Here is a 60201-nt window from a genome sequence, read left to right as displayed (position 1 = left end):
TCCGGGTCTCCCCCGCCGGCGCGAGTCTGAAGGGCGCCCCGCACCTGTGCCAGCTGCGTGTAACTGATCCACCGGCGGGGCGGGCGGGGCACACGCCCGGCCCCGGGCGGGGGCAGCGGGCGAGGAGGAGCCCCCGCGCCTGCCTCCCTCCCGCCGCCGCTGGCGGGGCGAGCCGGGGGCTGCAGCCCCTCGGTGCGGCCGGGCCGCGGGGGCGGGCGCCGGGCGCGGTCTGACTCAGCACGGCCGGGGCCAGCTCCAGGAAAGCGCGGCCGGCTGCGAGCCCAGCGCCGGGAAGGGAAAAGGAAGAGAGCAGAGAGAGAGAGGGGAGGCGGGGGGGAAAAGAGAGGGAGACGGCGATTTTGAACGGTCCAGTCGCAGCTGCGAGCCGGCACGGCGGGGCGATCCCCGCCCGTGTGTCAGCCCGCGTTACACCCCCGCCGCCGCTTAACCCTTGGGGGAGAGCCGCGCTCCGCAGCGGCGCTCGGCGGGGAGCGCGGCCCGCGGGGCTCGGCCGGCGCTGGCTGCAGGTGGACATGATCGCTTACAGGAGGCAGCTGCACTTTGACCTTGTTGTGCAACCATCATAAAGGAAGTAAATAATGTAAAAATACGAGCCGCCTTTCAATAAACGCGCTCTTCTGCCAGGCGCTGTTTCCCCAGAAAACTGAATTACTAGGATGGTATTACCAGATGCAGTTGGAACAATATTATCAGATGGTACGATTTATCTTTCACAGAATAGAATCACAGAATCATCAAGGTTGGAAGAGACCTTTAAGATCAAGTCCCACTGCATTATCACTGTAACCCCTAAACCACTAAATCACATCACCCAGTGCTAGATCCAGATGCCTCTTAAACACCTCCAGGGGTGGTGGGTGGTGACCCCACCACCTCTCTGGGCAATTTATTCCAATGCCTGATTTAACTTAACTTTCAAGTTTTAAGGGGTAGCAAGCTTAAAATAGCACCCCTTATAGCAGGATTTTAAAATAAGCTTTGCTCTTATGTTTTGGGAATGGGCGGCATTAGAGGCTGGAGCTCTATTGTAGTGGGATGGGCTCAGCACCTGCTGGTTGATGATTCTGGGAAACTGACTGGCCTGAAAGCTGCTGCCTGAAGGCTGCTGGAGACTTGGAAGAACAAGAGCCATGAGTTATCTGTGAAAAGGGGATCACTTTAAATATGCCCATGTTTTCTCTACATAGATTTGCCCAGCTGTGGGTGTCAACACTTCCTCCATCACATATTTGTGGTGATCACTTAACCTGTAGTACTTTAACATGAATTAAATTGATCTGCTTGACAGTCGACCCCATGAGCAATGGGAACAGTGCTGAAGTAGTCCAGTTCTCACCCTGTCCCCAAATATGCAAACATACCTACAAGGGAGAAGCTGTTTGCCAAAAATTCAAATAAAACCTGATATGTATTTGCTCTTTACATACAGGCCCCAAATAATAGTGCAAGTACCTTTAAATCAAAAGTCAAAAAATTCAGCTCATAGTGAGGGGATGTTACTCTTCTAGTTTCTATGTCCTGTTCTCACCTGCAGTGGACTTTGGCTGATAACTGAAAATTACAATGTTAAGCCTTTCCCAAGACTCTGCTCACTTACCCCCGTGGCATCACCCTGAGAGACTGCCTACAACCCCTGGGTTTTATATTAATATTTTATTCTGATACTCAAATGCTTTTCTCAGGCATCACTTGAACCTCAAGGGTGAGCAAGAAACTGCCCTTTTCATCTGGATGAATTGTAACTCCCGTTTTATCAATTTTTGACAAATTACAGTGCTGCAAAGTAGTTGTGATTTTACAGACATCCTTGTAGGTCACATTGCCCGTTTCTTACAAGACAGAAATGCTGCTTTGAGCAGGGCAGTCCCAACCTCTTTGCTGCTGCCACAGTCAAGCACGTTGCTAGTTTTAGCTATGGTGAAATTCCATAACCAACATACCAAAGAACACTCTGGAATAGAAGCCTGGTCACATTCCCTACCCAGCAGAAGAGTTAATCAGCTGCTCAAATGGTTTATTAAGGGTGAAAAAGCTTGACTTAAACTAAGCCAGCCTAAAGGTGCAGAGTGGGTGAAAGACTTTCTTTGATGGCATCTAGCCAGGGTACAGCCCTGTGCTGGGTCACAGTGCCTGAGGAACAGGGGAGGAAGAGATGGAGGATGTTATCAGGGGGCAGCAGCAGTCAGCATGAAGGGGCAGAGCAGCCTGCATTCTTCCTCTTGCTCACATTCTAGGACAGCTTGAATGTAGTTTACAGATGCCTACAAAACTAGAAATAAAAACCTCGAAATCTTCACGTCCTCATTCTAACACTCTCTTTAGTGTACCATATGGCACATCTACCATATTAGGTAAACAACTTTACAAAATTACAAGAGCAACTGAGATTCATTACAACTTGTGCATTATAAGTGTGTAGGATTCATTACTGAATAATTTATCTTTTCATACACTCTGTCTCTTGTTTGACAGTGGAAGTAAGTTTCTAGACTGAATTCTTCAGGACAGGGATTCCAGCTCCTCTGTGCTGTACTACGCCATTTTAAATGATACAAAAAGAGCAACTTGCACCAGAATTCTAGTAATGGAGTACAGGTAATGATCAGTGTTGGTGTAGGAATAGGCAGACTCAATATACAGTGAATGCTGTGAACTTCACCCATCAGCACCCATCAGTTACATCAAAAGATCTTGAATGTTACAGGCACATATGGGTTCTCTGTGTGTCAAAGAGCAGAAGCTAGCAAGAGCTATCCAGGAAAAATGGAGAATTGTCAGTTCCTTTAATCTCCTTCCTTTGTGTTATTATATTATTACATATTATTACTTAAAATACTTATTTTATCCCCTTGATCTACAATGTAGGTCATGACACAGAGACTGTCTCAGGTTAAGGTAATGCCATTCTCCTTCTGTTTGTTTTCTAAAAATTAAGTTAGTCTAGAACTCATTACAGAAACATCTGACAGAGGTATGGATTGGGGTGACAAGAGACAGAACAGAGAAGCCTATGGAAGGTTTTAGTCTTAACTGACCCTTCAGAAGACTAAAGGCCCATCAATAAATAGATTAAAAACTTACTGTTTTGATGGGTGATTTCTTGCTCTTCTTTCCTGCCCCTCTCTCTGCTCCTCACACAGGATCATTTGAAATGCAGAAGGTTGGGATTTAACCAGTAATACCTTGATTTCAAAAGTTCAGTCAAACAGGATGACAAAATTCACACTTGTGTCAGTCTCCACTGGAAAATGTTCGGCAAAACCCAAAATTTTGGATTCATTCATAAAGCTTCACTAACCTTGTAGCCAATATCCCTCCCTCCCTTTCTGCCTTGTACCCCATTTCCTTTCTTTTTTTTTCATTTGGAGGAGCATAGGAGGTCAATGGATAATTTGGTAATTAGAGAGTGTTAGGAGCAAAGGAATGAAGTCTGGGTTGAAGATGATGTGGTTCTGTGAAGTTCCCCATTGGTAACCTTGAAAGTCTGTGTGCTGATTCATCTGCAAATGGGTGTCAGTCTCCACTAGCAAGTGATCAGGAAAAGCAACAAGACTTCATTGCATCCAGAATAAGTGTTTGACAATCAAGGAAAAATATTCCTGGTTTAAGTATTTTTCTTTGAGTTTAGGGGAAAGTGCAGTTCTACTCCAGACATGCACAAGTAAGTAAATAAAGCAACTTCAGTGGTAGTCTACACTCTTGACTGTCTACTCCCTGAAAATCTCAAAATATTGATAAAGTCTTGGTCTTCAACCCATCCCATGTACTTCAGTTGTCCTTAGGTTGCCCTGAAGAAGTCTAATGCTCCTGATAACATAATTGACATAATTAAGTACAGTATGTTGCAGGAAAATGTCTTAACCCTTGCACTGTAAAATAAAGAGATGAACAGTAGATTTGGAGAGCAATAGTACAGTCCCTTTTTATTTTATGATAATCATACCTATGTACACCCATATTTCCACTAAAGAACAGTGTCTGTCTTCATGAGTACTGGAATGTTTCTGCCAGCCACAGAAGCACCAGCCCTGTGCTGCAATTCAGTGTTCTGGACAGAAACCTCACATGACGCTGCCAGGGAAGAGAAATGGCAAAAAGCACTCACTTAAATAAGTGTTTGCATCTACATAACAAGTACTGGAACACCAGAAGTAGAGCAGAAAAAAACCCAACTCTCTTTTTCATAAAATATATTTGATTGTATAAATATACTATGAGACAACTTAAGGGATATCCTCTTTTTAAAACCAAGGTATTTAACAATACCTAGTTATTAATTATGAAAGACAGAAAATATCTGTTAGAGGGACACTACTTCCAAGCTTGGTTTGAAAACCAAAAAGCTAGCTGAGCACACAACTGCCTTGGCATTCTCTTAAGTGCTTCTGGGAGAGAAGACTGTGCCACTTGAACATGCTACATGCAATTCCCACAGGAATTATTTATGTGTGGCTCTCCTGAGGCATTCCAAAGTCCACGCAACCCAACATCCTGTGCCCAAAAGAAAACGCCCGGAGAATATACTGTGGGATAAAGGATCCTTGTTTAAAACCCTTCAAGACTTTACAGCATAAAAGAGCTGTGGAAAACTTTTTTCTTCTCAACTGCTCTTCATCTGGCTCATCATGCTTGTTACTGCCAAGATAGGAAATATCATTACCCAGACCCATCTGTAAGGGAATTCCTAAGGAACTTTACTCATGGGAGCAAATGCAAGTTTCTAACCACACACCCCAGAAGCTAACAGAGATTTCTAAAGCAAATCTTCTGGAGGGGATTACTAGCAAATGTCCAGAATTCTTTCTGTGGAAGAGACAAGCAGCAGAGATGTCAGCTAAGATTTGTGTTTTATCTCTTCTGAAAGATCTCTTGTGCAAGCCTACATGATTCATGGGAAAAATACTGTTAGAAGATTAGAGGTCCTTCTGGTCACTACAACCAGCTTCAGTAATTTCACATATTTTGAATTTAGCAAATTATTAGAACTGACTGGGCCAAATGAAAATGCTTTCCTCACTAAGCAAATTAAAGGACTTTTGGAAAATTGAATCACTATTTCCAAGACAGAAGATGTCAAGAAAATGTGCCTACTGATGGGTCTCATTACTGGAAATCCAATTTGCACATTTTACAGCCAGGATTTGTTAGAATGTGTTTGAAATATTTCTTTTTAGTGAGAGGTGACTTTGGCATATTTTGCTTCAATTCTTCGGCGAGTCTTTGTGAGCAAAGTATGATCCTGCCAGGGATGTTTTATCAACAATACATATCCTCAGACAACCTAATGGGACATGATACTACGGATATTCCAGTAATGGATTCCTGCCCTCCCTTGATTCAGACCTGAACACATTTAACAATTGACCAGTTATGGCAATCAGTATTATCCTCCTTCTTTATATGCTTCCTTCCACTCACTAGCCTTCAAAAATACATAAATAAAAATAAGTAAAAGAACTGAAAATGAATCTTCATCTTGTTTAATCCTGGTCAGTACCAAGTACAGGTACAGCCAATGCCACATCAGCTGTGAAACAGCAGTTGCTGTAGATGAAACATTTGTCCTATTTCATATCACAATGCCTAGAGAATGTAACTTACAGGAGCAGAGCTGGACACACTCTTTATCTAAATTGTTCAGTAGCCCCATGGTTCCTCTCTTTTAAGATAGAGGAGTTATTTCAAAAGAAGATTCTGTGTGTGCCTGAATACACACATTTTAGCTCAACAGTAATATCAAATAAAGCTAACGGGCTGTAAAGTTGGTAAAACTTTCAGCATATATTCACTGCATTTGAACTGGAAGAATAATCACGTGTGCAAGCAGTTCTAAAAGTCATCTTCAGATGACAAAAAATGGCTAAATCGTTTTCCCCACTCCATCTCTAGTTCACAGTCTGTCAAATGCTCTTACCAAGCCTTAGGAGACAATAGACTTCGTGACCAACCTGAGTGAGATTATAAAGAAAACAGACACAAAAGACACTGAACTGGAAAGCCAGTGTAGACAGACGAGGTATGGAAACATCATCCCTTACAGAAAAAAATGAAAGCAGTCTAGTATAGAAGGTTTGTTTTGGTTGTAATGAAATGAGATTTTATCTAAACTTTTTGTGGATTTGGAATGCAAAATGTATGTAAGGAAGATTTTGCTGAGTTTTTGTTCTGGTTATTTTTTTAATGACTCCTCTATAATAACTGATTAAAATAAATCATGCCATAGCTTCCTTATTGAGCTGTCTCAGACTTAATGAAAACACAGCTAGAAAGGCTATTAGACAAGTTTATTTTTTTTCTGGATTCTCTGGCAGTCTAAATATTTAGGGATATGATTCCAGACTATAGGTTACTTTCTTTCACTACCTAAAACATATTCACACTATCAGAGACAGTTCTGGAATGGCCCCTATTCGTTTAATAAGCTTTCACCCATTTTGGAAACTGCAAACAAATCAAATAACTCAGTTAAATATGGGACGTGTTCCCATAGTTGCCTGAAGAAACTAGTGCATGCCAGACAAAGATTTTATCTCTTAAAAGACAAGATGGGCAAAACTTCCAGCCCAAAAGAAAATGACACACCTGGATGGAGGGCCAAGGGAGTTGTGTTGTTCCTTACTGTTACCTACCTTTCTTTGTATGGGGTACCTTGCAGTACTCCTCCAATACCACACAAGTATAACAACATTTCTGTCACTATTCTTCAGACCAGTTCAAGCTCCAAGTTAAACTTGCACAAACCTTTTGTCTTCAAAATGTCCTACTAGCAACTAGATGTCCCAAACAGCATTGGGAAGTTTGGCACAGGTGATGTCATAGGCAGAGTAAATGCTGAGGATGCTGCTGAGTAAAATACAGAGTCCAGGATGAAGATGTGAGGCATTCTGGAAAAAAATGAAACATATTAATCAGAATAAAGTGAGAAAATTGAAAAGCCAAATCTCTTTTTTAGTTACTTTATAGAAAAAAAGTGGTTTAAAAGTGCATTAAATACCAAACATCTTGTCATACATGAAGTGATGGAGAAATGAGGCATAAGGTACAAAGAATGCAAAGGCTTTGGAACAGTTAAAGTCAGAATTGTTGTATGTATGTGAAAAGTGTGTACACAAATACTACAATGGTAAGGAGAAGTTGTGAGTTAGGAGATTAAATCCCAATTTATTGTCATACAAAAATAAATTACTTTCTGAAATTGCACTAAAATCCTATTGCTATTAATTACTTTACCATTCAAGGTATCTTTAGCCTAAACCTGAATTAAAACCTATAAACTTTAAACTCCAAAGCCTCTTTAGTCTTATTTAAAAAATGAAAACAACAAAGATAAATGAAGAACACCCTAGAAGATAAAACAATGACTAATAATTCATATCCTCAAAGGCATTTCTGAAACATGCCTTTTAAAACAAGTCCAGGAACAATTCAAGCCATGAAAACTGCAGCAGATGTTGTGCAGGGAAAGAACAGACACTGCCAAGGCTGGTAAAATGATCCCTTACCTCACTGTACAGAAAGACATCGACTCTAGAACCCATTTGTAAAACAGGTGAGGAGAGGGAGATTCTTTGGCTGAATACCAGTCCATTTTAAAGAATGAATGCAAATGAGGTCTCTGAACTGAAACATCTCATGAAGAACTGTTTCCTCTTCGTTCTCAGCCAAGTGATGTACATTGTTGCCCTATGGTTTGATTTGCTCAGCAAGAGGGGTGCAGCTGGGTCTTGGTTGAACCCCACTGAAGCCTCAGTGCCAAGGAAATAGTGCTCAGTACTGATAGCTGGAAAATGTTCAACAATTTGGAGAGAGAGAAAAGCTCAGAGAGGGAAGGAGGAGCCCTTAAAGAAACATTGTTGTCAAGCTTTCTGGAATTTTAGCCAAACGCAGCTGGTGAAGGTAGATTTCTGTCCAGGGAATGGTGACATTTTCTGGTCTGCAACATCCAGGGGTGTGCAGTATGTTTTGTACTGTCAAAAACATTTGATTTTGTTAGAAAAGACTGGTCCCAGAGTGATGTATCAGGCTGTACTCCCATCTGCTCCTTGGTCTCTCCACTGAGACACTCAAATGTACCAAGTAGGATTTACAGTTTACAGCACTGGTTATCACTGCAGCTCTTGAAACTCTTGGAAACCTGGGCACAAAGCTCAATACATACATTCTTATTCTCCCAATGAATGCATAAATATGAACCTCTACAAAATTTCCCCCTGCAGACTAATCCTCTACAGCATTTCATCCCTATAAGCCCATTTTTTTGCTTCCTTTCTACATTTATTACTTCCTTTTTTTTTTTTTTTTTTTTTTTTTTTTTTTTTTTTTCTTTTTTTTTTTTTTTTTTTTTCTTTCTTTTCATTGCAGTGTGTATTCAATCCACCTTTTGCTCACGTCATGCCTGGAAGAACTTTATGAAATCCCACTTTTATCCCATGCCCTCACATCAGTGCGTCTGCGAGGATACTCAGAGGTTTGCCATTCACTTCAGAGCAACATATTCCAAAGAAAAGCAGCCTATGCAGCAAAAAACCCAGTCAGAAATGTCTCCTAATGGAACTTAGTATTTAGGCACTGTTCAGTGCTCTCCACTCTGCTAGATAGACAACTATATCTCTTTGTGCCCTAATTATTTCTAAACTTAGGTCTGAATCCTCTTACTCTTTTCAATGGAAGACAGATGCACAAACGACTTTTTTAGAACGTGTCTGACTTAAAAGTCTTCATGCTTCAACTTTTGTCACCAAACTGCAAACTTCAGCTTTGTCAACCTTTTTTGTATCCTGAAGACTATCCATTTAAGTGTCTTCATGAAAGGATCTCTTAAAATTATATCCAGCTTCCACATCTGTGAATAAATCACTACCTACTTAGCCAGGATAACTTCATCTTGCCATTCATGATGTAGAAAACCTCAGTATAAAAGCTACTTGCTCTTCCTTCATTGCTCCATTCCCCAAAACTTCAATGATGAATTGAACTGCAAGAGCAGGCACGATTTTGAGCTGAGTTCTCAGTCTTATGTCTAGCACTGAGTGTGGGGTTTAGTCTCACTTCTATAGACACTGGTGGAGTGGTCTGCATGTGGAAAGTCTGGAATAGCAGTTTGTATTCATTCTATTAAAAGATGTTACACATATTCAAGATTTAGTTTTATAAAAAAAAGTGAATTTATGTTCCCACCTTACTCTGTTGCATCAAGAGTGACTCCTAACCATGATAGATTCAGGCAATCAAACAGAACTTTTGAGTAGATTCATGGCATACAAATAGCAAAGCCTGGGCAGGTCAGAACAGCACTCTTGGCTTATCCCACCCATTTAAGTGGATATATTGATATATCTTTAAAAAATGAAGAGTTAGAAGTCAGACTAGTAACTTGAATTTTCCACATGGAAGTGCTACACAAACAGAAAAATTCTCCAGCATGCTTTTGTAATTTTACTGCTGGATTTTCACAAGTACAAAAATAAATTATCATTTTGCATTATAGCAAGGAACCGCATTACCTTTTAGAAAGTGGTCGATTTTTCAGGGAAAATAATAACTGACTACAGTATGAAAAATGGCATTGAATGCAGTCATGGAACAAGAAAATAAAAATGTATCATTCTAACATGACTGTATTTACAATGAAGCTGGGTAAAGTCTAGATTAAGAGTGTTAATTCTAGTAAGTAATAAAAAATGCTGCTCTTTTATCTTTATATGGAATTCCTTATCTCAGATAGTGACAGCACACATTATAAACACTGTGTATCTGCACAAAATAAGTTTGTTTTCAACCAAACTCACGTGAGCATTTCTTCCTCTTATGTTTGTATTTGATACAATTGGATCATTCAAATAAACACTGCCCAAAGCGTGGTTTCTCTGTCATGCTCACAAACTCTGTGGGTTGGGATAAGGAGTTTAATCTCTTTGCCATCTCCTCCTCACTGGTAAAATACATTTTGTCTTGACTATGCAATGCCCTTGGATTGCTGAGAAGTGCAATGGAAAAATGCAGATTTATGCCAGTGCCATTGAATACATAGTCGAGGTACTAATTAAGAGAGCCAAACCCCCATAAGCCTAAAACTATGACATTTTATAAAATATTTCATTTAAAACCAGAAGTTAAACTGACTTTAAATTTGATATATGGGGGTGGAATGAAAGATGTCAAAAATAAAATCCCCAAGGCACAGACTCAAAACTGAGAAAAAGAGAAAGAGAGAATGGGGAGAGAGGACAGAATAGCATTAAAGGTATTACAGTTTCTGTATTTATTTCTGAAATAAAAAAGAAAACAACACATTATTTTGATGGATTTTTTTTTCAGGAGACCCCTTTTCCTGAGATGTAAGACAAACTAATGTAATGAAATGCTATTTCCTCCATACATCACTGTATTTCTTTTTCTTAGACTATGAGAAATTGAGAAACTAATTTTACAAAGCTCACATTATCTAAAAGCAGGTTACCAATTCTTCCATTTTTTCTACTTATTAATAATTCAAATTTTTGTTGTCCTTATTCCATTCTCCACCCCTCACTCTTCCCATCATTTTAGTTTCTTTCAGTTGGATTTACATGCTTTTTTCTTTATTCTACTTCATCAGCTTTTCTTTGTGTAGAATAAAAACCCTTACAAGGGTGGATCATTTTTTTCCTTCTCATCTTTCCTGAATCTTTTCTGTTTCTCCATCCTGTTCCAATCCCTCCTTCATTCCTGGTCTCTTTTCTACTGCCCATTTCCCACACCTCCACAGAACTGTCCTGTACTTGGTGACCCTCCCCTCCTTCCCTGCAGCTACCATAATCTTCTTTTGAAACTACTGCTCTAACATCTCTTCCTCTAGGGCTCAAAAATTTCTCTCTTCCTTTGTATCATTTGTTTTGTTTGCCACACCCGAATTCAGATCTCTGTGCCATTTTGAATTCCTCCATTTTCCATGCTTGTTTCTTTTCTTTCCTCTTTTTTTGTGTGTTTTTGCCACCAACTTCAAACCTATCCCATTGTCCCCAGGTGATAGTTTAACAGCCAGTGCCTGGCTCCCCTTCCTCCAGAAGCTGGAGCTTGTTACAGATGTCCTGCCAACTGCTGGTCTGTCCTTAACTCTGCCAGAACTCACCTGAGTCAGTTCAGCTCACGTTTCCATGGATGTGCCCATTGTCCACCACACAAGTTCTCTCCCACCATCACACACCCCACAAATGCTCATCACTGCAGTAAGTTCCAAGGTTTCTCTTTTACCTGCTATGAAATGTGCTTAGATACCCACGTGGTTACCCTCTCAAATCCCTCTGGTTGCCTTCCAGCTGCCACGGGAGTCTCCTGAGTTCTGGCAACACGGGTTATCCTGTAAATAAATCAGCTATGCAGTTACATGGTGTGACTGTACCTTCCCTCCAGTCTCCAAAGACCACAGGTACCTGTAGACAAAATGGCTGTTGTGTAAATCCTGTGTCTGCTGTGATCAGGAGGTGCCTCTCTGCCAAATTTCTTCCTACAGGCATGATGAACTGCAGTCAGCATCTTCATATGAAGCCAAATGTTCCCTCTTCATATGAGGGATGCCCGGGATAGCACACTTGTCATGAATCTACACAGTGAGAGATGCTCTTTGCTTCCTCCTTTCAACACTTAGTGGATGAGGAACTGTATTTTTTAGCAGAATAAATAATCCTAACAGGCCACTTAAAATGTCAGGTGTCATATTTCTTCTTGCTGATCACTTGTTATCTCTGACTGTTGTCAAAAACAAGATATTGAGGAAATTCATTACAATAAGAGTATCTCCCAGAAGCAGGCTGATTTATGGCCATGGTGATTATAACTAAAATTCTGTATGTTTGCATATCTCTCCTTGCCAGTGTATAGGTCATGCCATCTTGGTGTAGTTTTCTTTTTCCACACTGCCTTAATTAGCCTTCCTGCAGGATCCACATCACTCTATTGGTACATGTGACTGTCTCTTTCTTACCTGGTATTAAAAAAAAAAAGGTGAAAAAGGTGAAGTAATAAAACAATCATAGTAATACCTTATGTTGAATGAGTAACAAAGTACAGGAACTTAGAGGTGTTTATGAACCAGTAACATTTTGGTTTGCATAAAGAAAAAAAAAAGGAATTGAACTGCAAAACCTGGAGCCCCATTTGCTATTTCTGAAGAATATTTGAAGAGTGGAAATGAGAAACATCAATTTAAACATACTGTGTTGTTGGAAGATGTAAACCAAAAGTGAGAGTTCTGTTTCTCTACCTTTGGCTCTACTATTGACATAAATTTCTTTTTATTATAAATAATTTTTTGTGGCTGCCCCAAACTGAGCAGCCACATTTTTTCTATTATTTCTTTTGCTATTATTTCTCCGTTTGATCTTTTCCACACTCTTAAACTAGACACTCCTCATACAGAGGAACCTGAGGAGTTTTTTCATCAGGGAAGTTTCTAACCAGCAATTTGCCCGCTAAAGGGCACTGTTTACTGCAGTAAAAAAAAAAAAAAAAAAAGGAATCTCTGCTTTCCCTTGTGTAAGTTATACTTAAGGCTGAGCTAGAAATCTAAAAAGGTTGACTTTAAGGGCTGAGTTTCTTGTTCAAAATTACTGCTTTTCCAATTAATATATATATATATAGTTTTTCCTTTATATTTTTTAGGAACTCTATGCTAGAACAATTTAACAAGGAAAGGACTGCACACATGTGCCTGTACGAGTGGAAAGGAGGCATCTGCACTGTTCAGGCAGGGGAGATCTGCTCTTGAGGCTGTATAAGCAGCACGAGGAGGAGCGCCATAAAATACATAAGGTCGCAGGGCAGACAGCTTGGGGCACTGGGAGAACAGCTGTCCGAGCCACGGTGTGCAAGGATAAACCTGTGGGCTGCCTTCTCCCGTGTCGCTGTTGTATCGCTGATGGAAGACGTGTAACCAAGGCATGGGCGCCGGCAGCTCCAGCGAACCTCCCCGCACTCAGACAATGGCTCCCGCTGCATTGTCCCCGGCTGCCGGGCTTCGATCTTATTCATTTGACTCGCACAAATTAGCGAGATCTGTGCACTCTGACCCGCTGCCCGGAACGCAACCGCCCTGCCTGCTCCCCGCGCACCCTCTCGCTGGTGATTTCACCTCCCGTGGCCGTGTCTGCCAGATGCTGCCGCTTGTCTCGCATTGACCCGCAGATGGCTGGGGAGCCGGGCAGCTCCCGGGAGACGCCGCACGGAGCGGTGCCATCCTCCAGCCGCGGCCTGGCGCGGGGTGACCGCGCCGGGGTGACCCGAGCCGGGCCGCCAGAACAAAGGCGCGGAGCGACCCGCACAGGGCACGGCTCGCCGGGCAGCCGCGGCTCCGCCGGCATCCACCACGGCACCGGAGGGAGAAGGGGCTCGGGCAGAGGCAGCCATGGCTGCTCCGTGACGGGAAGGCGATGATCCCCTTCTCCCCGCGCTGCGTGACAGCAGCTCTACACAGCGACGAGGGGCGGTGACACACAAGCGAGGGGCAACGACACACAGGCGAAGGGCAGTGACACACGGACGGTGCCACGCGGCCGAGGAGCAGTGTCACACAAGGGGCAGTGGCACAGGCTCGGTGTCACCGAGCCGCCCTCAGACGCCCCCCCCGCGCGCTCCCCTCAGCCGCGGCAGCGCGGGAAGCGAAGTGCGCGCGCTCCCGCCCCGCCCTGCCTGGCTCCGCCCCGCCCCGCGGCGCACGTGGCACCCTCGCCCGCGCTGGTCACGTGACGCGGGCCCCGGGTGTTCCCCCTCCGCCCCTCCCCGTCTGACCCCGTCTCTCCCGTCTGGTCAATAGCGCGCGGCGCATGCGCGGCCATCGCATCACGCCCCCCTCCGCCTCCCCCCGGCCCGTCTCCCTCCGCCCTATATAAGGCGCGCGCGGCGGGGTCCCGGCTCCGCAGTGCGCGTGGGCGGCGCGGCGGCTCCGCGCGGCTCTGGGACCCCCTCCCCTTCCCTCCTCCCCCGGCTCCGCCGCCGCCATGAGCTCGGGGACCCCCTACATCGGCAGCAAGATCAGCCTGATCTCCAAGGCGCAGATCCGCTATGAGGGTATCCTCTACACCATCGACACCGAGAACTCCACCGTGGCGCTGGCCAAGGGTGAGGCGGGGCCCTGTGGGGGGCGCGGGCGGGCCTAGGCCGGCGCTGCCTGAGGGGACGCGGCGGGGGCCGCCGTGCCGCGAACAATGAGCGCGCCCGGGGCCCGCCCGCCCCGCGGGGCTGCGGCGGGGCTGGAGCCCCGGGTCCGGAGTGCTGCTGCTCTCCGTGAGTCAGCACTGACAGGGGCCGCGCCGGAGGGGCGGGCAGGGCCCGGGATGCTGAGCAGCTTCTCGGCTCTCCCGGGGAGAAGCGCTGCCGGCAGCGCTGGCTCCCCTTGCCATTGTCAGGAGTGGGGAGGTGACGCTCGGCATCGCTGTGCGTGGTTCGGTTCCCCTCGCTCGGCCGTGCCCGGCTGTGTGTCGGTGTTCGGTTCGAGCAGGGCCCCAGGCCGGCGCTGAGAAAAACAGATGCTGTTGTTGTGTCTTTGTTCCTTCGGTGATCAATGAGTGGACTCTGCTCAGGTGAGGAGGGTGGGAGCTCCCGCTCAGAGCGCTGTGGGGCACCTGCACCTGGGTCTGGTTTGCCGACCTTGCTGGCTCCTTAGCGAGGCTTTGCATTTTGTTCCCCTGTAGAAATACTGATCGTTATCTTTGAAACAGTGTCGTTTGGGTTCAGTTGTCACCTGTGTTGGGAACTCCTGTATTTCATCTCAGTAAAACCTGTCCTCTCTTGTTTAGTCCCTCAAACATGAACTTGCTCCTGTTCTGTTTTTCAAGTCCAGCTTGGCTACTTCAGCCAATGTGCATCGGCGTTTTCTTTCCCCGAGTTTTGTCCTTCCTCGTTCTGGGAAGTTCACACGTTCTTCATTGCCTGCAGCCAGCCATCGGGGTTGTCCAGAAAACAAACACCTTTTGTTTCGAAAGGCTGTTTGCTGGCAGGAGGCACTGACTTGTCAGATTCACAACTACCCTCAAGGCAGCCTGTGTCCCAGTGTTTACCCAGTATAATGATATTATATGATGCTGGCCATTATTTGACATCCATTAGAGTGTTTTCTGAAGTTAAAAATGTGTGTTTTCTCAAATCCACTTTTCCTCTAGGAATGTGGCCATTTGTTTAAATGCAGACATGGAGCTGTTTGTGTTAGTGCTTGGCTCAAAGAACTTGAGAGGTTGCTGGAAGGATGCGGTTCCTTTCCTGTAGGTGCAGGAAGGTCTTCACCTTGACCCAGCAGCAAGTAAAAATAGTTCCTTACATAGTTCTGCCTTACACTTACTACTTCAGAGCTGAAGTGGGTACGTTTCAAAGGCATGTGTGATTAATGTGCTTTATGATGTAAGTACATGCTCTGGATAAGATTTCTGGCAGTTCTTGTATTTATTGGTCTCTCAGTGTTCAGTTTTGATGGACTGGAATGCCTAAGAAGTAGTTGTTACAGTAGGTGGAGAATACATTTTTCCCTACCTAAAGAGCTGCTGTATAAACTTTACATCACAAATCCTGCTTTTCATTGTAGCTCAGAGGGGATTTTCAAATTTAGAGACTTTATAGCAAAGCAAAATTAGTGTCAGAATTACAAATGCAGTGACAATGTTGAAGTTAGTTACAACAGTATCAACCCTGTGTGTGGTGTCAGTGGTTTAAAACACTTGATCTCTTAGAGGCCTTAGAAGGGCCATGAGTTACTGACATGCTGTTGAGGTTGTCCAGACTGCAGGTAAATTGTTGTTACACCCTGGATGCCACTGTTTTAACACTTCCATGTGCAATGCAAGTGCCATTCTCTTTAGTTCTAGCATTCATAAAGAAAAAAATTAAGTTGAAAGAGACCTTGGAAAAAAATCTGGTTCAGCCTCTCACTAGAAGCCAGGCTGGCTCCAATTGATTTATATTTGTTAAACCTCAATATGTGCACAGAATCTTAAATGCTGGAGATTCCATGGGCTTAATTAATCACTACAAGATAGTTGCCTGTCTTGTTAGAGGCTAAACTTAAATTGCAAACAAAGGAAGCTTAAGCCCACTGCTGTCCTGTCAGCAGTGAAGGCCAGGAACTTATTCCCCCTTAAGTAGAAGTCTGAAGAAATAAGAGTTTTTGAAGAAGAAACATCCACATAAGCTCTGCTTTCCAGTCACTCTTGCGGTGCTTCCCCCCTTCAGAGCTTAAGCTCAACAGCCCTACACGAATAGGGGCTGTGTTGTAAACTGGGAGCTGCAGTGTTGTGGGATTGATTTCCTGTTCATCTGTAAGCAATAGTCAGTGACTTCATGGGAGACAGCTCTTCCCACCTCCACAGGAACTTTAGGCTGCACTTTGTGCTGTGGCAGAAACGGTTAAATACCTCAAGTGCAGGGGCAGGCAACTCAACTCCTACAGCCCCGTTTTGTCTACAAGGACTTGGCTTTCCACCTTTTTTGTTAGAAACCTTGGGACCAGCCGACTGAGTGGCTGCCTGGGCAGCTTTAGGCTTTGCAGGTCACATGTGTTTGTCCATGTGGGAGTTGATGGGCTGATCATGGTGCTTTCCAAGTTGGCTGTGGGATCCTGCAGGAGCTCCTGGATACCTTTAGTACATCTTGCCATGAGCTGTAATAATCTCATTTTGAACAGAGAGATCAGTGGTACAGTTCATGTCCAAAAGGTTACAAGCATTGCTTTCAGTTTATAATCTGCTTCTGGTTGACTGGGTTACAGCTGTAACATGATCAAACAGCAGCTGGAGATCTAAAATAACTTGGAGAGGTTATTCACCCTAGGAACTCATGGAAGATGGCCTTTGAAAGGATGTGACTGACAGCTTCTCTTTGTACCAGTGAAGATCCCTCTCCCATTAGGTGCAAGCTGAGGTGCTGAGCAGTGTGATAGGGACATTCTGGCATTCACCTGCTCCTTGGGAGCTCACCTGTGAGCTGGGTGAGGATCATTTGTAGCACTAAGTGCTGCCTGGTGTGAGGTGAACCACCTGGATACAGCTGTTCACCCTGGAGCAGGACTCTTGAATATCCCTGCCTACAACAGCCATCACTCCTCAGTTAGAAGCAGTGTGGTGTGCCAGGGATGCTCAGCACTGGCATTCAGTGCATCCACTTTTGGTGCTCTTTTTCCTGGGAGGATGTGGTGCCCCTGTCCTGTGTGACAGGAAGAGTGGCATGTCCTGGTGGAGGCGTTTCAGTACTTCCATGATTACCTGTTAGAAGCAATGGAGGGAACTCCAATACAGAATTCTTCCATTGGTAGAAAATGTGCATCAAGCCAGTATGTGCTGGTGCTAATCTGAACTCAGAGTGCCTCTCAAAGACAGAAAGCAGCCACATCAGTGAACTTGGGAGTTTCTCTAACTGGTGGTTGAAATTTCAAGCTTTTACCTGTCAGTGTCTGATTTAACTGTGCCATCTGTTTTCCTGTGCCAATAATCCAGCCTGACCTCTTCTTCCTTAATGGCTTAAATTAATTTATGCTTCTACCTAGTAGCTGCCACAGTCAGCTGATGTCTTTTTTTTCCACTGTAAGGTGTGACATTGCTGGTTAGTGTCTGTTCAAATGTTCTGGTAGCTGGCACTCAGTAAAGCCTCCCTAAGCACTGATCTCTTAGATTTATCATTGATGGCTTGCTTTGTAGTCACATTAATCATAAAAACAGTGACATTGGAGTAGAGAGAGAATTTTAATAGGAAGTTTTTATCATTGATAAAACTACCTCTATCTGCATAATAAATGTATTTAACCAAAGTGCAGATTTGAGCTCTAAAGCATTCTAAGATTTCCCCCTGCTGCTTCAGGGGCCTCTGCTGTGATCTGGTGCAGTTGTCTGGAGCTGAATGCCTGCATGGGACAGCTGCTGGGGAGGGAAGGAGAGTACAGCACTGTGGGGAAGTCCTTGGGTTTGGAGTAGGATTCTTCACTCCAGCTGGTCTATGGTCTTTACCTTCACAGCTTGATGTAAACAAAACTGTTTATACAGGCTGCTGAAAAAGTTGCCATTTGAGGGAACAGATGTGTGTGAGGAGGAGATTGAGGGTTCTGGAAGTAGCCGTTGTTGTTGTTACAAATGGCAAGTGTTGAAGGAGTACTTTTCAACGGCATAAATGTGAATTAGCACAATGCTGCGGTGGCAGTGCTGCACTAATGTCACGTTTCCATGCTCCAGTGCGATCCTTCGGCACCGAGGACCGGCCCACAGACAGACCGGCTCCTCCCCGAGAAGAAATCTATGAGTACATTATTTTTCGAGGAAGTGACATCAAAGACATCACTGTCTGTGAACCTCCAAAAGCTCAGCATACTCTGCCACAAGATCCTGCCATTGTCCAAGTAAGTTAGCCTGAAGGGTTAATAAAAAGCTGAGATAAAACAGTTGAAGGACTGCATTTTGGTAAAAATTAATAGAAATGAAGGCAAGTCAGTGTCTCGAGGAATCTTCAGATTATTTAAAGCATCCTAAATTTTGTTGTAATGTTTAAAGTAGCAGCAGCATTAAAGACTTCAGTCAACAAAAGCCAGAGCTAGCTGAGAATGCAGGAAAATCATGAAGAGGTAAACTAACCCTTCTCAGAATTTACCTAAGCTTTAGTAATGCTGTACAATGAAGTAAAGAATCACTGCCAAAGCAAGTTGGCTTCTGGACACTGTAAATGGAAATGTACTTTGTCTTGTTACAGTCTTCACTGGGCTCTGCCTCTACATCATCCTTTCAGCCACATGTGCCTTACAGCCCGTTTAGAGGTATGCCACCTTACAGCCAGCTTGCTGCCAGCTCTTTGCTTAGCCAGCAATATGCAGCTTCCTTAGGTTTAGGTAAGTACAAACTTTACTTGCTAGAATAAAGGTATGGTCTTGTATGCAGCTGCTGTGAAAGCGAGTAACAGTAACTAATACCAAGCTCCTTGCCAAGTGTCAGGCTGCAAGGAGCAGTGAATGAGCAGCTCACAACTTTGTGCAATGATTTTACTACAAGGAGGCCTGTGTTTCTCTTGCACACGCACACGAAAGAAACAAAGTAAATAGCTGAAGTTTCTTTCTGAAATTAATGGGAATACCTGACAGTTGAGGCCAGTTTGTTTCTAACCTAACACACCTCACAGCACGTGTAAAAAGAACTTGTATTCCCAGAGAGGACTGTAAATAAGGTCCTCTAATGGCTGTATTAGAGAATCTTGTATCTCTTTCCAAGTCCTTCAGATGTTTCACTACCTTGTATCTTATCCATGTATCTCTGCTCTCTTCTTCCCTCTATCTCTTTAGAGAAATTGGTAAGCCCTCCAGCATCAGCAGCTGCTTCCAGCCCTAGTTCTTCTCCGTCTCCACAACCTGTTTCAGAGCCTGACATGTCTTCAGAGCCCCATCAGCTCTCTTCCAAGGGTAACAGCAGTTTGAGGACTCCAAATATTTGGAAGAACTGCATGGCACTTGCAAACACTCTGTTCTTGTTAACCCCTCCTAGAATGATAGTGCTCATATTGGTAATGCCAGTAGAACTAGTTTGTTCTCAGCTTTTTTTTTTTGCCTTTCATTAAATGAAGTATGGTTCCTCCTGTCCTAGAAGTATCAATTAGAGACAGGAGAAAGGAAAAGTCCAGGACAGTGGATCCTCTTGTGTAAGTATCAGGAGAAGGATGAAGTTGAGAGATGCTAATGTGCTGCATCCTCTCCAGGAACATGTGTCACCATAGGGTTTGGCTGAGGAAGTGGTTAGAAAAATAAGCACAATGCTTAAATTGTGGGTGGCCTTGTGGTTGGAGACTTAGGCTGATCAAAAATTCGGGAGTGTTTTCTGTAATCGAGGAAACATCAGGATAGATTTTATGCATGATGGGGCATTGTACCTTGTCCAGACTCCCAGTTAGTAAAGCATGACTAACAGTAAGCAATTCCTGAGTAGCAGAGATAACACAGTTCTGGGTGCTTGCTTCTATGTGTGAAACCTTTAAAGAAGGTTGAGTTGAGATACCGGACTGACCATCCTCAGAGCAAGGTGACCAGGTGCAGGCTGCATTTAAACATGATAATTAGTTTCATCTGATTTTAGCTTAAGCATGTATGCTTGTGTTGGCATGAAGCTTTTTACTTACTCTCTGCTTTTGGCCATCTATCTGTACATAGTTTCTCAATACTCTGGCTAAACCTTGAAATGTTCTCATGTTAAACTTGCACATCAGCTTTGTCCTACTCAATAATCCTTAGGATATGTCTGTCTTCCTTGCAAGTTTTCTAGGTGTACATTAACTGGGAACCTGCATGATGTAACCTACTGGGTATATCTCATGTGGACTTGGGTGACCCAGAAGTGTCAGTGGCTTGGTTTGTGTGAACTCTTCAGCTTTTCACTTTTCTTGCTCTTTTAATATATTCAGTTAAAGCTTGCTTCCAAGCAGTTCTTATGCATAACTACATGAACCTGTAGTACTCCAAACCTTCTAATTAAACCTAGAATGCAGTGTTTCTTCTGAGTACTGAAGACTGTCACTTTTTAGTATAATTGGTGTGAGGTATACCAAACCATGAAAAGTATTTACATGTTTTGTAGTGTGAATAAATAAGCCTGGATGGAAGAGCAACAGAAGTCTTGGTAACACTTTGGCCTTGACCAAGAAGGAATTTAAAAGGGTAACTTTGAGATCCTGGTCTGGTTTCAGGTTTTCTTTGTCTGAAAGCTCTAACAATAAGCAATGAAGTTGGAGGACTTCTAAAAGCAGCTTACAAAAGGGGATGTAGCTGAGGTGCTTAAGCTTTTGCTGCAAAACCTTTTTGACAAAGTGGGGAAACTTTCTTGAACAGTTTCAAAATGCTGAATTTTTGTTTCAGATTTGAAGTTATTTGATGTAAAATAAAATCCTGCATAACGTAGAAATTAGATTTTGGTATAAACTGTCTGAGAGACTGACTTGGCTTGGTTGTTTTATGTTTGTCTAACTTGATTTAAGAAATAAATGGGTATATTTCCTGAAACTGAGGCTCTGGATGTGAGGGCCATGACTTGAATGGCAGTGGTGCCTTACCTGGTGCCACTTAAACTTAACCTGTAATGATGCACACTCAAGGCTTTGAGTCATTCTCGACCAAACGGTTTCTCCCTAGAAGTGGGCAGGGTTTGAACGGCGTTGGCGCATTTTCCAAGAGGCACTTAGTCATTGGGATCTTTTCCAGGTGCTGGCTTTCCTTCTGTTCACCCAGTCCGCAAAAGCCCCATGGTAGAGCAGGCTGTCCAGACTGGCCCAGTTGACAGCATCAATTCCCAAAAGCTTCCCCCAGGGAAGGTGACTCCGGGGATTCCGCGCAGCGCACGGCAGGTCCCGCAGGCCAACAGCAAAGCCAGCGGTATGTACGCACCTCTTCAGCCCTGAGAGCTGGGCTGGAGCATCCTTCCCAGGTGCCCTGCAGCACTGAGCTGCTTGGAGATTGTTCCTGTGCTCCTTTAAAGTTTATCCTTCTTGTTCAGTAGATACAGTTCAGGCAGCACCTGTGCAAACCCAAGGACAGGTGAATGATGAAAACAGAAGACCTCAAAGGAGAAGATCGGGTAGGTTAAGCTGATGCTAAACAGTCACAACAGCCTGTGAAGGCAAGTGGTGTTAACTTCAGGTGGAGGATTAACTGACAGAAGATTGAGAGAAAGCTTTGGGCATCCAGAGATGCTCCCTAACAGAACAGCTTCTGGAGTTGCAGAAGTTCAGAACATTCCAGAGACAGAGTTCCTTTTCTAGGAAGTTGAAGGTATGTCATAAAAATCAATGCTGTGACTTGGCAGCAGCAACTGGCTTTCTCTGAAACCTCAAGTATTTTTACTGGGAGAGAGAGGCAGCCTGTTTGAGACTTTCCAGAGCTTTTATAACAGAGAGGATCTATGGAACTCTCACCTCCATAGAGCAGAATTCTTATTTCAAAGTGTCAGTACAAGCATGGGTCAGAAGAAAGTAAAATTCAAACAGGTTTCTGCCCAAGTAAAATGAGAAAAGACAGGAAACAACATTTCTGACTCTGTCTTCTAATTAATTAGTGTGTAGAATGGGTTATAACTTTTCCAGAAAGGAGTGCATAGCATCTCAGTTGGAAACTAGAAACTAGATAGTACAAGGTCCCTTTGGGGGTAGATGAGTCTTTTGCTGGGTTTTCTGAGAGCTCCTCTTTGCCATCACAACAGGTTTTAGGCTAATTACAGTGCTGTGTTTGCAGGTGAAGAGCAGACAGGAAAGATAATTTTCCCCACCTCCCTCAGCTTTTCTTGCTGTAGTCCTTGTTCTGACTTCCTCTCTGCACACTGGAAGGAAAGTTGGGTGCACTTGTAGTGGTAAGACTGACATCCAGGAACGCTGCTCAGAAAGTTAAAGTGTTGCTGTAATGTGTCTTCTACAGCCAAAGTCAGAAGTTGCTTTCAAAGAGATGTGGCCTAACCACAGGACTGGAAGCCAGAAACTCCTGAGTTCTGTCCCTGGTTTCCTCTGCTCTTGAGCAAGTCATGTAACCTCCCTGTGCGTTACCAAGTGTTTAAACTCTCCTGCTTTCAGGAAACAGGAGAACCAGAAACCGTTCTAGAGGACAAAACAGACCAACTACTGTGAAGGAAAATACAATAAAGTTTGAAGGTGACTTTGACTTTGAAAGTGCAAATGCACAATTCAACAGAGAGGAACTTGATAAAGAATTCAAGAAGAAACTAAACTTTAAAGGTTTGTGCCTTCATTAAATATGAATTGCTGAGCTAGTAGTAAACACTGCATAGACAAACTGGTTCTGAAAAACTGTATGATTACTTCTCAAATCTTGTTTGAGGGAGCAAGAGAACAGATGGCTCTGCAGTGTGTACCTCAAGGAACTGTAATACATTTCATTATCTTCAGATGACAAAGCAGAGACGGGGGAAGAAAAAGGAGACCCTGGAGTAGCAACCCAAAACAATGATGGTAATGCAGAGGAGGACCTGCTGGGGCCCAACTGCTATTATGATAAATCCAAGTCTTTCTTTGACAACATTTCTTCAGAACTGAAATCTAGGTGAGTGTTTTCTAAAAGCTTAGTTTTTAAGTGGAATTTAGGCATAAATTTTCAGATATAATCTATGTGACATTGTTTCATTATTCAAAAATTTTAGAATAGATTTTAGACGGAATATTGCCATGCATTTGGTGGCTCACAAGTGATGTGAACCAAGCTTCATGCAGTGGGATCAAACAAAAAGCATTTCTGCTGATATGATACACTTGCCTGAACTATGACAGAGGAGTTCCTATTTCTGTTTCCTAGTACTGACTTTGAACCCATTGATTTTAAACAAATTCCTTATCTGGCTTGTGGGAGAGGAGGCATCAGGGTCATGCTGTACTGAAGGTGCAGCTGGCAGACAGGAGTGAGCTAAACCTGGAGGTGGGGCAGAGAGGTCAGCTCTGGCTGTGGAAATGCAGTAGGTTAAATGTTGGTAACAAGAAGGGAAAGCTTCAGCTTTCACTGCCACCACTGATAGTATCAAGTGCCTGGAGAAATGAGACATCCCTTTAGTGTCAGCATGAGGGGTTTCCTGGGCTCTCTGGCTGCAGAGGGGTGGGTTAGAGCGAGTACACTGCAGCTGGTGCTTGTTGCAGTGCAGCCCAACAAAATCAGGGGTTTGAGGCTTCCTCTCCAAGTGAGCTGGTGGCTCTTCAATGTTTGTGTTGAAGCGGAGCTGTGTTCAGTTCCAGGCGCACCACGTGGGCTGAGGAGAGGAAGCTCAACACAGAGACCTTTGGAGTGTCTGGACGGTTCCTGCGTGGCCGCAGCTTCCGAGGTGGATTTCGAGGTGGAAGGGGGAGTGGAGCAGCGAGGAGAAACCAGACCACTCACAGAGCTGGTACTGGCAGAGTGTAACTTCAGAGGCAAGTGGTCTAGCAAGAGTAAATACTCTCTCTGAGCCAGGTTTGTCTCTTACTCCTTGCCTGAACTGTCTGTGCAGCCTGTTTCACCGTCCAGTCTCGTGAATATAGCAAGAATTGTTCCTTATTGGATCTGATTGATATTTCTAAAGGGTAGAAGGGGAAATAGGAGTGGTTTGACATGCTGATTTCTGTTGATTTCTTGGTCTCACCTGTCTGAGAAAAGGCTCAGCTCAAGCAAGCAGCTTTTAGTTTCTAATGAAGCATTTCAGCTCATAAGGGGTGTGAGCTTTGCTGTTTCCCTTTTTTGGGAGAAGAACTCCATAATATCAAATCTAATTCTACCTTTTTTTCTGAATAGGTTCAAACATCTCTCCTGAGAGGATGAAACTGTATATAAAAAGAAAACAACCAACTGCTGCACTAATGTGGGAAAATGGTTCATATTGTTTACTGTCTCAGCTCAAGCGACAGAATTTCATGTACTACTGCTTATATTTTGGACTTATTTTGGACCAGCCACTGTCCGCTGGAATATTTTTTGGAAGAGGGAATGTGTTCAGGGGTACCTTCTTCAGGGTGTCTTTTCTTTTTGTGTTTTTCAAGTGCAGACTAACTTACATGGTTCTTCTTTCTGGGTCTCTCAAGGCTGCTATAGTCTAAGCTCAAAGTAAGACTCTTTTTCTGAACCCTGGAGAAGAGAAATCATGTTTTAACACGGAACCAAAGCTCACTTGAAATAAACCAGCTATAATTTGTTTGTTCTGAGTAACCAAATGGATCCTTTGGTGCTGCTGGTCTCATGGATCTTGGCAGCAGGTGCGAAGTAGCACTTGGTATCTGGAGAAATGGATTCCTGGTGCTGAGGAGTTGTGTATATTGTCACTTGGGAATACTGGAGTGTTGATCATGTAGTAGTGTTTCTAACTGTACAGCTGTTTGTGGGCTGGTGCTGGGCTGGAGGTACCACAGGACCGTGGCTCTGCCTTGAGCTGAAGGGTGTTGGGTGTGCTTGGGGCTTGGAGCTCCTGGCTGGAGCGTGGGGACACCATGTGGGATGGGAGCAGTGACTGTCCCCACTCGTGTGCAGAGCTTTTGGCAGTAGTGACTGTCTGGGAAGGACAGCTGAAGCTCTGACTTGTTTGCCTCGGTTTGTACCTCGCTGAAGGCGGCACCAAATGCAAACAGTTCTCTGTACTCTGTAGACTGTGGTGGAACTCTTTGGAATGTTTTCATTCAACTAGGGATGGGAGACCATATAATGAAGCTTAACAGATGGGCATGTTTAATTTTTCCTCTATACCCCCATACTGTAAATAGTTTAGTTGTTTTCCTTTTGTTTTTAAAATCTGTATGTGGGGAGAGGGCTGGGAGGGAGGGGTTACCTTTGTTTGCATGAAGTAAGTGGGTTAAATTGCTATAGGCATGTGTCCCGTTTTTGGTTGGTAGGGACTTTTGTTTAAAAAGCACCTTGATGACTGAACCCCTTACATAGCTCAAGTTTTTTTAGTTATGCATTGACCTAGGTTACTGTAAAAGCTTGGATTTATTTTTGTAGGACTTTATTGCTGAGAATTAGAACATAGCAGTGGGGCTGCTCTTTGGAGTAATGTAAATTGTAATTATAATAAACATGTAAATGTTTAATGTTTCCCTCCACCTCTGTTCTGTATAGAGCTCCATACCATCATTCTCTACAACTCCTCTGTGCCTGTCCTTGCAGGGCTCCCATCCAAGCTGGAGAAAAGCCTGGCTGCAGAGCTCTGGCAAACCTGGAAGTGTTACACTTTCCACTGTATTGGAAGAAAGTTGAAACACCCACATCCAGGCAGTGCACGTTGTACTGTTGCCCTGGCTCTGTGCTGGGACTCAGCCTAAGGGAGGGTTATGTTACTCCAGCCTCCCAGAGGGAAGCCCTGGGCTGGTGGGGTTCCCCAGGAGCCTGTTAGGAGCCAGTGCTGCTGCTGCAGGGCCTGGCTCACACCTCTGAGCTGGAGTGTGCTGAAATGGCTCACTCAGAGCTGCTCTGCCTCTAATTTCTCTGCTGGCAAAGCAGCCACTGTGGCTCTAAGTGTGGCGATGGAATTGCACTGCCCTGGCAGAGGATGGGATGAGAAACCCTCACTGCTCCTCTGTAATCACTATTATTCACATTTACCTGTGCCTTTTTAGTTGAGTGGGATCAATTCTTTTGTCTCCACAGTAAAGCTTCAGATCCCTTGCATAAGCACATCCTTGACACTGCTGCAGTTTGTATCCCAGCTCCAAGCCAAGTGCTGGCCTGGCTCCTGATGTCCAGGAGCAGAGGGGCCCTGTTGCTGTGGCTCAGCCCCAGGGCTTGTTACCAGTGAGCCCTTCTTCCCCAGGAGCCCTGTCACCTTCCCCATGGAAAATTCCCACTGTGTGGGAACAACTGTAGTGACTAGAGCAGGGGACCAAGTACAGCTTTTTTGACTTCAGCGTTCCAGCCCAAGGGCTGATAAATTAAACAACCTGCTGTTCCAGGATGCTTCCTCTGGCTCGTGTGCTATAATGTGTCCCTGAGCAGCAGCAGCACTGCTGCTTCCCTGTCCTTGACTCCTGTGGGATCCTCTGCCCCCACTGCTGGGCAGCATTTCCCCGTAACCAGCTCCTGGCTGTGAGAGCCCAGCACTGCTGCCTGGGGCATCCCTGCCCTAGAGCCCCTGGGGCTGAGGTATCCAGAGCTGCCTCCAGCAGGCTCCTGGCCCTTGCCACCCCAGTCCTGCTCTGACCCTGTCACACCCTCTGGCTGTGCAAGAACAGACTGAAGAGCTGCTTCCAAGAACAGTTTGGTTCTACCTACTTGGCGTAAAGGAGCACCTGTTCCTATTACTACTGAGACTTGAGAGTTTGAGCTCAGGTGGAGAGAGGCCTGAGGCTGGAAACAGCTCAAACCAACTCCTGTGGTAAGGTAGACAGGAAGGCAAATACCAGAGGAGAAACTGGAGAAGAGCTTCAAGTCCGTTGTCTGTAACACTTGCTATAGTTATTGTTTAGCTCCTTATTGTGCCTAAGTCCCCCCTCAGGAATCTGTTTTACTCTGAACTACACTTGGAAGCACCAGGTCATGTACCTCTGCCCTGAGCATGTGCCTGCAGCAGCATGTTCTCATACTGACCCCCAAAATATAGCCCCCATCTCTGTCCTGTCCTTTAGCAGTAAAACACACACCTGCTGTCACACCTGCAGGGCAGAGCCAGCCTTTTCACTGTGAGAGATGTCCACTAGGGAATAAAACCCCCACCTCCATACTAGTTATGTTGAGACCGTAACACAAACCCCAAGGCAGCTGCTTAAGGTAAAAAAAGGGACATACTCAGTGCAGAAAAGAACCATTAAACAAAGTGAAGTGTCCAGGGAAAAAAATGCAAGCAAAGTCTCTGTCCTTTAATGGGTCACTGCTGCTGTTCTGTAGCCAACCAGATCATCCTGGGTAATTAAAATCCAAGGAACAGACAGGGGTTTTTAAAATAACAGCTTTAAAAAAAAATCAGTAGGTTTATTGTAGGTCTCGAGAGAGCACAGTATGAGTAACTGGAATGCCTACATGTCTATACAGAATAACCCATCACTTGAATTAAAAAGAAGCAGCTAAGCAGGTGCATTTCATTCATCATGATGTTTTCTTCTGTTTTTTCTTTTCATTTTCTTCCTTTTCCTTTTCAATTTCAGCCACATACTTCTCAATTTCTTCAGGGTTTAGGATCTAAAACAGAAACATGGGTGACCCTCAGGATAAACTTAAAGAGACATTAATGGAAATTATTCTAGTTCTGCCATGGAAGAACCTTAACTGCTGTTTATCTGGAAGCAGGTACCCGCTGCAGACACAACAACATTCCTTGGCCACTAAGAATAAACTGAAGTATTTGTCAGTGCAAAATGTGAGATTAAGGGCTGGAAGTTAAGGCAGACCAACAAGGACAATATCAGAGATGGGCTCAAGGGGAGAGAAGCAAACAACAGCCTCACCTTGAGCGGCTGCTCCCGTCTCATGACTGCCAGCTCGATGTTCTTCCCACCAGACTGCACCACCTGGGTGAGGCAGAGGGAAACTTTAGGAGCCTGGCCAGGAATTCACTCCAACAAACCCCTCTCAGGTCTCCTTAGACGGAGAAGAGATCTGGATGGGGTGTATTTCACTCCTTAGCTCTTAAGCTTTCAACACCAGCAGCACTAACTCTTAAAAGGGTCATTTTTACACTGGTGTCAGTGCCCTGGCTAGATGGAGAACACCTCAGCCCCACCACTTGACTTGTGCTATTTTCTGTATCTTAAACTTCAATTAAAAATTAAAATATTCAGCATGTGCTTTAGCACATCTTTGATGCATTTGTGTTAATGCCCAGAACTAAAGTAAGTTCATTCTGTGTAAACTATGGAAATTGTTACCCCAAATATTCTGAACCTTGCATTCAATCCAACACCCACAGCCCACAGTATTTCCTTGGGACATCCACAAATATTTTCCCATATTCACATCTCAGAAGTGAATGTGGACAAAGTGAAAAGCACAGAAGAGATGTGAAACAGCCTCACCTCGAGAAGAGCCTTGATGACAAGTTTAATAGTCAAATCATCTGTTTCAATGGCCTCATCAGTGTAGTTTTTCTCCAGGAACTCACGCACAGATTTGGCTCCTCTGCCAATGGCATTCGCCTGGAAATATTATGGAGAAAAAGAAAACGAATGAGAGTTTAGAAAGTATTTCATTTGCAGACTAAGAAAGAAACACAAAGTTGTACAATTGCATAATCTGTCACACACAAAGACAGTTGTCTGGCACAGGTGGGTTGCTTTGGGGGTTTTTTTTGAAAGCAGGACAAGACTTCCCAAGGAAAGCTGAACTGCAGATGGCCACTCTCAGTACATTTAATCATTAAGGACTTTTGCAGCTGTGAGACAGCACCATCTGGCCAGTGAGATCTCCTCTACCCCAATCCCACTTTAAAGGAGACATTAACTCACAAATATTCCATTTCACCAGGGGCTGAATCCACTCACCTTCCAAGCATGGTATGTGCCAGAGGGGTCAGTCTGGTACAGCCGTGGGGTCCCGTCAAAGTCAAAGCCCACGATGAGCGCGGAGATCCCGAAGGGTCTGCGGCCGTTGCTCTGCGTGTACCTCTGAGCACAAAGGACACACTCACAGGCACTTCTGAAAACACTTCTAGGGTGCAAAGCAGACTCTGGAGCAGTTACAACCAGAGGAGCCACCAGAAATGCTTTTAGCTGGCTCTCTCCATTAGTCAGAACTCTGTGTCTCAGAGAACTCCTAAGGCAGGCAAGTGAGGTGGTTCCTGTCCAGCTCCAGTTCCTATACCTGGGTACAGCTTCCAGAAGCACCTCCCCACCTCCTGAGTGGTGCTGAGGCAAGCACCAGTGGTCTGCAAGCCCCAGTGTGGCCCCAGTGTACCAAAAAGTACCATGAACACAGTTTTCACCAATGATTTGCACTGATTCCACAGGAAACCACGGCCACTCTGTGGCTGTAAGCTGCTTACACTGGAGCCATGTCACAGCCCTCCTGGGACACCGCTAGCAAAGTCACTGCCGTGTCACACAGCAGGAGCAGCAGGGCTGACACCCACAGCACCACGGCAGCAGGAGCTGGGCCAGGTGTGTTTGCACACTTTGAGAGAAATGGTGAATGTGCCAGAAAGATAGACACAACTGTGAGACTGAATAAAGGAACAAAGTGGAACTTTGAGAAGTGGTGCCTTACTCTGACAGACTAGTGACTATTACAAGAATCACATTGTTACCATCAGCACTGTTCCAACACATTTGTGCATCAGTAAATTAGATTTTCTCTAATTCTCACTAGTGGCTGAAAATCAGTTTAATACACTGGCAAATGAGTAATTTTCTCACAGAACACAGCTGGGCGTATTCTGATGCTGCAATTCATTCTAAATTCATGACTATCAAACATAAAACATATTAAATATTACACCAGTTTGCTCCCCTCTTACCCATCCCTGCAAGGGCCTTGCAGGAAGGAAAACTACCAGGGGCCATGAAGAAAAGATTAACACAGGCCCACTGTTGTGGGAGTGAGATGAGCAGAGTGCTCCTGGTGACAGAACACACAGAACTGTGCAGTCCTTACAAGCACTGGGTGCTTTATCTTGGGGGAAAAAAACTCCAATCAAAGAGCACTCAGTCATTCTTTTCCATTGCTACATCTCCATTCCCAACAAACACCCACAGTGTGTTTTTAACCAGGTAAGTGGAGTGAGGCCAAGGACAGACATTTACATAGCTTGAAGAAGTGTCAGATATTCCATGTGTGTTCCATGCTACCCATGTGACACTCTGGTACACACCTGTTACACACCCACGTTACACATTATGCACAACACAGGCTAACATAACAGCACACAGAACATCTGCAGCAGGTCAGGACAAGTCTCCAGCAGCTCTGTGCAGCCCCAAGTACCTGTTTCAGGCTGGCAATGTAGCGTGTGATGTACTCCACGGTGACAGGATCCTCCACGGTGAGCCTGTGGCTCTGACATTCCACTCGAGCTCTGTTTATCACTATCCTGGCATCAGCTGTCAGCCCTGAAACCACAGAGGGGCCTCAGAGTCATGAAAAAACCTCACAACACCAATCTGGCCCTAAAAGGCCCAAGGGCTCAGTGTCAGCAGCAAGGGAAAATCAAAGCAGAGCTCAAACTCTCAGGTTTGCTGAGAAAGAGCATTTGTAAGGCAGCAGAAAATGACACAAAAATAACTGAAGGATCTGGTTTACAGATTCAATGTTTGTGAGTTAGGTGACACACATAACTCTGAACCAGGTAAGGGGAATATTACTGACAGAATTCCATATCCCAGCAAATCTGCAATGCTTATTCTCACAGACATTATTTCTCATGCAGTCCAGTTTCATCTGCCCAGCAAACCTCATCTAGTTAATGAGGCTACAGCAGCATGATGCTGGCTAACAAAAGTGTGTGACCTTTTAAAAAAAAGATTTTGAAGAAATTCAATTCTTATCTTACTTTTTAGCTAATGCTGCCATTTTTTATTTACAGACTTGTTTTTATTAGAGAATTTTTTCTCAAGTTTGTGAACACCCCTGCACATATCCCAGACCCTGGCTAGGGAGCAAGGCAGGAGAAAGAACTGAGCCTCTCATTCCTGCACACTGAACCTAAACACTGTTGTTTTAGTCAGTTAAATCAGATCTCCCCTTAAAAATATTACTGACACTAACACTCTATTTCTCCATATTTAAAACAAAAGCATAAGCTAACTGTGGGAATACTGTGCTTCCCACAGTTCTCAGCCAGCTACACCCTGTGTTTTGTATTTTCAGATTCCATAAACACGCCCAAAGGTGCCAAATAACTGCCAAAACCACTGGAGGGACCATGTACCTGCAAAAGCCATGCAGACATTGTCATCCAGAGCACAGATCTTCCGGACAGTTCTCTCATCCTGGAGTTTTGCCACTGACTTCTTCTCCACACCAAGGACAACAATATCCTTCCCTCTGACTCCAACCTTCCATGCACGAAAAGAAGTAAAAAAGTTAACCTAGGTCAAAAAATCCTCATAGCTGCAGACTTTGCTCAAATGAGCAGTAACCAGGCACAAACCCCCCTTACCTCAGCTTGAAGTCAAGATTTTATTTCCCACTCAGCCCGGAGGCAGGACTGATGTAACAAAAATTGCAATGCATTTCGGGGTGCAGTTTCACCATCAGTGTATACCAACCTAAATCCCTGTGGCTCCCAAGAGACAGATTCCAGCTCCTCTTACAAACTGTCTTTTCTCCAACAGCACCATGAGTGTTTCCACAGCCACAGAACCAGGATGAACAAGCAAAGTCTCCACTAGTGCAGTGGCACTGCTGAACTCAAGAGCCCAAGGCACTGAAGATCAGGCCAAGTAACACCTACAGCTGCCAAAATGTTCTGTCAGTAGCTGCCTTCATGCCCTAATTCATACCTTGAATACACCTTTTACAACATCACGGAGGACAAAAAACCTTTAACCCTTTCCCTTCATTTCCACTGTTTCTCACAGAGGGATGGGAGTATTTTTTTCTTATGGCCTGGCCTTGCTGTCAGCATGTTCCAAATGTTTCCAAAAACATTAAACAACAAGAGACAAGATGGGTGGTTATATTGCACGCTGTCTCCACTTTTAGAGGATTTTTAATTTCGTAAAAAAAAAAAAAAAAGAAGAATCTCTTTGGTACTAAATCTTGTTACATTCATTCCCATCCCAAAAATTTCTTTTTGGTAATGGCAATTAAAACATACCACAACTATTAATACAGTGATGACTTTTTAAAATTAAAACTTATTATTGCTATAACTGATTACAATCACTAACAAAATGCTATTTGCAAATTAATACTTTTCTTCTCCTGCCCTAAACGAAATAAAAGTTCCACTGAGCAAAAAGCTTGGGACAACTGGACGCTGGGAGCCAACAATGTACTTCCAAGCGCTTTTACCGGCGCGTTTCCCAGCGCACCGGGACCAAACCGCGCGATCCGCAGCGGGCACACAGAGCAGAGGATCCCCGCGGGCCCGGCACACGGCCGGAGCCCCCCGGGCTTTGGGCAGCATTCCCGGCGGTGGATTCCCCCCGAGGGATCCCCCCGAAGCCGCTCCCGCCGCTCCCGCGGCCTCCCGGGCCCTCCAGGCCGTGCGCTCAGCGCGGCGCAGGCCCCGCCGCCGGGCCCCTCTCCGCCGCCGCCCCGCCAGCCCCGCGGCCGCTCACTCACCGCGGTGGAGCCTTTCTTGACCGCCTCCTGCGCGTACTCCACCTGGAAGAGGTGCCCGTCCGGGGAGAAGACGGTGATGGCGCGGTCGTAGCTCATGGCTCCGGCAGAACCCGCACCGTCATCCGGGCGGGCCGGGGGCGGGGCCGCTGCGCTCCTGCGCCGCGCACTTGGCGTAGGCGCCTCGCCCTGCGCACTTGGCGTACGCACCTTGCGCAGCGCCCGGCACGCCCCGCACTCGGCGCACGCACCGCGGGCGGCCCCGCTGCCGCAGGGAACACAGGAGGATTTGGGGGGAAAGTGACCTCAAAAATCTGCCCGTGCCACGGGCAGGGACGCCTCCCGCTTTGCTCCCAGCCCCGTACAGCCTGGCCTACGATATTTCTAGGCGTGGGGCAACCACAGCTTGTCTGGGCAGGCAACCTGTGCCAGGGCCTCGCCGCCCTCGCAGGGAAGATTTTCTTAATATCTCACCTAAACCTACTCTGTTTTCAAACTGAACCCGTTCTCCTTGCCCCGTCTCTTGTAAACACCCTCGCTCCATCCTTGCTGTGAGTCCCCTTGAGACACCGGAGAGCCACGATGAGGCCACCCCGACAAACAACACCGATTCCCTCGGCCCTCGCTCGCAGCAGAGGCGCCCCGCGGCCGTGCCCGTGTGTCCCCTGCGGCCGCTCGCCGTCCCCCGGCCGGCCGCACTTTGCGCAGGCGGCCCGGCGCTGGCGCACTTGGCGTACGCAGCCGGCGTACGCAGTTGGCGCAGCGGGCGGCGCGGCCGAGGCCGCGGGAGCCCCGGCGGCCGGGACCGCACCATGTGCTGGCGGCGGGGAGGCGGCGGCCGCTCCGGTGCCGTCCTCTCCCCGAATCGCCGCCGCCGCCGCCGCCCCGCCGCCCGCGGGGGGACTCGGAGGGGCGCGGCGGGGGCGGTGCCCGGCGGCGCGGGGCGCGGCGCCCGCGGGTGTTCGCGGGGCGCAGATCGTACCATCTGCGGCCGCCCCCCTCCCCGTGCACTGCGGAGAATCCTCGCGCGGCAATAGCAGCCAGATAATAACAATATTATTAGAGCCTGGAACCGATATATTATAGACACATAAAAAACCCCCACCATGTCGGTTGCCTTTGCTTCTGCTCGCCCAAGAGGCAAAGGGGAGGTCACCCAGCAAACTATCCAGAAGGTAAAAGAGCATGCTTTTATACAGACAATTTTAGACATTTATTCTGTCCATGCTCCTGCAGCTGGAGGCTGATTTCTAGGGCGATCAGGAAAACTCGTGAATTTGCGAGGGCTGCAGAGATGGACAGCTGGAGAGAGAGAGGTGGGGGAAGGAGGAGGAGGAGGAGGAGGTGGAACAAAGCAAAGGTGTTCAGATCGCTGCAAAGAGAGCGAGAGAAGGACGTAGGGAATAAAATCGGGATGGCACGTTATCCCTGCTGCTCGCCAAGGGGAAACGCTGCCAAGCATACATTGGGAAACGGCAATAAAATTTGCGAATATGCGATTAATTTATGGTGGTATGTCAGCTTCTAGCCCCTAAAGAATCCAACCTAAAAAAATGAATTGAAATAAAATACTGAATTTGCAAGGGTTTTCTTTTGTATCTAGATGCAGAATTTTAATCTCGCAGAAGATAGAGGGAGCACCAGTGACTGATGTTTTTCATAAACTATTATTGTGATGTGTTTACTGATGTTTAATGACAAACAAAGATTTTGAAAGATTTTCTCTGGAGAGGACATCCCCACATGGGTGTTCATGTGGAAGCCAAACCAGAGGGTGCCGAGTTGGGAAGTTATTGTTTCCTGTGTTCCCAGGATTGGCAGCAGGGACTGCACACACGAGCGGACCCTGGCACCTTTCCTCCTGCAGAAGGTGACGGTCAGCAGCGAAGGCTGGAAATGCCAATAAAGAACGTGCGTGTTTTAATGTCGCTGCTCTTTGCCCATGGTCCTTTCGCTGTGATTTTGGCCGCTCCCCAGGGCTCAGGTGGTGTTCCCGTGGTGTGGTGGCAGCCAGGTGTCAGCTCTGTGCGGTCCCTTCGCGGAGAGTGACCAGCGCAGAAGTGCCACTGCCAGGACAGCAATTAACCTGTCACCAGGGGTTGTGCAGCCAAGCCATGATCTGGTGCCAATTCGTGACTTCCAGGGGGAAAAAAATCCCGTCGGTGGCAGCGTATGGTAGAGCAGAGATGAAGGCAGAATGAACTGCCACGAGAGAGGCTAGAGAGATGACTTGCATCTCAGGAGACTGTTTGGAAACATCCCATTTTGTGGAGCTCTTGCAGCACGTGGTGTTGGGAACCAATTCATTTTAAATTCTGAAATATTTCGGTGAATAAGTTTTCCTTTAACTTCCAAATCAGCTGGAATTATTCCATAATTCAGAGAGTTTGTAATTCAACCCATACCCACAGACAAAGGGCAGATAAAGTATCTTCTGTTCGATTTTCAAGCCCTTTCCTTTTTGCATATTCATAAACTTCATGGAAGCTTCAAAATGTTCTTTCTTTGAAAATAATGAGTGAAACCATTTCCCATTTCAGGTGCATTTACTGGCAGGTTACTTTAGGACTGTCCATCAGTGTTGGGCTGTTGGCAGTGATATTCTCTGAGGAAGAAACTTGCAGACACACTAACTGGATGGGATTTATAGTCAAGGATGGAAATGGAGCAGAGAGAGCAGGAGGGAAAAAAAAACCCTCAAAAATCCTCATTGAAAGTGAGCTTTTGAGAAAATATACAAATTTCAATGAAAAAGAGTATTCTTATTTGCATTCATATTATATACGCAGCTTATTTTTATTTATTAACTCAATTTTAATAGTCTTTCAAAGCTGTTCTTATCCCAGTATAAAATATTTCTAAAATAGATTTCACATGGACAAAGTTAGAGCTTTTGGCAATAGAGTAGTGGTGGTGTTCCTCTAAACGAGTTCATCAAATAGCATTTCCAGGGCAGTAAAATTCAGTTCTGAACCAGAACTGGTTCTTTCCTCGAGCCCTGATGACACAGGAGTTCAAGGGCTCAGTCTTGCAAGCACTTAATAGCAGTGATATCTACAAGCTCTATTATGCCACAGGCAAATTTAAATTTCTACATGCTCGTATTTTTTTTTTTTTATTCATTCACCTGGAGAAAGTTGCTGCATTCACAAGAAATCCGGGGGAAAGAGACAAACTAATGTATCTTTTTTTCAAAACTAATCAAAGTATATTTTAAGCTTTTAATCATATCATGACTTCATTCAATAAAAGTAAGGACATATTGGGATGTAATCCTCTTAAACATGGTTTCAGTAGATGCAGTGATGCAAATTTTATACTTCATCAGGTTCAGCTGTCAGCACACTCTAGTCCTGGGCAGGAAAATGAATAGGTTTAATTGTCTGAAAGTTTGTTTCTTACTTAAAAGTAGGCATGTTAGTAAAACCTGCCATTTTGGAAAGGGTTGGGTGATACTTTAGGATGAGACAGAGATAACTCAGTGAAAGTGTTCTTCTTCAGCATCAGAATTTATCTGCCATTTAAGGAACAAGGTAAGTCCATTAATTCTTCTGTATGGGTATTTCAAGTAACTATTTTAAAGATAGCTGCTCATAAGTGAATCAACCTTGTGGCTCAATAAAGTCACATGTAGGTAATTTACAACAGCCAAGGCAACAAAACTGCACAGAACACCATCCAGTGCCAAGGAGGGTGGAGGATCACAAAAATACAGGACTTTGATATAATTCCCATAGTAACATGTTTTGGTCCTATTTCTTTTATGCAGATGCTAGATGAAAATCACCACCTAATACAATGTATTATGGATTATCAGAGCAAGGGGAAAACTGCAGAATGTACTCAGTGAGTATTACGAATTCAGGAGTTTGTTAGAAATGTTTCCTGAAGTCTGACTCTTCCCTTTGCTCAATGGCACAGCTGTTGGTTTGCTCTTGGAAACACTCCTGTTCCCTTTTAGGAGCTTTTCCAGCTCATGGAGAACTGTGAAGAAGCATAAATGATTCTGGTGGTGCTTACCTGAGTAAACACTCCAGTTAGAGCACTCTTGAAAAAAAATCATGTTCTTCTCAGCTTGCTGGCAGGGAAAACAGGTTTTGGGCTTTGGAGTTCTGGAATTTCATTCCTATCAGGGCCTCTGTTAGACAGAGAAAGGAAAAGTGTCTGATTGTTGGAGCAGCTGACTGGCTGTCAGTCCTCAAAGACTGAGGTCCCAGCTCCACGGTTCAAAGTGCTGTCAAAGGAGGGTGTATTTTACCTCTCCCTTCCTCCAAGTTTACCCTTTTGTAAAAGAGGTCTTGAGCACACTGATCCTTGACATGACAGCACAGACATGGGTCATTGCTACTGCTGTTTATTAGGACAGATTAAAAACGGGTTAAGGTAATTTAACTAAGCATTTGTAAATAGGGAAAAAAAAAAAAAAAAGAGAGAGAGAAAGACTTGGAATTCTGTGTATTGTTAACGCTTTCCAAATAAGCTTCACTCCTTGTTCTGTAGATACCAACAAATCTTGCACAGAAACCTGGTTTACTTGGCAACAATAGCAGACTCTAACCAGAATATGCAGTCCTTGCTTCCTGCTGTAAGTACCAGTACAATTACTGTAACTAATAATTAGTTATTAGTATAACTAATACCATAGTTATTTCCCTCAGCACCTTTACATTAGCTATGCCAGAGGGAAATGTTCTTTGATTCTATATAGTGATTCTGATCACTGTAAATGAACCGTTTCTTTAGTATTTTTCCAGCTAAAAGCTTTGAAGTGGCCAAATAGACCACCAAACAAATCAAAAGTTACTTTTGCTGTGTTTAAATTATGTTCTTTAGGACATTTGTGTTAATCTCTGCCCCATAGCTCAAGGTTTATCATGCAGGGGTACAAATCTGAATATCTCCATTTGTTCCAGATTTAATGTTCTTACCTGTTCTTGTTGTGTTCTTTACTTGGAGGGAATAATGCTGCTGTTTTACGTCAAAAATCTAATTCAACACTCGGGCATTGGTTTGTCTTTACACATGTTGTTGTTATTCTTGCTCAGTGGATTGATTTGGGAAGTACCACACATAACACAAACTGCAGCATAGCTTGGCAAAGGTCAATCTGTCACCACACTCCCGTGTTGTCTTTGCTAATGCATTCCCCGCAGTGGTTGTGTTTGGAAATCCATGTGAGTGCAGAGGAACGAGCACAGAAGCCACACTCTGTGACAAACACAATTTCAAACCCTTCACTGTGCTGCTGCCTGTCAGCTGCTCTGTCATGCTCAATGTCATTCACACAGAGGAGTCAAACCAAGAAAGCTTCACCCAAAAAGCAAAGGAAACGCGCATTTAGCCGAGGCAGTTTTTAGTCATAGCCAGGCTAATTCGGGGGCTGCTGTTTTTCTAATTAAAAAACCTAACCAGAAATTTTGCTTTTTCCTCCTTGTTGTTTCTCAGCCACCAACGCAAAATATAAACTTGGGCCCGGGAGGGATGAGTCAGAGCGCGTCCAACCAATCCCTCCACTCCCAGAGCAATCTCAGCGATGCCATCGGGACCGGCCTGCCTCCTTCCTCCCTCATGCAGAGTCAGATTAGCAATGGTGAGCTTTGGTCCCCTTTGTGCTGCTTTGCTGTTGCCTGGCAACAAAATCATTAATGCAGAATATACTTAGAGAGCTGGAAAAGACCTCTCCTAACTCACCTTTCAGGCATATGGGGATTTCAGGCACATGCTGGAATCGCCACAAAATGGCTACAGGCAGGAATGATGCTGGCTTCTGCAGAGTGCTTTGTGTTTCTGCAGAGGAAATTAAAGATATTTTAAAAAAAAAATGCGTGATGAAAATCACCGAGTAAAGATGCATCCAAGTTTTTAGTAAGAAAAATTATATGTTGTGTTATTTTTCTCATGGAAGTGGCGGGGTTGGCCAGGGTAAAATGGAATTGCTTGCATGACTAACCACACAACCAAGCCTTCAGACTGCAGACACCTTCCAGGATACATTTGTCCTTACAAATCATTTGGTGTTGCACCAGTCTTTGTCCTCTACAGAAGCTTGCAGAGATTGTACTACACAGTCAAAAGCACAGACATTTTGTATTAATAAGATAATAGAATCTGTTTGGTTTTGTTCTCACAACTAAACTAATTAAAACAATCTTTAATATATGCATTTTATATATTAATAATCTGTTTATTTTGTAGATCATATTTAGTCAGTCAGTTCTTGTTTCTGTGAGTGTCTCCCAGAGTGACAGAGAGCAAAACCAGTTTCTATAAATAGAAATATCGGATTGTAAAATCACAGACCTTGGCAGGGTGACTCAAGAGCAGACACAAGCCATGAAATTACTTCTGAGTTTTTAAAAATCCATTTGTGGTCAAACCTATAGTACCTTTTAAATGAATGGATGAGGGACCTATTTTAAACAGCTACAACTTGTAAAGTAAACTTACCAAATTTTTCAGGGCCTTTGTTTTGAAAGATTTAATACTAAGTATGAGTAATACATTAAGTCAGTCAAAACACTGTTTTGTGTTATACAGAATAGACATTTTCAGTGCTACTGTTGTTGGTTTTCTGATTTGCTCCCCAGCCTCCTCCAGAGCTTTGTAATAATTTGCTGCTGATTGAAAGAACCACACTGGAACTCCTGAGGACTGGATTCATCCACATATTTTTCCTTACAATCACAAATTAGCCAGCCTTTTTTTTTTTTTTTTTTTTTTTTTTTTTTTCTTATTTTAGAGAAGAATCTCTAATTTTTCCCATGCAAATAAGGCAAGGTTTACCAACACTTACTTCACTCCATCTCTCATTTAAGGCAACTGCTATCTCCATTCACACACTGTGTGACCTTGTGTTGCACAAGGATCAGCTTTACAACTTCAACAAACTGGAGCAAAACACAGAGATAATTTTCTGTAGCAGCATTTTGACCCAGCTCCACTGATTTCAGGAGAGCTGGCTCTCTTTATCTCTTGTTGAAACTGCTGCTTGCATCTCTTCATCAGAGGAAAATATAATTTACAGCAAATGTTCTCATTTTGATATCTATGAAAACCATTAAGGGTAATTAATGAGGTTTGTACTAAATGAGTTAGACGTTTTTCAGAGGTTGCAGATAAACTTAATAACACTGAATTAAAACATCATTATTTAAGCATTGCAACATAATTCTGCCTCTTCTAAGGATTCTGCATTGTACCTAAATTAATTGAGATTGACAACAATATGGCTGAATTTAGATAGACGACAATATGCACCATCACAGCTTGGATAGTAACAATATACAGTCAAAACAACTTTCCAAAACTCATTCATAAAACTATTTACAGCAATAAACAACAAATAAGAGCCCCATTTTCCCCAATATTAGCTACCCAACTGCAACAGAATTCTAAAAAATAAGCACACTGCCAGATGAGCAGGAAACAAACCCAGGATGTATCTGGAGCAGTCTGATGATTGCGTTCTGATGTTGGAAAGCGAGTAACGACTGGGGTTGTTATGGTGACTTGGAAAATTTATCTTCCTCTGAGATACTTTTAGTCAAACTTCTGTAAAGAGAGAGATAGGCTTGTTCTCTGAGTAGAGGCTCCATTGGTACTTCAGAAGCCCCAGCTAAGAAGGTGAGCTGGTGGAAGAGGAGCCCAGTGGATGCAGCAATGTGCTGAGTGTCTCTCAGCCACTACTGTGCCTCCCCACTGTCACTGCCTGTGTGAAGGGGAAAAGGAATCAACTGCAGGGCAAGAGGAAGGAAAGCCCAGATTTCAAAAGGCTGGGATGTTTCCAGAATCCGTGTATTTTCTGAAGTACCTGAAATCACGGGCATTTTTTTAATTCTGCTGCCTGCAAGGAAGTGGTTGTAGGGCATTGCTGCTGGTTTTGTTCTTCCCGTCTGCAATCCTGTACAGCCTACATTTGGCTGCTACAAAGGGGAGGATCTCTCTGATTGTGCAGCAGGCAGTTTTAATTCTCCTGTAGATAACAGGGAGTTTTAATACCGAGGATTTTGGGGTTATTTTTTTGTTTTGCCTTATGATAAGGTATTCCAGAAAGGCCACGAGGCCTCGTGCTCACTGCGCATTGCCAATAATAGCTCCGATTTTCTTGTTGCTGTCTGTAATTTCTGTAGGTCCTAACCACGTGTCTATGCAGCAGTCAGGCCAGAACACCATGCCCACGACCTCTCTGAGTATGACTGTCAGCAGCCATGGGACTGGCCCTGGTTACAGCCACACAGTGCCTGCCTCTCAGAATGTGCCAATGCAAGGCCAGGGGTCAATAGGCAATTACGTCTCTCGAACAAACATCAACATGCAGTCCAACCCAGGTAAACTGCCTCTTCCTCCTCCTGGGGCACCTTGACCTTCCTGTGACCTCAGAGGGTTTATGACATGCAACACTGTTCTTGTATTTTCTTATTTAAATATTTTCTTGTAGACAGCCACAAAGGTACCAGAGGAAAAGACAGCTCTAAGACATCTCTGAATTTCCAGGTGTCAGGCGCCAGTGTAAGTCAGAGCAGTTTCAGGCTTGCTTTAACTTAGGCTGACTCGCCATGGTTAGGGCTGAGCAGGGGAAAAGAGGGTTAGGGAGAGGTGCAGCAGCACTGTCTGGTAGCCCTGGCAGCAAATCCCACAGCCATGGGAGGGATCTGGGCAGCACCTTCACCCAAGCACAAAGAACCTGCCAGGGTATAATACATTTACTCTTTGTACATTACTACCTCATTTCGTTATTTTATTGGTGCTTCACATTGTTTGCAAGGCATTAAGAGACTAGCAGACAACTCAATTAATCTCTTAATTTAAAAAAAAAAAGTTTGCTAGTTGAATTGCTTTGAATAGGATGTCTGATGCCTTAGAATTCTTTACAGCAGCACAAAATTTAGGAATCAAATAAATCCTAGAATATCAGTTTACTTAAACTCTATAATCATAAGGTGTATGAGAAGATGGAAGCAGAAAAAAGAGTATATTAGAAAAGAAATGCAGCAATTCAATAGTCAGGAGGTAGAAAGGAACAAGCATAATTTCTTGTTTCTTTCTTTAACCCTACTGCAATAAGGTTTACATTCTTTTAAGTAAGCTAATAATAATCCAGGCTGGGTGTATTTTTAAATATCTGCTGAAGCAAATGGCAAGAACTGACCATGTAATAAGATCCTTTCTGGATTCCAGTGCAGAAGAGTAAATAAATCCAGTAGGAAAACATCTCCCCCTGTGGAAAATTCACAGAATTATCAGGATGCATATTAGCTGAAGGTTTTAACTTGCTTCTAAAGAGCCTAGGAGAGAAGTGCCCCATCTTTGGAAAACAGTCTTTTCTGTGTCCTTTGTAGTCTCCATGATGCACCAGCAAGCAGCAACGTCACATTACAACTCAGCACAAGGAGGGAGCCAGCACTACCAGGGACAATCCTCCATTGCCATGATGAGCCAGAGCAACCAAGGCAACAGCATGATGGGGCAGCGACCCATGGGCCCTTACAGAGCTTCACAGCAAGGTAAAACTGCTATCAGATTATTGATAGAAGTCCCATTAGATTGGTGATACTCAGTCTGTCCTGTGAGCTACGTAAGTCACCAAAATTTCCAAGTCACATTTGCAAACAGAGAATCCCACCCTGAAGCACAGGAAATCCTGAATGGTGCAAGTGTCATGACAATGAGATGAACCTGAATCTATTTTCAAGATTTATCTGTTTAATTATTTCAGGTCTTTAGAACAACAGTTCTGTCCAAAAGGGATCATAGGAGCTAAAGAAAAGATGAACAAATTGATATACAGCTCATTCAAGCCACTGGGAATCTATTCAATTCTTTCCCATGGTGTTGGATCAGCCCTAACATGGCACAGTTAGCAAGGAACACATTTCTGGAAAGAAGATACAGTTTGCCAGCAATTAGAATGAAAAATTAGGCCAAGGAAAGGAAAACACTAGAGGATAACTACCGTGCTCTAAGACCTCTCTGGATAAAGTTTTAAGAGGTAATAAATCTTCTAGACTGATTCTAAAATAACCTGAATTTTGGTAAGAAACAAATTAATGTATTAATCAAAATATATTTAATTCTGACTGTGCTCTTGAGCATGGAATACATTCCTGTGCTTTCTAATAACTCAGATTAGTAGATGAAATGTAGCCCTTGCTGTTGGTGTTGCTGCAGAAGTGAGTGATTCTGGGATGTGTTACTGATGGTTGTGTGATTTCAATTTTAACCATCTTTTTCTGAGAATACAAATTTATTTCCTTTTTTTAAGTGAGAAAAACATCTTTATAACTGCTCTCAATTGTTTGCTTACCCAGACATAAACTTTGTTTTCTTTAAAAAAAAAAAATTAGATAAGAGAAACCCATCCCTTAGGAGGCCACAGGCTCAGTTTGCCTTGTCTTGTGCCTTGCAGGTTCCTCGCAGCAGTACATGGGTCAGGAGGAGTATTACAGTGAGCAGTACAGCCATGGCCAAGGCTCATCAGAACCTATGAATCAGCAATATTACCCAGATGGTAATTCCTCTGAGCTGGGCTCACCGGGATACTGATAAAGTGCAGAGCACCACGACTGCCACATCCAAGGACATGGCAAACCTCTTATGCTTCAGTTCCAATTTAAATACTGGAAAATTAGAATCCCAGGGGATGGGAGTCTGGTAAAAACATGCACATCAGTGCGCCCTGCTATATAAACTGCTCCAAAAAGAGCCCAAAGCCCAGTTTGGATTAGTAAACACAAGAGTTTTATCCATTGGTGTAACTTTCCTTGCCACGTGTTCGATGTTCTCCCTAAGGGGTCTGTATTTGCTCTTAGCCTCATGTTGGTGCATAAGCAGCTCCATAATATATATTAAATATGTATTCAACATTATGTCTATGGTCTCATGAAGGATGTGTCTGACAAATCTTCGTGACTCCTTGCAGGACATGGTGATTATGCCTATCAGCAGTCATCCTATACTGAACAGAGCTACGACCGGTCATTTGATGACTCTACACAACACTACTATGAAGGAGGTAGGAAAACACAGCAAAATCTTAACAGTAAATTCAATATATTATTAAGATCTCTGAACTCTAAATCAACTGGAAATATTAATTGATTTATGATGTAGCAAGGTGGCATTTAGGAGAAGCGATGTCATGTATAGAACCTCTGTTTATTTTGTTGTTTCAGGATACAGCAAATGGAATTTCCATCATAGGTATTTGAAAAAAAAATACCAGTAACAACTAGATAAGTGGTCTTTCTGAGATATATGAATAAATATCATTATCTAAAAGAAAATAAAATGAGAGGGCTTCTTGAGAAAGCAGCTATTTACCCTGGCAGACTTGTCTTTGTGACTTTTTCTTCTGAAACCCTTATGGAGAAAAAAAACCCTTTGGGGAACAGGTTGTTTGTTTGTTTGCTTGTTTTGTGATGTGTATAATTAAGTAACTCTCCTATTCAAAAGAACTAAAAATCACTGGAGAAATAAACATATTGCTTGGCAAAATCCAATCACCTGTTTCTAAGAAAAGTATTTGTGTATGAGTTCCAGACCAAGGCTCCTTACGCCTTTGTTTTCCTTACGATCCACATGTACAGTGTAACACCTGCCTCACCTATGACCAAACAATTCCAATATTTCCCTCTCCAGGAAATTCTCAGTACAGCCAGCAGCAGGCAGGATACCAACAGGGAGCTGCACAACAGCAAACATATTCCCAGCAGCAATACCCAAATCAACAGAGTTACCCAGGACAACAGCAAGGATATGGTAAGAAAACTCTCAGTGGCTGGTCAAGTGTTTGCAGTGTTTCACCCTGATGCCTCCATTCCTAGGCTAAAATAGGCTGTCAACTATTTCCTTGATTAACCTTGGATTAACAATGTACCAAAATTAGCCCAAGATCTAGTAAAGGGATTCTGGGCAGTAACATACATTAGTCTAGCACTGTGTTCCATCCTGAATCCCTCTCTCTTTTGACAGAAGTTAGAAAGTACACATTTTCTTCGTGTTAACTTTGTGTTAAACATCATCAGGAGGTCACTGCCTGGGTTCCCACGCCTCCTACACACCTAGTCCTTCTGAACTGACATGAAAAAGAACATCAACAGTCCAGAGAATCATTCCTCTGTTGTTTATGGTGGCACAGCCAGATTAGATAGGAATTTAAGCATGCAGTTGTTACTAAAATAAAGGCCAGGTAGTTTGCATAGAGGTCATAACCGAGCTGTGCCAATACAGATTTCAGAGAGGATTCACTTCGAAGTGTTATAACATTTTTTGAACCAAGTTTAAAATCTGAAGTTTACACTGCTGCAACTACATCATTATTAACACCTCATAGTGTAAACCTAGAGGAGAGGTCAGGGCAGAATTTACTCACAGTTCTTACTCACAGAGCTTACTCTGTTAGCATCATGTTATGAGGTGCTAACAAACAATTTACTCTGAGAACTCCCCCAGCAAATCAGGCCTGTAATGGATTATACTGCCTGTCATGGATTTTACTGTCTTCTCAGGTCCTGCACAAGGAGCCTCCTCACAGTATTCCAGCTACCAACAGGGACAGGGGCAGCAGTATGGAAGTTACAGAGCTTCCCAGACAGGCCCATCCGCTCAGCAACAGAGGCCTTATGGCTATGAGCAGGTAAATTGTCTAAATCTCTGCTCTGAGAGAGCAGATCTGGCTGTTACCTCTGTCTATAAATCTGATAATTTGGTGCAGGTATATGGGTGATACTTCAGTAGATCTTATAAAATTCACAGGCCAAAAGAAATTGCCTAACGTGCAGTAAGCCTCCAATATATTATCCTTCAACATTTCTATTTCTTTTCTTTTCTCTTTTTTTTAACAGGGACAATATGGAAATTACCAGCAATAAAAGAATACAGTGCTGTGTCAGATTCCTTTCAATAGTATCTCGATCTTTTGAACTGGATGTACAGGCAGTTTTGATTAATTGTAATATGTTGGTTACCCCTTAGCACAAAGCAGCGTCTGTATGTGAACAGTGTTCATTTCATGCTGGATATGAAGCAGTGCACTACTGGTAACAAGACAATGCTTTAATGGTTTGATATTTGGTGCTGTGTATAGTACTGTATGTTGATACAATGCAGAAGTTTTCCATTTACCCCCTCTTGTCCCATTCTTGATGTTTCTGAATAGCTTTAGGACCATTAGATCACAGTTGTGCCCCATTCTGGAAAACAGCCAGGTTGTTCTGCAGTCTGGCTCAATGCAAAGCCCATCAGTCACATCTCAGTCCAGGGAAGTTCCCTGTGGTAAGTTATTGATCTTTTTTTAACTGGATGCATTGAAGATTACCTGCCAGCCTTCAAAATCCATGGCTCTTCAGTTTACTTCTACAGAACAAGGGGATGGATACATTCCTTATGGAAAGACAGTTCTGTGCTGTATGACAAAAAATAACTGCAACGTCTGTAATACCTACCAACACAAATCCTATAATTCAGTATTCTGAATAAGTCCACATTTCTGTTGTGAAAGTTACAGAAAGAGGATCCAAACCTGTGATCATAGAAATGTTAATAAATAGAGGCACCTTTTATATGTCCGTGTAAACAAAGGTATTTCTGTTGTGGAAAGAAAACCAGAAGGCAGCTCTGAGGCCTGCAGTGTCAGCCTGCTCAACGTCAGTATTGCTTCATATCATGCTTAGCTGAGAAAAACATCTGGCAGAAGTCTCATCCTGAATATCCTACTCCAAATTTTATAACTTGCATATACATTTTCGTGCCAAATTTTGCAAGCAGGTGGCTGGCATCCTTCTTTATTCTGATTCTTGTGCTGCCCTTGCTCAGATTCCCCAGCAAGCATTATAACCATAAATGTTGTCAAATTTGTTGGTCTGTTGTTCTTACTTCATCATCATTCTTCATCATCACTTTTATTTTCCTATTGTAGCTTGACAGAAAAATAGTTCAGAGGTAAAAAGAAAAAATGCATCTTTATTGCAGACAAGCAATTAAATTCAGCTTTAATTGCGAGACACTATTATGCATATAGAGAGGGGAGCTATTTATGGGGTCAACCAGTGAGACAATACCTATAGAGGGAGAATTTAGAGAGAAAAACTAGTGGTATGTAAAAATCAGTATGAACAATGTAAGTTGTTTCTATTCAGTTTTATATGTTCTTATAAAAAGTCTTGGGGGGTGAAAAAAAGCCACTTTTAAAGTGCTTATGTAAGTGTTGAACAAAATACTGTGTCCAAATTTCCCTGAAGCAAAAAGCTGGAGTGGCTGTAGCCCACAAACATTTTTTGATATGAGATTAACTGCAAATTTACAATCTAAGGTAAATACACTCTGTAGGATTTTCTCCTTTTCTTTGTCTGACTGATGTTATTTATGGGATTTCAAGTACTTTATATTTTGAAAAATGAAGACCACAAGGAAAACACAACGTCTCTCAATTCATTAGCTGCTTTTTTTTTTTTTTTTTTTTTTTTTTTCCTTTAGAAGAAAATCTTTAACTGGACAACTAGAGAGTTTACTATTAAATGTTGTCCGAAGACTGTCCTTCCCATGTTAATAACTTCAGCTACTGGTAAAATAGAAGACATTTTTTTAATCAGTCCATATTTCTCTCATCTTTCCTGCTGGTGTTTTCATACAAATAAGTACTCTCAAATAGCAAGGATCAGGAAGATTGTTTTCTTTACAATAATTACTATTACAGGTAGCCAGAAGAATGCAATATTGCTCTTTGCCAGATTGGGAATACACCTTTTATGTGGTTTTTGAAAGTGCTGAAATGCTTTTGAGAGAATATGAACAACACATAAACCGAAACAGCAACATTACATCAATCTGAAATGTCTTACATTAAGAACTTCGTGAATGTTGTGTATATAATGTATTTGAAAGAGCACTTTGGAAATAGTTTGTACATTTATTTCCTAATTTATACATGATTTTTGGTGTTAATATTTCTAATTGTTAATAACAAAACGTTTATTTAATGTGTCGTCCATTTTTATGTATTAATGTGGAAACAAAGTGATGCCAGCATTTCGACTTCTTCCATGAATTGTATCATCTTCTGTTTTGTAATACAGAATGCTTGAAAATGGTTTAGTTTAAATATTATCTGAAAGCGGATTTGGTGGTACTTTTCTTGTGGCAGATGGAATGGATGTAGCACAGGTTACCCTTTCCTTGGGGATGCTGGTGGTGGGTGAGAGCTGGACGTGTCCCAGCGCAGAAATCCCCCGTGTGCTGGGCAGCAAGGGAGGGAGAATCCTGCCCCTCGGGGAACGGACCTGTTGGAGGGAGGCCGGAATTCATCAGCGGGATGGAGCAGCTCTGCTCTGAGGAGAGCCTGAAGAGAATCGGGATGGTTCAGCCTGATAGGGGAACTTTGGGGTGCCTTAATTGCAGCCTTCCAGTGCCTGAAGGGAAAGACGGAAAGACACTGTTCACAAAGGCTTGGAGTGATAAGACAAAGGGGAATGGCTTCAAACAGGCAGAGGGCAGGGCTGGACGGGGCACTCGGAGGGAGCCCGGTACTGTGAGGCCCTGGCACCGGCTGCCCGGAGAAGCTGTGGCTGCTCCACGCCGGGAAATGCTCAAGTGCTGGACGGGGCGTGAAGCAACCCGGGAGAGCTGAAAGGGCAGGGGGTGGAAATGGATAGTCTTTAAGGTCCCTTCCAGCCCAAGCCGCTCTGCACTCCGCCTCACGGCCGCCCTTCCCGGCACGCCGGGCCCGGGCCGGCCGAGGCGGCGCTGAGGGGCGCGGCTTCTCCGCGGCGGCTGCGCCCGGGAGGCCGAGGCGGGGCCGTGCCCGTCCCTGCATGGCGGCACTGTGTGTGTCCCCTCCATTGGCGGTGCTGTGTCTGTCCCCTCCATTGGTGGCACTGTGTCTGTCCCCTCCATTGGCGGTACTGTGTGTGTCCCCTCCATTGGTGGCACTGTGTCTGTCCCCTCCATTGGCGGCACTGTGTGTGTCCCCTCCATGGCCGCTGCCGGGGCCGCGCTGAGGCGCTGCGGGGCCGGGGGCAGGAAGGCCGTGCTGCTCCTGCTCGGCCCGCCGGCTTTCTCCACGACCTGCTCCCGCTGCGCCAAGGACAGGCGGCTGAGGGAGAAAAGAGCCATTTCGGAGCGGCGGCTGGTAAGTGCTGGGCTCTCTCTGCCGGGTTTGGGCTGCCTCAGACACGGCTCCTGCCTCTGGCCCTCTGGAGTGAGGAAGTACTGCCTAAAATGTAATTGACTTCCAGAGCAGTGAGGGAATGAGTCTGCCCCGCGATATTCGCGGTGTTCACAGTGATCGTAGTAGCGCTTCCCTTCCCTTCCCTTCGGCCTCTTGCATAATTATATCAAGCAGAAAGTCTTTTTAAAGATAAAGCTGTAAAATGCTATTTGAGCTTTAAATCTAAAATACTGGTTTGTTTCTCACTGGTTTGTTTGTTTGTTTTGGTTTGTTTTGTTTTTTGGTCTTGCGATGTAGTCAGCTGTCAAGCAGGCATCACTTTATTTCAGAGAAAATTCAGGGTCGTAGAATATATTCTTCATCTTATTTTTATATTTGCACGTCTCTGGAAAATCTTAGTTTCTAGTGATCCATAAATCACTTCCCATTAAAAGCTATAGTTTACTGTCTTGCCATGTGGTGGTGCCAGATACTTTCTGAAAGAGGCATTTCAGTAGTAGTATAAATTTGATTGTCAAAAGTTCAGTTGAGAGGGTTTTTTTTTCAGTTGCTTATCTTTGGTATCATAACACTAACAAGACATTTTCTTCCTCACATACTATTTGTGCCCTTTATTAAGAGTGACTTTTAAAGCCCATTCTCATTATGAAGTCCTTTAGTAACTGACAGAGTTTGAAAGTTACGGTGATCACTGTCGTGCTTTCTCTTTTCATCCCTCTTGTGTAAACAATTCCACTTGTCAATGAATGTACTTCTCTCGTATTTTCCCTTGGGAAATCATCCCCTCATCCCCTTTGCTAGAGACAGATAAAGTTACATCAACACAGTCATAGGCATTTGCTTTAAAAAAAGCTCTTAAAAATACTTGACAGATGAGACCTGTTTTTCTTTTGTTATTACACTCAGTACACTGCATTTAGTTGATCTATGAATGGCAGCAGAGTTCTGATTCAGAGTTCTGGTTTCTTTTTTTTTTAACTGTTGAATGGAATTCATCATGGCTAAAAATAGCAGGTCTGCCTGTTAACTAAAACTTCTTGAGAGACGAGAGTGATAAGTTTTACTCAGAGGGAACAACCCCCCACCCTTGTTGCAGACACGTTATTTCGTGGATCAGCGCAAAGTGCGCGTGGTTGGAGGCCAAGGAGGAGGAGGGGGCCGTTCCTTCTACAGTGAGCCCAGAAAAGTATTTGGAGGTCCTGATGGTGGAAATGGAGGTGATGGGGGTCACGTCATTTTTAAAGGTAAACCTCGCTGAGTCTGTTCCGTTTCGTGGTGTTGTCTCACTGCTTAACACCCCGCCCCAGCAAAACCAGCCCCACGTGGATGGTAAGAAATGGTAAATGGCAAAAAGGTTAAAGAGGTTATTTCTGTATGAGATGTCTTTGCTTATGAAGTTTTGTCCTGAGCTGTAGTAAGGAGGACATAAGTGATACTTGACAGCCTTAAAAAGAATTTTGAAAATTGAGGTATTCTACAGATACTTTAGTGCCTGGTGCCTGACTGTGTTTTGTTAAGGCTGGGATCTGATTAAATTTGCTTCTTAAGATGAATAAGGCTGCTTCTATCACCACCTTCCTGTAAAATCTAATCTAGCAAATTAATTTTGGTTTGGAATGACCACATTAATATACCTAAGCAGCTAAGTACAGACAGCTAAACTTCATCACAACTTAGATTAATATTAGCCTTCCCTGATATGTTATTGTTGAGACAATAAATAGGATATACACTCATGCAATATTCAAAAAGGGATGGAACAGTCAAGAGGTAGCTTTTCTGTGCCTGTTTTACTAAAGCAATGTGTTGAAAATGTGTGTCTTTTGCTTTACAGCTGACCAGCAAATGAAATCACTTTCTTCAGTGTTCCCCTTCTATCAGGGTTTTCATGGAGAGAGAGGAGGAAGCAAAAACTGTTATGGAGCTAATGGTGCACACGTGTATGTTAAAGTAAGTCAGTGGATGTTGCCTGCTGTGTGGGAGCTTGGTACATGGCTGATTTTCGAGCTGGAGAACCTTATTCTGAGCAAATCTTATGTGTAATGATGGGTACTGTTTGAGTTTAATGAAATACAATTCTCTTTCTGGGTTCCTCACCTTGAGAACATGCAGCAGTGATTTTTTCAGCAAATCTGAAACTGGCTGGTGGAGGATCTGCTGCAGGCTTTGAACTTCAGTGTAATGCTTGCATCTCTTCACCTTAAGGTCCCTCTAGGTACTTTGGTGAAGGAGGATGGCAAAGTTGTGGCTGACCTCACTCAGCATGGAGAGGAGTACGTTGCAGCTTATGGAGGAGCAGGAGGGAAAGGGAATCGCTTCTTTCTCTCCAATGAAAACCGCGCTCCGACGTCCTTTACTCCAGGAGAGCCAGGGCAGGAGAGAGTCCTTCATCTGGAGCTCAAGACAACAGCTCATGCAGGATTGGTGAGTTTCTGTTGGTTCAGCTTCCATTTGGTTGTAGGACGACACTTGACTGACTGAAGAAATAATGTGTGGTAACGTTTTCTTAGCCCCTGGCTTGCTTGCTTGGGGATGCAGCTCGGTGCTTTCTTGCTGTTGCTTGGTAGAAAGGTGTCCAAAATGATTCACAGAGCTGTCATTCTCTTGCTACTTGGTGTTGTCCTACTTCTGTTAAAATCCACACTATACACAGGGAAACAAGATTCATCAGTGATTGCTGATGACGTACAGCAGCTTTGTCTGCTGGTTCTGCAGATGGACAGTACAGTATAGAGAATTCTTTTAGTTTGTTTTCTTGTTTTGTTTTTTTTTTTTTTTCTCTAAAAGATAAAGTTCAAATTATCTATTTCATCGCTGTATTTCTCTTTTTACAGATATTAAACATTTGGCATTTATAGAACCAGGTTTATCACCCTCTGAAATGAAAAATGCTGAGTCAACTTTGAGCTTAAGATATTTTTGTATTTGAGTATGAAAATAGTCTAGCACCAACTGGCAAAGCTGTGAAAGTTATGCTTTGCTGCAAAATGTTCTTGATGTAGTTCAGCAACTGCAGAATAACTGTCTGGGCCAGCAGAATTTTGCAGGTTTGTTTAAAGATTGAGAAATTGGGTGTTTGTATTCCAGGTGGGTTTTCCCAATGCTGGCAAATCCTCACTTTTGAGAGCCATCTCCCGGGCAAAGCCGGCTGTGGCTGCCTACCCATTCACCACCCTAAACCCCCACGTTGGCATTGTCCACTATCAAGACTATGAACAAGTGGCAGGTAAGAATTGGAAGTTTGTTGTTTGCACCTTGATACCAATTTGTGTCACCTTTGTAAATGCTTTAAAATGCTGTAGAAATAAGTTCAGGAGTTCTGTAGACATCTTGCTAAATCTAAAGAACTTCAGACAAAACTCTGCTGGAAGCCCATTTCACCTACACTTGTAGGTACCCTTAATGCCAATCTGTATCTGTATCTTAGTGTCAGTCAGTGTAAATGTCAGATTGACTGACATTTACTGGATTTTTACTAAATTTTACTAAATTTTTACTAAATTAAATCCAGTAATTTAGATTACTGGAGTAATCTAAATTTAGGTGTTTTAAAAGATAACGGCAGCAAACTTACTATAAGTTGTGCTTTAGTATTGAGGCACTGAGACATAATTCTAAAAGTACTGACACACTGGAGACAGTAAAAGACTGAGGGGATTTTTTTATTTTGGGAGGGGGTTTATTGGATCTGCTGGATTCAGTGTGAAATTTCTGTTGTAGTTGCTGACATTCCTGGCCTAATCAAAGGTGCCCATCAGAACCGTGGGCTGGGGGTGGCCTTCCTGAAGCACATTGAGCGCTGCCGCTTCCTCCTGTACGTGGTGGATCTCTCTGTGCCTCAGCCGTGGACTCAGCTGCAAGACTTGAAATATGAACTGGAGGCCTATGAGAAAGGCTTGTCTGAGAGGCCTTGTGTTGTGATTGGGAATAAGTTTGACCTTGCCCAGTCCAGGATCAACCTGCCCCTCCTTAGGGAGCGGGTGGCTGAGAGGGTCATCGCGTTATCTGCGCTGACAGGAGACAACTTGGAGGAGCTGCTGTTGCACCTGAGGGAACTGTATGACACTTATGTGAAGACAGAACAGTCACGAGGACAAAGCCCAGTCAAGTGGTAGAAGCCACAACTGCTGTGAACTCTGCTGGAAGGAGAACAAAGTTAAAATAGCAGTTTGATTGCATCTCTGTGATTCGGGCTTCTTGTGGGTTGTTTTCGTTGTTAAAAATGGAAAGGCACAGCATGGAGATTTGTTCTGGACTGCTGCTTTGGGAAGATTGTTTTGTTTGTTTGTTCACCTTTGAGGTGTCTGAAGTTTGACAACAAAGCTTGGAAATTGTAATCATGATGGGTGTTGGACTGGAAACCTGGCTCTTGTTTGTCATACTATGGAATGAAGAGAATGCTGTCCAGTAGAAATGACTGAAATTAAGGATCTGCAGGAGGTGTTGATTTTTATGAAGTGTGGTGAAGTGGCTTTGTCAATTTTCTCTAAACAGAAGTTCTAAAATAAAATCAGGTGGTCCTGTGTTTATCTCTTTTTATATGATGGGCATTTCAGTTGTGTCTTAAAACTTTTCACCTGTTATGGTTTGGGGTGGGTTTTTCTCCTCAGAGGAGGAGCTCACAGGTCAGTAATTTTAGGGAGGAAGACCATGAAAGAACTGCAATTAATGACTGAAATGATTTTCTCGTTACTATAAGTAATTTACTGTATTTAAATGCTGGCAGCAGCTAAGTAGCTGAATAAACTGGCCAGGAACCAGCTGTTTGATACTCACATCTGAGTTCTCCTGTTTAGGGATCACAGGCAGTGTTCTGAGAAATCCTAGGCTTAGATACATCAAATTAAAAAAAAATACAGTTGTTTGTGTGTCCCTTTTTTTTAACTATGTGATTATATGGACTGTGTTCTTAAACTTTAGGGATTCATGAATCTTAATTTAGAACAGTGGTCTTTGCCCTCTCCTCATACTGAAAGAAGAGCTGTTTCTGTATACTCTGGTAAAAGATGATTATCTTAATAATGGAAGGTCAAAATTCATCAAAACATATTATTAAACTTTCAAAAGGGACCTGAACAGGCTTGTGGGGTGCCAAGACAATCTTGTCAGAAATAGAGGAAATAACTGAGCGGATATGAAAAAACACTCAGCTGTAGCCTCTGACCACTTTTTCTAATACACCACCATGAAGGTGATAATTCTCTCTGCTTCTTTCAATGCCCATTTTTGATTTCATCCCTGGTAGTCTAATGCTTCTGCATGGAACATCCTTAAAAGCATAGTTTTAATTCTGAAAAAGTAAAGGCCAATTTGGAAGCCTGAGTTGATTAATAAATTATGGGAAATCAAGTAGTTACCTCTCCTAAATTCACATTCTGAGTATTTCTAATTGTGGTCAGATGTGGGAAGTAATCTCTGCTTTATAAGCAGTGATGTTGGTATAAATAGGATCAGGAAAAAATCAAAACTAATATTAAATCCTAAAGTCTCTCTCATGTTTTGCTTCATCCCTGGGATTTACTGAGTTGAATTAAACAGAAGTTAATATTCAGTTCTGTTCTTCTGTTTGGATTTGTGCAGCATTTTTAGGCTTCACTGCTGTTCTTCCTGCTATTGCATGCTTTTCAGCCACTTTTAATAAAACCAGGGGAAGGTTGCCTGAACACCAAAGCTGGTTAGCAGATTATCTAATACCCACAGATCCTTTGCACTCTCTTTGGGTGTGTTTGAGAATGCCAGAGGCTGTTTCCAAAGCCTCAGTACTCTCAGGAACTCCCACCCTTCCTTCAGTGGTCAGGTACCCTCAGTTCTTGCAGCGAGAACAGTGCTATTTACTGGTTTGGGAAAGCACAGCAGGTTTCCTGACGCATCCCGGGAATGTGCCATTGATCCTGGAGTTGGGTTCTTTGTTCTTAGCATTTCAGCCACCTGCTCGGAGGTGACAGCAGCAAGTTCCTGAAGCTCTGTTCCTAACGGGGTTCAAAGAGGCTTTGCATCATCAGGCAATGAAAAGTGCCAAAGAGCTCCAGCTTTACTCTTGGAACAGCTCTTTGTAGAAGCTTGGACTTCTCCTGGTCTTTAATCACTCGGGTCACATTGCTCCAGGGAGCTCCTTCAGAGTTAACAGGAAGATCTCTTGGATCTCATTCCAGAAGAGGCACAGGAGTGAGGAAAAAAAAACCTCTGGTTCTGCTGAAAAGAAAGTATTTGCGAAGGAAATGCATTTTGAAAAATTCATCAGTTAAATGGTGAATTGTTTAAGGGAAGAGTTGTGTGCTATAGGATTTATTTCCAGGGTGGGTTTTTTTGTGGTTTGTTTCTTTTGGGTTTTTTGGTGGTTGGTTGGTTGGGTTTTGTTTGGTTTTGGTTTTTTGTTGTTGTTTTGTTGTGGTTTTTTTGGCAGGGGCTGGTGTGGGCGGGCTTGTTTTGACTTAGGTTTTGGTGGATTTCTTCATGATTCCTTAACTCCCTCCTGCTTTCCTCTGCTGAACTCTTTGATGGTATCTTTGCTTCTTGAACTGGCAAGAGGAGAGAGAAATGGTAGATTTTATTTCTCAATCTGACAATAACCCATGGAAATCCAGTGTGAAATCCAGTCAATTCTCTATTTCCTGGAGAAGCCTGAGCCATAATTTTGTTTAGCACTTTACAGTCTTAGTGCTCTTTTGCATTTTTTTAGTACATGATTACAATATTACTTCGGTGCTAATTGTAGTGGGCTTATATTTCAGTCCTTTCCCCTTTGTAAATCCTTGAGAAATCTAAGTGGTATCAATTGCTCAGAAAAAGAAAATCAAATGCTAATGTAAAAACAAGCATTAGAAAGGACCGCTGAGGACTCATTGCAGTACATTAACTAAAGCATTGAATCTGTGTGTTTAAGCATGAGATATTTTGCAATCTACTTTACTTAAGGTTTCCTAAAGCACATTTTATATTACCTTTTTTTTTTTTTTAAACATTAGTGAAGCACCTCCCATTATTGTCTGTGTCCTTACAAGAGTCTTCATAATAGATTTGTGAATAAGTACTCTTGACTTGAACATGCTGAACAACTTCTTACCGGTTCATTGATTCAAATTAAAGAATGACCGGAGTGGCTGTGAACCAGAGATGATCTTGCACGTGGAGTGGGATCTTGTCATAATTTCTACAAGCTGCTGGATACAGATCCACCATCAGCTGCTTTTCTGTCCTGTCTTCCATGGGATCCTGTTAATGAGCTAACTGTCCGACTCCTGCACTGTCAGTGCTCCCTTGTGGAAAGGCCTTTGGTGTGAATGAAAACTCCACCCTGACACTGCCAAACTTCATCGATGTTAATGTGAGCCTGGCCTTTAAAGGACAGCACTAATTTCTGCTTGTCTTCCATGCTGCAGTTCCTAGTGCCATTCCCCAGTAATTAATTTTTCTATTTTTTAAATAGAGATTAAATGTGCCTGCACTGTAGAGATCTGGAAAGACTGCATTTATTTCTTGGAGACGAGTATTATAATTTGGTGGGGAGGTTATATTTGTATGCCAATAATGATAAAAGATGAATTTGCAACTTTTGATAACAGAACAAAGCTCCCTTCAAGCTGCACTCTTGATTTTTCTCTAAGCAGTTCCGAAATTTATCATGTGGTGTGTGCCCATTTTTCTGAGTCATAAAACCTATTTGGTAGAAGGACAAAGGCAGGGAGATTTTCATCAACCTTGTTTTAATGTTGAGATTGTGTTTGTCCTTCGTTTCCCCACTGAGAGTAATTTTTCATCTACTCTTTTCTGATTGAAATAGAATTGTCCAAGGAGGCCTTAACAGCATCTGATTTGTCATCCATAGGGTTTGGGGTTTTTGTTCTCTGCCCTTGTATATATAAAATATAGCTTTGACTCCTTGAAGTGTGCATTCCTTGCTCAGCTCTCTTCTTTTCTATATTACTTTTTGTTACTATATTGTTATGCCACCAAGGTGAGGACGTGTATTTGTGCATTTTATACATATTTCTTGACTGATGAGTGAGAACAGAGGACCAGCCATACTAAAAGTCCATATAATTATGGTTTAATAACTCACTCGTGTCTGCCTGTTCCATTTCAGTAAGAAGGCTGCGGTTGTTCAGTTTGTTACAATCCATTTCTTTCCGGTTATATTCAATTAATTTAATTGGAGTGAGTGGCATAATGCAGTGGTGACCTGGGGTCAGTTTGGTGGGCTTTTAACCTGACTGTAGCACTGCAGCGAACTCAAATGCTGTTATTTTATGTCATGATGACTGAGTATAACAAGACACAAAACATGAAGAGCCTTGTGCTTATTCACATGTGCTGAAAATGTTTTATACAGACACAACCACCTTTTCAAATGCAGGCTTAGAAATGCACTTTGGGTCCAGACGTATTAGGACTGATTGAAAAGCTGAAAATGAACTGCTGAACAAATTATCTTTTGTTATTCAAATCCTACGTGGGGCTTTTTTGTTTTTGAAACTGGAGAAATCGATAGGCAATTAATGGTGCCGGTAACAGTCAATATTTTAGAAAGCATCTGATGGTTTGGGATCAATTTTTGCATATGGAAAAGCTTCGTCGTGGTTTAAAGATTTCTCATTTGGATCTTGGCATTTGAGTTCTCGGTGCTTAATTACCTTTGAGACTGGAACATCATTGTTTCCAACAGACTTGTGAATCCCCACCCAGTGCCTCCTTTTTGCACACACTAATCAGTCATTGACAGAAGTTACTATTCCCTCTCTAAATCCAGATAAATTAATCTTCCACTAAAAGTGGAAAATACTTATAAGGAAAAATATTTGCATGAGGCAATGTGATTGCTAAAACACTGATTGTCAAGAAGATATCTGTGATATTACGGATGAAGTATCCCTATTTTGATTATTGTATTCATTAAATCATACTGGTTTGTGGCTCTTCATTTCCTGTTGTTTTCCTCTCTTATAATTCAGGAAGATGAATTTGGACAGCTAGAGTGCTTTGTCCAGACAGGACTTACATTTATCACATTTAAAAAGTAACCTGGTAAAATGTCACTGTATTAAATCAATATTTTCTTACTGCATGGCTTTAGAAAATGTTCCTTCTCTTCACTTACTCACCCCCACAGCAGACATGTAATGGAGGTTTAAAGCAGTGGTGCAAACAAGCAATTACTGGGATGCTGAGCTCTGCCTAAGAAAATCAAAATCTGACAATAAGGTAACTCCAGAGTCAGGAGTTGTGGGTTTGAAGCTTGCCCCACTATGTGATGGGTTGGGTGCCACATCGGCTCTGCTTGTGCCCCTTGGATCTATAGACTGAAAAAAATGTATTTTATTTTGGCAAGCTAACTCATCTCTGTTTCTAAATCAACCAAAATTTTCCAGTTTCATTAACTAATTTATGGCCATTAGGAAAATGGTTTTGATGGATGAAAATTTTGTGGGTTTAGAAGTTTTTTTCGTTTCAATTATGGTACCTTATGTATCTGAGTGATTTTTTTTATCTTCTTTCAGTGGTAGAAACTGAATCACGGAAGGCTGAGGTCCAAACTTAGCTGGGCTTGGAAAAGCCTACATCCCACTGAAATGTAAACATTTTGAAATAAAATATCTATCTGGATTTGGACCCTAGCAACTTGCAGAGTTGAATAGAAATTCTGTAGCAAGATAGATGACCTGGAATTTTGGAAATAATGCTCCAGTATCCACTTTTACCCTCTTCATGGAACTGCAGTCCATGGCAGCGTTTAGGACCTTTAGGACAGCTCACTCACACAACTCCGATTTATTTTTTAAGGCATTCAGAAATTCTTTCACAGTAGATAAAACTTAATCTGTAGATGGATAACAACAATTGTTATGTGAAACATGTACAATTTACTATCTGGTGCTACTAATTGATGTAATTATCACTAATTAAATGTTCTAAAGATAGTGATTTTTGTAATTGTTATTCAATGGCTTGAAGTGGCTTATGAAGCTGATCAACAGAACAGTTCTAGAATTGTATGTTAAGACTAAATTAAGTTAGTGCTACAGAAATTATTTTCCTAATGTATTTAGCCTGAAATAAAACTGATATCACATTTAGCTAACCAGGACACTTGATGAATGGATGCACAGTAGAAGATTTGCTTTTAGTTGATATTCAAGGTAAAAAAGAGCTATATTCCCTCTTTCATGCCAGGAAAGCCTGAGTGCTCATACATTAATGGAGAAAATAATTGCAGAGGGTCACAAATGTGATTGAATAAAGAAGGAACTTGTTCAGATTTTCTCAGAAAATGTTATGCCCATTCTGGTCTTTCAGTTAATATGTCTGCTTTTTCAAAGGCAATTTGGTAGATTCTGTCAGCACACAAATACCTCCTCAGAGTCTGTTGGAAAAGTGGCATTTAGGCAGACTAAAAATTATGTCCTGTGTTCTTTTGCTGTGAAGGAGGCAATTCTGATTTGATAACTTGTTATGCCACAGTTGGGAGTGATTAATATTGATTACAAATATTTCATATTTACAAACGGTGAGTGGAAGGCACTTTTCTCAAGTGCTGCATAGTGTTGGTTCTCGGTGAAATAACTGCTGAGGTGAAAACATGGTTATTAGGATGAGTCAATCGTAATGACTTTAAAGTTCTGATTTCCCCAGCTTTTAGCCTTTTGTTCAGTACTGCTGGAGCATCTCTCAAGAAATGAGTGAAGGAAGGTTGAACTTCTGGGTTTTTCCCAAGGAAAATCAGTGTAATCCCTGTGTTCTCTGGGATTATCTCATTTTTGAGACTCTAACTTTGTAGTAGAGGACAGGAGCATGTGGGACTTGTGAGAAGAAATTTCTAAGGTATTTCAGCTCTTTATCTCTCTGAAATAAAGATGAACTGTTCTGTAGGCTTCTGTCTGCATGAGCTCTCCCCAGTGAGAGCTTCAGGAAGGATGTGTTGGGCATTTTGGTTCTCTGCTGAGGTTTTATATTGCCCTGGTGCTGTATTCTTCCAATGACAGTCACAGTATTTGACTTCAGTCTTTTCCTTACTCTGGAATGTCTCAGCATTCCTCTGCCTTTACAGTTCCATAAAGTCTTTTGCAACCATCATTTTGATTAAAAGTTTTAATGGCAGCAACAAAATATCTTGTTCCTTTCATGAAAGCTCTTGGATAACAGCTTAATTCCCAGAGCACTGGCCAGAGGCTTCATAAAAGTACTACACATATTATTTTATTCCTATATATTTTGAATGCAAGCTGTATCAGAGATATTAAATGGTGTTTTCACCATAGTGGTCTATTAAATTTCTGCTTCTAAGAGTACGAAGTATTAATTATTTTCATAATGGAGGGTGATTGGTCTGCTTTGTCAATCTGTCTTCAATTCATGGACACTTCAGGGTATACATGCAGTCTCATGT

General features: G+C 43.2%; 4 protein-coding genes across 7 annotated transcripts; 3 read left to right on the top strand and 1 right to left on the bottom strand.

Moving 5' to 3' along the window:
• Window positions 1-13910: 13910 nt before the first annotated feature.
• LSM14B (LSM family member 14B) lies at window positions 13911-25542 on the top strand. 4 transcript variants are annotated; one of them, XM_066330895.1, is made up of 10 exons: window positions 13911-14115; window positions 18204-18367; window positions 18715-18850; window positions 19298-19414; window positions 21200-21370; window positions 21495-21572; window positions 22558-22719; window positions 22891-23044; window positions 23719-23898; window positions 24257-25542. In XM_066330895.1, the coding sequence occupies exons 1-9, from the start codon at window positions 13995-13997 to the stop codon at window positions 23888-23890; spliced, it is 1275 nt and encodes a 424-aa protein (XP_066186992.1). In that variant the 5' UTR covers window positions 13911-13994; the 3' UTR covers window positions 23891-23898; window positions 24257-25542. The 4 variants fall into 4 exon arrangements, with proteins under 4 accessions (XP_066186992.1, XP_066186991.1, XP_066186994.1 ...); XM_066330894.1 differs by having other exon boundaries at window positions 21492-21572; XM_066330897.1 differs by lacking the exon at window positions 19298-19414 and having other exon boundaries at window positions 13912-14115.
• Window positions 25543-27394: 1852 nt separating this feature from the next.
• On the bottom strand, window positions 27395-32817 carry PSMA7 (proteasome 20S subunit alpha 7). Its single transcript, XM_066330893.1, has 7 exons — window positions 32663-32817; window positions 31302-31428; window positions 30359-30483; window positions 28921-29043; window positions 28456-28575; window positions 27889-27951; window positions 27395-27622 (listed from the first exon to the last, which is right to left on the bottom strand). The coding sequence occupies exons 1-7, from the start codon at window positions 32756-32758 to the stop codon at window positions 27530-27532; spliced, it is 747 nt and encodes a 248-aa protein (XP_066186990.1). The 5' UTR covers window positions 32759-32817; the 3' UTR covers window positions 27395-27529.
• A 607-nt stretch (window positions 32818-33424) lies between these two features.
• Window positions 33425-47696, top strand: SS18L1 (SS18L1 subunit of BAF chromatin remodeling complex). The gene is made up of 11 exons (XM_066330892.1): window positions 33425-33834; window positions 36429-36505; window positions 37160-37244; window positions 38105-38249; window positions 40789-40986; window positions 41998-42162; window positions 43065-43166; window positions 43578-43670; window positions 44297-44416; window positions 45166-45293; window positions 45502-47696. The coding sequence occupies exons 1-11, from the start codon at window positions 33766-33768 to the stop codon at window positions 45526-45528; spliced, it is 1209 nt and encodes a 402-aa protein (XP_066186989.1). The 5' UTR covers window positions 33425-33765; the 3' UTR covers window positions 45529-47696.
• An 876-nt stretch (window positions 47697-48572) lies between these two features.
• Window positions 48573-53680, top strand: MTG2 (mitochondrial ribosome associated GTPase 2; the record flags this gene model as incomplete). The annotated part of the gene is made up of 6 exons (XM_066331063.1): window positions 48573-48782; window positions 49918-50065; window positions 50656-50771; window positions 51027-51245; window positions 51909-52047; window positions 52542-53680. Coding segments are annotated over 6 exons (1227 nt in total), but the record flags the coding sequence as incomplete, so codon positions are not given.
• Between the last annotated feature and the right edge of the window lie 6521 nt (window positions 53681-60201).

This window comes from Sylvia atricapilla, chromosome 16, assembly GCF_009819655.1.
Source record: "Sylvia atricapilla isolate bSylAtr1 chromosome 16, bSylAtr1.pri, whole genome shotgun sequence".
NCBI lineage: Eukaryota > Metazoa > Chordata > Aves > Passeriformes > Sylviidae > Sylvia > Sylvia atricapilla.
The sequence above is the reverse complement of the archived record's forward strand: the minus strand, read 5'-3'. Positions and strand labels throughout refer to the sequence as shown.

What these genes read in the sequence shown, in the direction of transcription:
- SS18L1 (XM_066330892.1), top strand. Translation starts at nt 33,766, where the DNA reads ATGTCGGTTGCCTTTGCTTCTGCTCGCCCAAGAGGCAAAGGGGAGGTC. An exon ending in CCCAGCAAACTATCCAGAAG is followed by an intron (nt 33,835 to 36,428) that starts GTAAAAGAGCAT and finishes TCTTTTATGCAG; the next exon opens with ATGCTAGATGAAAATCACCA. An exon ending in CAACATGCAGTCCAACCCAG is followed by an intron (nt 40,987 to 41,997) that starts GTAAACTGCCTC and finishes TGTCCTTTGTAG; the next exon opens with TCTCCATGATGCACCAGCAA.
- LSM14B (XM_066330894.1), top strand. Translation starts at nt 13,995, where the DNA reads ATGAGCTCGGGGACCCCCTACATCGGCAGCAAGATCAGCCTGATCTCC. An exon ending in CCATCAGCTCTCTTCCAAGG is followed by an intron (nt 19,415 to 21,199) that starts GTAACAGCAGTT and finishes GATCTTTTCCAG; the next exon opens with GTGCTGGCTTTCCTTCTGTT. An exon ending in ACCTCAAAGGAGAAGATCGG is followed by an intron (nt 21,573 to 22,557) that starts GTAGGTTAAGCT and finishes TCCTGCTTTCAG; the next exon opens with GAAACAGGAGAACCAGAAAC.
- PSMA7 (XM_066330893.1), bottom strand. Translation starts at nt 32,758, where the DNA reads ATGAGCTACGACCGCGCCATCACCGTCTTCTCCCCGGACGGGCACCTC. An exon ending in ACATTGCCAGCCTGAAACAG is followed by an intron (nt 29,044 to 30,358) that starts GTACTTGGGGCT and finishes CTTTGTGCTCAG; the next exon opens with AGGTACACGCAGAGCAACGG. An exon ending in GACGGGAGCAGCCGCTCAAG is followed by an intron (nt 27,623 to 27,888) that starts GTGAGGCTGTTG and finishes TTTCTGTTTTAG; the next exon opens with ATCCTAAACCCTGAAGAAAT.